Source organism: Corvus brachyrhynchos, unplaced genomic scaffold (assembly GCF_000691975.1).
Source record: "Corvus brachyrhynchos isolate BGI_N302 unplaced genomic scaffold, ASM69197v1 scaffold547, whole genome shotgun sequence".
NCBI lineage: Eukaryota > Metazoa > Chordata > Aves > Passeriformes > Corvidae > Corvus > Corvus brachyrhynchos.
Window position 1 is genome coordinate 1,013,829 of NW_008239104.1, and position 65,273 is coordinate 1,079,101.

General features: G+C 41.8%; 1 long non-coding RNA gene across 1 annotated transcript; it reads left to right on the forward strand.

The window, feature by feature from the left end:
- Window positions 1-25,028: 25,028 nt before the first annotated feature.
- Window positions 25,029-58,518, forward strand: LOC108447953. Its single transcript, XR_001863682.1, has 7 exons — window positions 25,029-25,095; window positions 25,256-25,311; window positions 41,768-41,812; window positions 43,547-43,667; window positions 44,435-44,510; window positions 45,050-45,120; window positions 58,401-58,518. It is a non-coding gene; the product is annotated as an uncharacterized LOC108447953 (long non-coding RNA).
- The last annotated feature ends 6,755 nt before the right edge of the window (window positions 58,519-65,273 follow it).

Genomic DNA, 65,273 nt, shown 5'->3' on the forward strand with positions numbered 1-65,273 from the left:
TTTGGGTTCCCCTCGCCCCAATTCCCCAGCCTATCAAGGTCCCTCTGAGTGGCAGCAAAGCCTTCAGGTGTGTCAGCCACTCCCCCCAGTTTTGTATCAGCTGCAAACTGGCTTAGGGTTCTTTCTATCCCTTCACCCCAGTTGTTGATAAACAAGCTGAATAACGATGAACTATTTCTTTTACATGCATGGGGATGACCTCCAGAATGATCTGTTCTGTCACCTTTCCAGGGATGGAGGTGAGTCTGACTGGCTGGTAGTTTCCCAGATCCTCCTTCCTGCTCTTTTTTAAAGATGGGAGTAATATTTGCTTTCCTCCAGTTATTAGGCATTTCTCCCACTCTCTGTGATTTTTCAAAGACAATGGAGACTGGCTTAGCAGCACCTGCCAGCTCCCTCAGCACACTTGGGTGCATCCCATCAGGCCTGTGGATTTATGGGTGTTTAGTCTGCCTCACTGATCTCTAACCCAACCCTCTACAAACAAGTCTTCCATTCTCCAATCTTCTTCTCTTATTGATGGGATTCCTGAGAGCTGTTCTCAGCAGTAAAGACTGAGGCAAAGAAGGCATTCAATAATTCTTCCTCCTCTGTGTCTTCCAACACCAGAGGAGCCCAACATTTTCACTCTTCTTCCTTTTGCTGTTGATGTACTTGTAGAAATCCTTCTTGTTGTCCTTGATATCCCTTTCCAGACTCAATTCCAAGTAGGCCTTGGCCTTCCTTGTCACATCCCTGTGTACTCTGGAGATGTACCTATAGTCCTTCCACATGGCCTCTGCCTTTCTCCGTGTCCTACAAATTTCTTTCTTCCATTTGAGATTTGCTGGGAGCTCCCTGCTCATTCATTCAGGTCTCCTGCCTCCTTTGCTTGATTTCCTGCTCATGGGGATACATTGGTCTTGGGCTTGGAGGAAATAATTCTTGGGTATCGACCAACTCTCTTGGATGCCCTTCTCTTCTAGAGCTGTAGCTGATGGAATCCCTCCAAACAGGTCCTTGAAGGGGTCAAAGATAGCTCTCCAGAAATTTAGGGTTCTAGTCCTGCTCACTGCTTTGCTTCCTCAATGCAGGATCCTGAATTCCACCATGTCACTGAAGGCACGGCTGCCCCCAACCTTCACATCTTCAATCAGTCATGAGCGAGTGAAATATCTTGACATGTGCGAACACTTAAATCACTGATACTGCACTCAACATGGGGATTTCAGTGCTGCTACTTTGGGAAAAACATTGTACAGCTCTCTACCTCAAGGAAAGGTGACTGCAAAGTGACAGTAGCTATGTCAGAAAACAGCTAGTGGATGCAAAGGTTAGAAAGGAATAGCTTGGATCCAGGACCAAGAGTGAACCACATCTGTTAAGGATTGACACAGTAAAACATATTACAAGGCAGCTTTTGTTAACAATATTTCTGATGTCTTTACCTAAGCATTTCCATTGATCTTGTAACTTCATTTCCATGCCATCTTCTCCTGTGGAAGAAAACCTGATAGTACTGCTGTCACCAGGTACAGATGTGTGAAGTGTAGTAAAGAAGAGTAACCAGGCATATAGCTCTTTAGTACATGTGGGCTGACTAGAAACATGGCTGTGTTCCTGCTACCTCTGCTGAATTAACCACACAGTACAAACTTGAGAAGAACTCTCCCATAAAGAAATAAAAGTCCACTGTAAAGCTCTGAGCAGCTGGAAGCAGCAAGAGTTAACACAGAGGAGAAGATGTCCCTGATCAATGTTTGGGTTTCAGACACAGTTTTGTGACAAAGTAATGAAAGAAAAATCTTTGCTCTTTAACAATGTTGAGACAAATTCACAAACGAAAGGGAGCATAAACAAGTAAATACTGTATCATTCACTTGCAGTATTTATCAGCACCTTTCACATTTGTTGAAAAACAGTGCGAGAAAGGGAGAGAAGGGGGCGGGGAAGAAAGCTTTCCTAGTAAGTTACTACCCTGAAGACTGAATGCTGAAGATAAGCTAGTCACTGCAGTGCAGTACAGGGATACCATGCATACTCACCCTCCCAACCTTGTGAAGCAGCAGCAGCAGCGTCCTTCTTACTCAGTCACAGCACAGCTAGGTCAGAGTTCCTCAACTTCTTACCAAATCCCTTACCAGACATATTGTCTTTGATTGCTACTAACCCCAGATCATCTTCTTCTCCCCCAGGAAGCATGAGGAAAACTCCATTTTCTTTAAAAGCATGGACAATAGAACAGTAAACTCAGGAATCCGATCCTTTTCTCTTCTTTTTTTTTTTTTTTTTTCACAAATTTCAATTGACAGGCAGTGTTCCTAAGAGGGCTTTTATCTTTGACTCAAAAATACCTCAGAATAAAACTGAGGGTGAAAATGTCCTTTTACAGCATTACCAAGAACTCTCCTAGGGATATGCACGGGCAGCCTCGCAGATGAGCCAGTGGTCTGGTATTGTAAAATCCCTGAGGATGTTTAAGGTCCTGCTGATATGAGAAGAATGGATTGCCAGTCTCCTTTGCTGGACTTGTCATTACCCCTCTCCTCAATTACTATACAGTGCATGTATGGTAATGTACACACATACATACATACATACATATACACACATATTTTTTAATTTCCTGACAGCTATGGCAAAAGAAAACTTGCAGCGCCTCTGCGCAAGCTCTTCATGTTGTACAGAACTGCTAGTGTTTTGCTTCAGATGTTTTGAGAGATGTCCGCTGTCTTGGTAAACAGCAGAAGCAGGTGGACGGGTTTAGAAGCCTTTGCTTCTCCTGGAGAGACCAATCCTTGACTACTGCTCCCTAGAAGATATCTCCTTTTTACGTTTCCCACAGGAAGAAAAGAGGCCCGGAGCCTGGGGTATTTCCACAGAGCTGTGGGTAGGCTTCATGTCTCCCTCTGACCACATGTTGAAAATGGCCCTTACACATTATCAGTTCCTGGGAGACTTGTTTGTCTCTTTCAGAGGCCCCGTGGTGAGGAGATAAGTTGGTGAGAGCTAGAAGGGGGGAAAATTCTTGAAGAACAGATGTCTGACAGCTGTAAAAGTAGCTAAAGCGCCAGTTGCTCTTTTTAACAGTGACAGTGGTACCTGCCAACACTGGGAAAACCACAGCCTCTGCAGAAATGCCCTTCCCCTTCCGGTGTGGGTAGGCATGCAGCAGCTAGCACCAGCAGGCAGACTAGGGAACCTATGGCTGTGGAAGAGACAGCAACCTGAAAGCAGTACAGGCTAGGAAAAATGGTATGCAAATGGACTGAGTGGGCCGTGAGGAGTTACTCACTGTATCCTTGTCATGTTACCCACCTTCCCAAATACATCTTGTTCCCTGCCCCTAGCACACAAATAAATGCTTAGCTCTTTCCAGTGCCTTCCTGACCTCTCTCTCCTTTGTGATCTCAATCCAACCCACTTATATCTTCTGGCTAGCTGTTTCTTTTCTGTAGAAGCTTTCCCAGAATGAGGCACATGGGGAAAACCAGAGAGGAGTAAAGAGTAAGGTCTACAAATACACGTCAAAGCACCCATGACAATCTCTTCCCACATGGAAATTAAACCTTCCTTTGCTTCCAGGAGAAAACAAGGCTTGAAGTCTCTGAGATTAGTAGCCTCCAGTACTACCCCATCTAAAATCACTGCATACACATATAATCCATAAGAATATACATATATATATTTATACATATTTGCATACTGACTAGTCTAAACTCCTTTCCCTGCTTAGCTTTCCACTTTTTCCAGCTGCTGCCTGACAGCCACTGTAAAGCAGCCCACCATGAGACTAACATGAAAAGGGAATTAAACAATGGAGAAAGGTTACTTTCGGACAAATTGCTGCTGCAGCACCAGGACGGCTATTTGCATGTGACAGCTCCGTGTGCAGGGGTGAACACAAGGTTTGGCGCTGAGGGAAGATGCTAGGCTGTTTTGAACACTTGACTTCAGAAGTAACACTTCTGAAAGAGTTGCCTTGGGCATGGACACAGGCAAGCTGAGAGAATAGTGTTTGACAAAGCTTAAAGACTCCTTTTTTTTCTAAGATACTGCCAGTTAGCATGGGTTTGGACTGGCATATTATTTCCTTTTTTATCCCCCACTTTGTTATCTAGGCTCTTGTGGGCCCACACCTTCCTGAAGCTTGCATCTCCAACAATTGTTAAGGAGTTTTATTCTCAATAGAGTATGTTTAAGAAATGCAGGACAAAGATAGTGGGGTAGATTAAAGAGAGACCATGGATGGTTCAGCATTTGTAAGCAGGTTTCTCAGTGTTCACAAACATTCTTTCATGAGCCTCTTTCTTGTCTGGCTCTTCAAATGTAGTTAAGAGGAGAAAAGAATTTTGCAGTCACCTCAGATCCAAGTGTGTCAAAACCTGGGATCACTGTAAAAAGGTACAATGGTAAAAACCAGCTCACTTTCAAGAGCAAGTTGAGTCCTACAAAAGAGAAAGGAACAGAGAAGTACCCTTGTTTGACAAACCTTTCTTTCCCATTTTTTTCACTCTGGGTGACTCCTTCGTTTCCTAGAGTCATCAGCATGGGGTCTGAAAGTCTGAACCCTGCAGTGTTGAGGAGAGCATACGAGCATATCTACAGCATCTTAAGGTAATTTCTGAATGAAGTTTGGGCTTAACCCTGGGGCAGGTGCTTTGGTTATCTCACTGGTGACAGGGAGTCTTCTTCCTGTTTCTTCCCAGTCCTTGCTCCACTGTTCCAGATCAACAGCTCTGCTGTGAGACCTTGGATCTCAAGACTGCCACAGCAGTCCTAGGGGTAGAGAAAAGGTTCTGCAAGTTCTTTATGTTTGTCTTGTCACAGAGTGTCATTCCCAGCCGTGCTGCTGCTATGTGAGGAGCTCCTGTCTGGAAAACCTTTCAGCACACTCTCAAGAAAAAGAGATTTATTATTCTGATCCTACTTTTTACAATACACAATATCTATGCCATGTGGCCAACAAACCCAGCAGGTTCACCAAAGCAGCAGTCTGGAACATACCTGGTGTGCTGAGGATACCTGAGGGAACTTTCCCTCCTCACAACTACAGTCCAGATGGTGACATCTATGTATCTGTGATAGAACCAAAATCTCAAGACAGAATAAGGGATGTATTTCAGAGAAAACATAGTTTAAAGGTGGGTCACCTTGACACAACAATTTTAGATGCCAAAAGACTATGTGGCTTAGAAATGATCAGGTATCACTTCTGAAGAAAAGTCTGTCTAGGGCTGTCATGCACAGCAGTACTGCCTGTAGTACTGGAAATATCCAGGCATCATACGACTGGAGGCTGGGAAATCATCTTGTAGAATCTCGGCTACATTTTCTTTGTTCTGCAGATGCTTGGTCTTAGTCACTGTCAGAGAAGGATTACCAACTGGTAAAACTGTAGCCTGGTCTAGACATTCTCATGTATTCTAGCCGATAGTCCTATTTACATATTACTCACCTTTCAAATTAGAGCAATTCTAGTACACTTAAGCAAGGTTTATTTAATGTCTTGGTTCTTAGGTTTACCCTAAGGAGTTGGTTAAAATCAAAATGTGTAAATTTTCTCTGCTCATTGGGCTTAGAAGAGTATGGTATGAGCCCTTTGATATTTTTTTCTTCTCTTTGTTGAAAACCTGAAATTTCCCAGAGGGTAGATACACAAATAATATCTTTGATTTTCTGTTCTAGCAAGTTAAATACTTTCTGCTCAAACAGAATCTCATAATTCTGAGTAGTGACAATGAGGATTTCAGCTGAAAAAATGAAGGCTTCTGGATAAACTGCAAAGTAAAATTTTTGAATCTAAGTGTATACATCAACATGTATGTAGGTACAAAGTATGTCAAATGATACCATCTATTGCTAAACTGTTTATACTGAAGGCCAAGGTACACAGTCCTTGAAAGGTCACTTGTTAACATGTTGAGCGAGTTAGATTTTAAGCTAAGGCTTTTCAATGGATCTTTCCTGGTTTTCTCTCTCTTGGTCCTACAATGCAATTCACTGTACCTAGATGCCCTTTGAGAGCCACTCTGTCTTACAGTGTAGACACATCCCAAGTATCTTTCTGGGTAAACAAGTATTTATAGGATCTCAGATTTCAAGACAGGGATGAGACAGACAGAGGCTAATTAGCAGTTTAGGAATGTCTTCACACTTGGTGGGTTTTGGCTTAATGGTTTCTCAGCTCATGAAAAAACTTTTCTCATTTGATCCATGCTGAGGGAATATTGCTCCTGAGGCAATGACACTGTATTTCTGGAAGACCGATCACTATGTTCCAAAGGCTGTACATTTAGACTTCTCCTTAGTGCCAAGTAACAGATGTTATCATGGGAGAGATGCCCTCTTCCCCTCTAATTCCAGCAGGCAGAGCTGCTGGGCCCTGTGAAGGTGTAGGGATAATATCCTGTATAGAGCAGCCTAGTAGCAGGCCACTAGGGATTCATAATCCAGCATCTTTCTATTTCCTCAGCTTTTGCAGATTATTCTGTGTTTCTGGTTTCTTCCTTCCCTGTGCTAGAGCAGGAAGGTGCTTTGATGATGGATATGATGTTGTGTCAGAAAAATGTAAATTCTGGGAGCACAAATTTTCTTTACTCTGCAAGTTGCATGGGGTTGCCCAAACAGAAGAATAACAGGACTTTCCCCTCTGTTTCTCTCCTGACTAGGAAAGGACCACAGCCAGCCATGCTTATGACTGGTAGTCCTCATTAAAGGACCATGAATAGAGGCAGGCTGTAAACTTCAGGAAAGAGCATCCATGCAAGCACAGGCAGAACTGTAATTGTAACTGTACCAAACCAGAAATGGCATATATGTGTATACTGCTGCAAAACATGTACTTCACTGTGTCACCTGCTTCTGCAAGGCCTTCCAGAGAAACTGCAATTGCAAAAAGCCGAGCCAGCTGCCCTCTGGCATAGAAAAGCAAATGTACATTAGTGCCTGTTTAGCAGTTTGTGTGTACTCAACTGCTCTGCTGGATCTGTCCCCATTTCACTCCTGGGCTCAAGCCCTCACTGATCATGTTGCATTCATGTGGTGTAGCTTCTGGACTTCTCTCTGAAAATAAGCTGTTGAGAGCACAGTTTGTTCTAAATTGTGTATTCTGCATTGTACTCTACTGCACATACCTGAGAGCCTTCAGCTTTGTATCAGCAGGGCTTGCATGATCAAATTCCTCTTGGTCCCCCTCAAGTGTACTTACTCAGCAGCACGGCATTGTCATGGTGATCTGCAAAAAGGGCTTTCTTGCCACAGAAAAGGAATGACTGTCCCAGAACAAATACAGTTGAAATAACAAAACGATTGCTTGAAAAGCCCCGAGGATAAGGTCTCAATATATATTGCAAATGAAACTATTCCACACAAAAAGTACTGAGTCTACGCCAGCTAGGGGCTGGTTTGGAGTTCATGTCCTATCCTTGTTTGTAAAGGCAGTATGAACAGAACCAGTTTAAGGTAGAAGAAGGGAAGTAGTAAAAGCAGCTTTTCCCATGGGCCATCAATTTTATGGTACACCTCTGTTCTGTTAATCCATTTTTGCTCCCTGAGAAGACCATACTCCTCTGGCATTTATTTATCTCTCATGGATTCCCTCAGAGCAATGAAGCAGAGTAGAAGGGTGCTGGGTTCAGCACTGAGAAAGAGCCAAGCACCCTCTGATACGTGCACAAGATCCTCAGGGGACCCATATAGCAGAAACAAATGAGACAGAAGCTGGGAATCAGAAGGTAGAAAATGTGAGATGTTAGGCATAGAGTAAGCCTTACCCACTCCTCGATCATTCACTTTATTCAGCTGAAGGGTTCATGGAATCAGATTAGTTCCTGCGATTACTTTTGTTGTTACAATTGAATTTATCACATACCTAGACCCCTGGCAGCACCAGCATGAGTCAGTCCTCACAGGTGCCTAACAACAAGGAACATGGGTAATTTTTCTTTGATCTGTTATATCTTTCTTGTCTGGCTAACTTGTTTTGATGCCATTCCCTAATGGACCATAGCTGGTAAATCAGAAGTCCCTGCCTATAGCAAACCTTTTCTCACCTAAAAGACATGAAAAAACAAAACACTGTGGTTTTATTAGTATTTTCCTTTCTGATTCCAGCACACCTGAGCTATCCAGCCAAGTAGGGGACGTTGAACTTCTCATAACTGAAGTTATGAGCAGGCATGTGCTTTGTTTCTTGGAGAATTTTGGAAGTAGTTCACACCAGAGAGCCAAGTTAGTGGACTGGAGAATTCTGAAAAATGCAGACAGGGCATGCTGTGCCAACAGACTTAGTTACCCACTTTCCTCCATCTTCTTTCTTATAATTTCCAGCTGTTGAGGATGCTGAGTCTGACCGAAATTCTTCTATATCCATGGCTGTCTCTTTTCCTAGAGGCAAACAAGTCAATGCTGCACTGATGGGTTTACATCTGCATTCTGCCATGGCTTGTTCCCTACCAAGACATCTGGGGAGTGTAGGAAGGCTGGCACTGCACCAATGCAATACGAACAGAAGTGGTGATTTATTACTTCTCCATATAAGGGTAATCAGAGAAGCTGGCAGATTGACACTGGTCTTTGGGAAAGGCACAGAAGTGGAGTGGGTAGTGGGAGGAAGCCTGCCCTATTATCCAGTCACTCTCCTGAGATCCTGTGACAGAAGAGCACTCATCCACTGTGAGCAGCTCAGCCCAAAACAGAGACCTCATGATAACCACAAGACTACTCTCCACACTCCTCTAAATGCAGAAGTTGTTCCTCCCACAGAGAAGTCCTCTTCTCTGTATTTGTCAGCCATGGACCTTGAAACCTATTCAGGCCTGGAAATTTGCCTCAGTTTTTGCAGCTAACCGGGCAGCTTCACAGACGGACGGTGTGGGTTAGAAGTGGTTGTAGTACGGTTGCTGTACTCTGCACTCTCCCCAGTCCTCCCCCTGCTCCCCCAGGCAATCTCTTATGTTAAACCCACAGGACAAAGTTTTCTGTTTTCTGAGGCCAATGCACAAAGAGGAGAATTCCAGTTTCTCCTCTCAGCCTGAAGAACTGATGTAGCACACGCAGTGCCAGGACTGGAAAAGACCCTAATCCAGCTCTCTGGAGCATCCTTAGCATGTTTCTCAGAGAAGGAAGTGCCAGGCCATGCTAAGAAAGGAGCTCTGGTGAAACTGAAAATCATTGTACCTGAAGACAACCACTGCTGGTTTCTGCCAAGTTTCATTCTGGCAAAAGAGGCTGTAGGTCTTCCCTCATCCTGGTCAGCCCACTGCATTTAGAGAAATGCGTGAACAGATTTAAACTAAGAGTTCCCCCTAGAGGAGTGAAGCAATAATGTACACATCATTCCACGTTCTGCTGAGTCCGGGTTCCATTTTCTTTACAGATACCGGCTGACAGTGGGATAAATCTGCTTATGAATTCCACTGTCCATACATATGCAATAAAAACAAAACAGTATCAGCTACACAGAAAAAAGCTAGCAGGGCCTTTTGAGGACTATCAATGGCAACAGAGGACAAAACCCTAAAGTTTCAAGTTTAACCCAGCCGCAATTTACACAATTCTGCCACTAGAAAGGAAGAAAACATCATTATTGCAAAAACTGAGAATTCCATAGAGTGATCCTGACCCTGCTGTGCTTAGATGTTGTGCATCCCTCCACTGCAAGGCTCAGCAGCTAAACATGAGTGATAAAATGAAATCAAGGCACAGAAAAGGGATTAGGCTGCGGTCAAAGTCAAAGACAAGGGCAATCACATGTACAGAATTTATTTGTATGGAGTTATTGTGTCCCCAAGTCTTGTTACTCACTATTTATTCATTAATATTGATTTAGAGGAACTAGTTTTGGAAAATAGTTTGTTTCATATTCATATTGCAGGATGCTTTCTTTCTTAAGCAGTATTCAGCACTATGGAAATGCTGCACACCTTATATATGAGATATAACTTTATTTGCTACTTTTACTTGAGAATCTGATCACAGTAGGAACACCGTGAAGACCAGCTGTGAAGAATTAAGGTTTCTTGTCTTAGCAATATCTGTCCAGAAATCTCAGTGGGAAAAGCCATGGGATTAAGTTGTCTGATTTCCAAACCAAACACATGTGAAAGTAGAAGTGACCAGCTAACTTGCACAGAGAAAGAAGACAGCAAATGCCTAGCTGGGAGGAATAGAAATATTCTTGGAAGGATTTTGTATTACAGCAGACTGATTTAGATAGAACCTTTTAGGCTGGGCTCTTCAAAAGAGACCAGAGGAGACAGGGCTACAGCTTCCACTTGGAGTCACCTGAAACTTCCTGCTGCAATTAAAACATGTTGTGCCTTGGCCTTCTCCATGGATAGGTTTAAGCATAATGCCTTCAGAAAGATATGTGAAGAATCGTTGAGTCATTTTACACATGAGGATGGAGAGACAATACCAAATTATCTGTCAGACACGCATATACACATACATAGAGATATATTTAAATTACCTTCCCACATTTTTAAAAATGCAATTATTTGTAGAGGTAAGTGGTCCAAGGAAGTTAAAAATAGCTAGTGAACAGAAGATGCAGAGGTTTGCATTGTCTAAATGACCTTTCCAACTATTTGTGAAACAACATATACGTGTTTTTTCAAGGCAACTGAAACAATAATAAATATGAGAGCCACAACAGTCTGTCTGCATTCTAGTTGCTTTGTTAAACACAAAGGCCCAAAATGTCAATGTGGATTTAGTGTCTCTCATTCGTTTTGGCTTTGAAAGTTAAGTTGTGATGAATAATCTGCAAGTTAAGATGTTAGAGCAGTGACAGATCCTGCCCCAGCTAGACCAGTTTTGTGACACAGTTTCATGAAACGATTCATTGCAAGAAAGTAGAACAAGAAGGATGTGGAAAAAAGAGGATTCAGAAGCAACCTAGGAACCAGCGCAGTGTTTCAGGAGACTGAGCATCAGTTTCATAGACTACCTCTGTGACCCTGGATAAATCACTTGAATAGTCTTTGCCTTCATACCTAGAGCTAAAAGATAAGGTTTTAAATACTCATCCCACCTGACTGCTTTGTATGCTTCTCAGATTCAAAGTTGAGGCCATGTAAATCCAAACTGTAAAAAACAAAAATCCAGAAATTATAGATATTAGGAAAAGTGCATTGTAAATTATAACATTGAGCAGTGTCCTACAGTTTATGTAGTTCTATGCATCAACACAGTTTTATCTACATTAACCAAGAAACAAGATTGTGATTATCTTTACATCTGCTGCTCCATACAACAGTGTTACTCCTGTATAAGATATTTCAAAAGTAGTGTCATGGATAGGATGGATGAAGTGCACACTCTCATTACTCCTCTATAATTGGAAAAACAGTTTGGGTGTTTGCTGCCTCTGTGAAACAGTAGCTAAGAACACTACAAAGCAGGTAGAAGCAGTTATCTGTACTTCACTTTTCCTGCAGGAAGAAAGGAGCAGAGCTCTCAGCAGGCAAGAGGAGCAGGGTGCTGAATGCGGTGGCTCTGGCCATGAGAACTTGGTCCCAGGTGTCCCTGCAGGTCCTCCATAGCCAAATGTCCCCCAGAGCAGTTGCCCTTCTCCCTCTTGGGAGGAGGTGGGATGAGGGACCTCTTCCAGCTGTTGGCATTTTCTTGGCCCATGGACCTCTCTGAGATACTGTTCAATGATGAGTGTAGTGAATCATGGAGTAAATATTCTAGAACCAGTTTAGATGTGCTTTTTCTGCCAATAGCTATGGGGTTTTTTTCGTAAGACCTGCCTAATTGTGCTTTATCTAAGCAGTGGTACCTCCCTACCAACTACCTAGCAACACGATGAAGGTCAGACTATGGGCCTCTGACAATGGTCTAACCATTTGAGCAACGCCAGCTCTACAGGCTAGAACACTAAACAACGCTTGCTTTACAGCTCCATAATCTCACTTGTCTAATGATACACATTGGGAAGTTACTTGCATCACAAATAACTTTCTCTGGAACACTCTGCAGGTCTTTGTGTGCTGGACTATAACAATAAAGTGCTCCTATTTCACTACAACTTTCGAAGTTTTCATGTACACTTTTAAACTCACAACTTTTTCAACTTCTGACTGCTTAAGACTAGTAGCACTTAACAGGTTTTCCCTTTGTTTCCAACTTTTAACCTTCTTGATACTTTTTTTTTACATTCTTTCTGTTATTTACAGAGTAATGTTACTGAAACTAATTTTTATCACCAATTGCCTCTTTTCAAGTTGTTCTACAAAGGCTCAGTCTGTAAAATAAAGTATAAGTATCTGTCAAAGCTATTAAGTTATTACAGTTTGGCTTAAATTGTGACTGTTCAGGCAGTTTTTTTAACTATTAAGGTTACATCCATTTATTTATTAAGCTGGAACTGCTTGTTTACATTATTATATATTAAATTATTATATATGATATTATATGTGTAATATATATAATATATTATATATATTTACATAATTATTTTTCTTTATGAGCAGAGTTTTTGTTACATCCTAGGAAATTTTAATTTAATATAAAATTGTTGGTGATTAAAGATGTTGCTTTAGTGTCTTTGAGACTTGGAAATAAGAGAGGATTTGTTACACCAGCCGAAGTCCATGTTTTAGTTGTCCATAGCTTCATTGTTTGGTTTCTTAAACGAGAGCTACCATTAGACTGAATTATTTCATATGTCCTATGTCCGTAAGCTTTTTTTTTTTAGATTTACCATTGTACTTCTAGTAGTGGCATAGGTTACTGGGTAAATTTCCAGCTAGCATGTAGCCGTTCTTACTATGTTTAGGGCATAGTGATGCACCCTAGTGTTACTACACAGAAGTCCAATGTGTTCTGCTTGCTTTGCATCTCCAAATTCTGAGATCACATATCATCCTTCTGTCCTTCCTGTTTGACTTCCTCTTTCATTAATGCACAGATTTCTCTTGCAAAATGGTATCTGCACTCTATCGAAGCAGTGTAACATCTCTAACAACTACCTAGCTATGTGCTGAAGGTCAGCCATGGGCCTGTAATATCAGTCTAACCACTCCACCAGCTCTGTAGCTCCATAAGCCAAGACACTGGGCAAAGGTAATGTAAAATCAGAACCAGCTTTGTAAATGATATGTGGTAAAAGGCCAAAATCTCTTTCTTACACGTTTTTCTAATGCCGAATTCATCATACTGTTATTGTACACCTGAAGGAATTTACTCTGGTAATGAAAATATACACTGTAATTACAACATCAAGATATTGCTAGCAAACTTTCTATTACTTACTATCACTATTGTCTTGACAGTGTTAAGACAAGTCTGTTTAACTATGTGAAATAAGCAATACCAGTGAGGCCAGAAAATAACCATTGCTTGTTTAGTAAGGCAAATCTGGAAAAATGCAGAATGTTTATCATTTATCTCTATTGCAAGGAAGACTTTAGTTTCTTTTATGCACCTGCTTAGTTGCATGAAAATAAATCTCCAAAATTATTCATAAATTTGTACCTTTGATCTTTTAAATGCAGACTTTGCATGGTCATCAGTATTTTCTGTAACCAAACCTCCATCTCTTTTTTGTTCAGCTTTTGTATTATTGCTAATAAAACCCCAAGTGTTCTCTATCTGCAGCAGGAACACTGATTGCACTTGCAGAACTCTACTTTATTAATTACACCCTCGGCTATAACTTTCTCTATCAAAATTAACAAAGACAAAGCAGGAAGTCTGCCCTTGACTGCAGATTTGCTCAGACATTAAAAAAGCCAGTTTGACTTCCTGTGCTTATTCAAGCATTTCCATTCATTACTGGTAATATTACAGCTTTTATACTTTTTTGATATCAAAGCATGCCTTTGTGAGGAATTCAGAAGTCTTAAAAATCAAAACTCAATCATGCTTCTGGAAAAAAGCCAGAAATTGGAAAATAGCCACAATAGTTTGAAGAAGCTTTTCAGAAGAAAACAGAGCCTGGAGACTTTAGCCTCATAACACGAGAAGGGTTCACTAGAATATTTTCTAGTGGCAATCTTCACCACAAATGTAAGACTCTCTCTGACTCAGCAGGGCAGGGTGGGCACACCATGCCACATACAAAACCAGTAACAGAAAAAGGGCAAACAACCGCAAATCAACCCACCAACCAAAACAATTCTGAGCCCATTATTAACTGGCTCCAACTTTTCAGAGAACTGTGAATATCTTGATTCCTTTCCACAGACTGTCAAGAGACAATGTTAGATTGTTGAGTGTTTTGTCCAGATTAGAAAAATTTAATTTGTGTGTTTCAATTCTTCTCAAGGGACTTTAAATCACCCGTGTCACATGCATCTGCTTCTTTCTTGCACTTTTGTCTCCAGAGTAGAAAGCACAATTAAAATGACCTAAAAAATCCACTGGGGTCTGGGTTGAAAGCCTGGGAGAAGTCTGCCTTGCCTGACTTCCAACAGCAGGGAGGCTTGGCCACCATCAGGGTCTTCTCTCCACAGACACCGTCATCCATGCTACAAAACACTTGCAACTCAGGTTTGGCCTCCTTATCCATATTTGGTCATGTGAACTTTCCACAGGTCTTGGCGATTTGTAATACTTTCCTACAGCACTCTCTGACTGCTCCAGCTACTTCTGAAGTTGTGGCCTGACTTAAGGGACCGTTTGTCCCTTGGTGGCTGTTGTTGTGGTTCTCAGTCCACCCAGAGCAAAATGATCCTTTTGCCTCACCATGAATCCCTGCCTGGGGCTGTGTCCACACAGATAAGAAACAGAACTTCAAAACCAGTGGAAGCCCACAGCCTGCAGAATATCCTTGCTACCTTGTTTGTGATGAACAGGAGTGGATCTTAGGACACTTCCTTACCTGCTGCCATGTCTCTCCTTGCAAACAGCAGGACTCATCTCTGCTGTTGGACAAGGGAGGAGAAAGCAGGGTGTGCTGCCCCTGCCTAGCTGCGCCTGCTGACCCCTCTTTAGCTGCAAGCAGATGTGCTCTGGCAGCACCTGGGAATAGTGGTTCAGAGCACTAGCCAAGCTCAGAGGAAAGGATAAGGGAAGGGGAGAGGAGAGTTTGCTTAGAAATATTTACCCAGAGTCTCACAGGGATATAAGTGCTGGATGATGGAAGAGTGAGACAGGAAGTAGATCCATTGCACATTTACGGTTATTAGCTACCTGCCTTTAACATGTCATCAATAGACAGATGTGCGTGTGCATGTGTGTAGTTTTTTGAGACCCTTTATCGACATTTCCACACCCCATTTGATATCAAGGTTCTCAGGCCCGAAGAGAATCAGACCTACCACATTTGAAATTCAGACCTGCTATTACAGAGTTGCTGGATTTTGTGGTTAAGAACCTTGCCTATGTTGTTGCTGTGCGGTTGTCTATGGACAGTCCAAAATAAAGCATCCTGCTCCAGAAGGCATCCAGTTTAAATGTTAAGCCCAAGGGACAGAGAGACAAGTCAGAAGATGACACAAAACAAGGAGACAACATTCATTAGTGTGGCAAATATTGCTGTGTTACCCCTGCAGCTCAGCTTGGGAAGCATCTCAGCAAAACAGAGTTTGAGATCAGTGTGGTAGTTATGTACATGTTAATGACTGCAGGCGGGACGAATGTCCTCATCTGACTAGTCTCAGTCTTAATAATCCTTAGAAATCCTGCTAGAATGAGTTTTTTAAGGGTCCTGAGAAGCTGCTACAGCTCCTGAGGTACTCCATGAGGTAAAGGTTAGGGCATGAGCAGGCTTTGAGAGGTGTCCAAAAGCAAAGCCAGGCAGCTTATATTTAGCTTTACAAAGAGATGGGAGCCCACAGTGGAAGGTGAAGAGAAAGGTAGACTATTTTCAGTGACAGTAATGTGTATGTTCTTTCAACAATGCTAGCAAAGAGCTCTATTTTCCACAAACCACTGTGCTGTCCATGACTGGGTTTCCCACAGCTTTTCTGACAAGGGCATTATAGCAGAATATCCTCAGCCTTTTACAGAATCACTGGCAAAGCAGCATAATGTGAAGGCAGCCATTATAAAAAGCACCTCTTTTACTTATGTTACCTGTCACCCTAGTTGGAACGCTTTCAGGTGAGAAAAACAGGCAAAAGCTTATAGAAGGAAAACCCTCTGATGTTGAACTGGCGCTATCCCTCTGTCCATGGCTACATTTAGCTCATGCTGTGAGTCTGTATTTCAGCTTCCTCACGTCTCACCCTACATCCTGAAGAGTAATTTTTCTCCAGGTGGGCTGTTTACTTAAGGTACAGAGGCAGACTGGATTTTGGCATTACCTTGGTTCTTACGTTATAGACTGTACTTTCAGGGACCAAACCTTCCAGCTTTGTTTCCTCTGTTTGAAATGATGTTTATACTTTGGCCATAAAATACACTTTCAGGAAGGGAAGTGCGTTCAGTAAGGAATTTGGAGAATGCCTTTTCATCTGGGAAATAGATTTATTTTTCCAGTTTGCAGCTATGTAATCTGAAATGGCAAGACTTTCAGAAATGGGACAAACTATTCTTCTTTTAGCTATATAGATAATAATGCTATCTCAGGAATTCGGGTTTGACAATCTTGGCTTCAAAAGGAGCCTACAAAAACTAGGTGCTCCAACTCTCGTCTTCTTATCATACCACAAGTTCTCCAGGGTGAAAGAAATATATGTTTGCAGGCCTAATTTAGATAGTGTCTGACCACTGTAGACACTGTTCAGATAAAAGGAAACACAACCAAAAATTTACTTTTTTAATACCTTTTTTGTCTCTTTTCTAGGGTACACACCAACCATCACTACAGGAAGATGTGCTGTGGATTTAAGTCACTGTTTTGTAAAATTCTTAAGAGAAGTTGCATGGTGGAGCAGACTGAAATACCATGGTGCTGCCTGTCCTGCCACTGTCTCCTCTTAGATTGCTTTAACAAGCCTGCCAGGACAACGAAATTTTCTCTTTCTCCCAGAAAAAACCTATTAACTGCATTGGTTGCTGGCTAGGCCAAAGCCCTTCTTGGAGATGAGGTCTCTAGCACAGTGCAGTGCAGCTCTGTCTTGATTTGATTCTAATGAAATTCATTATAATGCTAGCCAGAACTCTTTTCCTTTTTCTCTTAAATTGCAACTCTCTGGAATTTGAAAGAACACATTTTCCTTGTGGTTAATTAAATTTCATCAGATTGGGAGTCCTTTTTTTTCAGTGAGGAAAACCATCAAAATAAAAAAGCAAGGAAGTTACACAAAACCACTTTTGATTCCCTATTATTTGTGGAATACAATTAGATGCTAAAGGAAGTCATTCTTTGGTAACTGTGGTACTGGCTGTTACTAAATCCCCTCACCTACTTTTACGTTACATTCTCAGTTCTTTATGTACAGACTTTTTTGGATTTCAGCTACTGCACTACTGAAAGGAGGTCACAGTTTGAAAATGGGTACTGTTTGGCCTCGTGCAGGACACAGGAAAACTTCATCTGGACTACTGAATGTAGATTGTCAAGTTAATAGTCCATTTGGTAAAAATGGGTATTATTTCCTGTCAGAAGAAAAAAGAATGACACTATCAGATGAGGGTGGAAGACAGTTTTCTCTATTATCTTAATTTATTATCTCTAGTTTGATGAGACTAGAGAGTGTTAATATGTTCCTCATCATCTTGGTTTGAAAATTCACACTGCAAGTTTCCTGCAGGTGGTTCAAGGAATTATCTGCCTCCTCTGTACCTGGCAATTCCAGGAAAACTGTGATGATTCAGTTCACTGGCTTTCGATTCTAAGGAAGATGATAGACATAGTCCTCTTACAAAGACATGACATCTATTTCCAAAGTACTCAAAAACTGACAGGGCAGGAAATGGTTAAAAAATAAAACCACCAGTAACCCAGAACTGAAGTGATTTGGGCCAGGCCAAACACAAGATGGTGAGAGGGATAGAGATAAAAAAGTTTGCACCCACTGGACAAATAAATGTTTTATCCAAGCATCACGGCAAACATTTGGTAAGTGGTACCTTAGTCCTGACCACTTAAGTTTACTCTAAATTAACTTCCCATTGTCCTGGTCAGATTACATTGCTAACTCCCATTAAATTTTTTGCAGGCAAATTTAGATGTATCCTGGCTGTATCTGTGCAGGTCTGGACTCTTCTCAGGATGAAAATTGCATTTGGATAGTTTCTTTCACCAAAGAAAAATGACACTTATTTGAGAGGCATAGCCAGAGAGTTTAGAAAAGTTTATTTTAAAGTGAGGATGATATCAGCTCGAAGTCCAGTATTGTACAAGAAGCCAAAATTTGATTGGTGTTTGTAGCCAAATTCTTAGTTAATATCAGGAGTTTAAGCCATTTTCTGCAAAGTGAGTGATGTTTACCCTAGAGATCCTGCCTTTTGTTCAGTACATCTGCCAAAAGTAGATATTTTCTGGTGTTTCTTATCTATGCTGAAGTCTTTGCTGCACCAAATCAGAGGGCAGATTTCCAGGCAAGAGGAAATGTATGCTCATGTAATATGAATGCTGAGGTAAACAGGCCTTGTGAGTTCACTCAGCAGTTCCTGTATCACTTGTGCATGTTCTAATGAAATGAAAAAATTGCTATTAGAAACATTATATCATGTCATGTCATGTCATGTCATGTCATGTCATGTCATCCCTGTTCCAGTGGCTAACAGTTTCCCTTTAAGAACTTGTAACATATATAACATGAGCTTTTTCAATTTACAGAGTTTGGAGCAGTTCAGGTGCAGCAGATGTAGAAGACTTCACATAGCAGAAATACTGGAGATGCTAATAAAGTTTAATTGAAACACTTCTTCACTTTTCCTTTTTTCATCTTAGGAATTTGAGTTATTTGAAGTGTTGGTCTTGTACAAAGAAAATGTTGAACGATTGGGAAACAGATTTTCTGTTCTTCCAGGTAATAGGGACTATTCTCAGTTTGTAAAAATCTAACTGGAAAATGAAGGTTATTATCCTTTCAAAGATCAAAAACTCGTAGTGCACAGAGATTCACGTTGACTTCATAGTATGCTTAGCTATAGTTAGAGCATGCCAGTTTCTCACAGTGAAATTACACTCCAGATAGGGGTCCTATATAGGGGTGGCTATTTGTAGTTTCCTCTTCAAATAGACAGGGGATAACGTGTTCACGTGGACTGAAGCCAGAAGTTTTTAGCTGTGAACATCTTACAGGCATCATCTAATACCAAGATTTAAAGCGACAAGTAGTAAGAGTAATGATGACGTTATTCTCTGCTTGTAAGGCCAATTATTGCCTCTAATTCATGATGTTCTAGTTACAGATGAGGCAGTTTTCCATTATAAGCTTCTTCTCTGTGTCACTTGGAGCTGACATTTCTCACAGTAGCTGTCAGTCCAGTCATAAGAGGATTTTATGATTAATGAGATTCACTTTTTGCTGTTTCCAAGGTGCTTCAAATCCCACATAGTATACTAGAGGGAAAAGTGGGACACTTAAGGCTGACGCGTTCAGCCTAGAACAGTGTCAGCTTTTCTATTGAATCTTAGCTGTACATAGGTGATTTTTTGTCACAATGACCAAAGGTTTTGGTGAAGCAGAAGACCATTAATGTCTTCTCCGATGTGCAGCCATGCCCACACAGTTCTCTGAAAGTAAGTCTTTCGAAATGCAAATGGAAACTGTGTGATCTTTGCCTTGCACTGAAGGGACGGTTGTAGAAATGCATGCTCTTCATATTTTTTGCTTCCTTCAGTTATTTGTAATACTACTTTAACGATGTTAGATTTTATTTTGTCAGATTTCCTTTTGATTTTTGTCAATTTTTCTACCTGTTGTATTTGTGCTATGGTAGCTTTTAGAGTCTACAACTGGTGTTAGGGCCCTGTGGTTCTTTGCATGTATGTAACACTGGGATTTTGATGGTGTGGAACAAAGCAGGATTGTTTAAGCAGAGAGATGACTGACAGGAATACAGTTGAGGTCTACCCTGAGAGATATGGAGAAAGTAAATAAGGAAATTAAAGTTTTTCATACTAAAAGAATTAGGGGATGTCAAATTAGACCAAGGGGTAGCATATTCATAACAAAGGAAAGGACATGGCTCTTCACATAATATGTAGGTGAGCCATGGGCCTCCTTCCTGCAAAAATATTGCAGGTTTAATTTTGCCTGGATTCAGAAGGGGACAGGACAAATTCACGGAAAACAATTCATCCTGTTCCACCTGGAGGGTGGTTAATTCATAGAGAAATGCTTGTGGCTTATGATGTTTCCAGAGCCACAAAACTGTTAACAACTGTGAAAATATTCGGGAGTAGCATAATTGCAGCTCTATCCTGACCTTACATGGATTCTTAAGTATCTGGTTTTGTATGTTGATGGGATTCAGGACCACATGGGCCTTTGGTGTGATCCAGTTTGATTCTTCTTACGTGCTTTATATTTCAGTCTTTGAATTGTTTTTTTCAAGAAGAACAAATGAGCTCTGGGGGAGGATATCCATACAAAAGTGGTTGTTGATCTCAGCATAAGTCTGATGGCATTCAAACAAAGTCAGCTTCTCATAGCAGAACTAAAGAAAACCTTAACAAATGTTGACAACCGAAGGTGCTGGAAATGTAATTATTTCCCCACATGAGTACACAAGGGCAGCTCAGGATAGCTCAATTGAATGGATCCAAAAATATTGAAAATGGAAGGGCAATATTTGGACATGTCTGTTTCATAATGGGAAAAAAAAAATCCCTTGAAAATAAGAGTGAGCTTCCCCTGAGTTGACCCAGTCTTCAGACTGGTTCAAGAAAGCCCTCTGGACTTAGTGAATTACTGAGAAAAAGAAAATATATATGTAATGATGTCTAAGGCTGTCATTGATTTGCAGATTTCTGTCATGAGCAGTTGAGATGGTCAAGCCTTTATACAAGGATGTTACTTTCTGATGATCTCAAGCTGATTGCTCTCAGTGGCTGGAGATATTTTAAAGTGGATGAAACCTTGGTATTTTCCACCAGCTGTGAAGAGTGCAGACGCTGTGCATTGAACAGAATAGTTACACTGTGAAGTCCAGAAAATAACCCTGCAACGTCCAGTGTGCTTACATCCCTGTGACAAAGCATAGACCTGTAGGTTTTATACAAAATGTGTGCCAGCAATGAAAAGTGAAGAATGGTTCACAGATGCATTTACAGATAAACTCTATTTTCTCTATATTCCATAAGCTAGAGCCTTTTGCCACTTTGTAATGTTTTCTGACTGTATCAAACACTTCTTCTAACAAGAAACTGAAGGTAACACTATATTGGTAAGTGGATTGGGAGCTGTTTCATTCTGATGGGTCAGGGAACTGCAGAGGTCTGCTCTGGGATTCATTGATAGATAAAGCTTTCTGGAAAGGCTAAACTGGACAGGTACTCCAGCAAAGAGTGAAGCTGAGGTTTAGGGGGCTTGAAGAATGAGAAGCTCAAGAAGTACATGTGATCACTTTCTCCTGCACTTAAAAGCTGGGTGGGACCCAAAGGGAAAACTGTGAATGAGAATTTATTTAAAAGAAGGATTTTGCTAAATGCAGGGACTGTATTATCTGTACTCACCTTTGGAGTGAGTCCATTAATCCATCTCTATCCAAAAAGCACTTCATGAACTTTTCATTGAGAGCCCATACAGACCACATTGCCAGCAACAACTGCTCACATGCACTGTTGAGTAAGGAAACTTGGAACCATAAATTTTTGCTTAAGGATTTGGGGGAATGAGCTTGCAAAGTCATGTTAGTATGTTACAGGAAAGAGCCAGACTCTGCAATTACCCAAAGAAGAAGGGAAGATTTACAGTAGAATTTCTTTCCCTTAGGCAGGCACATCCCAGCTGCCTTATTCTGATACTTTTTTGACAGGCAGCAGTGCAGAATGATTGTATACTTATAAAAATCTGTTTTCAGGAGGGATAGGGGCAAATTTTCTTAATTATGCTAATTTGTCCAGTAAGATTTTATGCATAACAGCTCTTCCTTGTTGCATGTTTACTTCTTTGCTGCACTTCATTGTTTATCTTAAAAACCCTCAGAAATCTGGCATCCAGATTCTTAAGCCACAAACAAGGATCACAGTCATAGAGACAAGAAAGCTGGAATTTGTGTTACTCAGTTTTGTGTTCTGTTGTAATATTGCCCAACTGCCAAGGACTCAATTTTGATCTTGCTTTGTTCTGTTGTAAAGCTCACTAGAGGGTAGAGAATGGAAAAGAAAAGGGAAGTGGTTTTCTGAAGAACTTAGCTTACATTTAGGAATCTCAGGGGCATGGTCTGATTTTCAAGGTTATATATATTAAGAAGATATTTTCTTTTCTGTGTGTTGCTTTCCCTAAAAAACCCCTGGTGGTTTTCTGTCACTTTAAAATTTTGTATGCCTGCACTGGTGATCAAAAGGAAAGTCCCACCCCAGTATTCCAGTTCCCACTCTTCTGCTTCTGCTGGCATAAACATTTATGCAACAAAACAGTCAGCCAGGTCTAAGAACATATCAGCTGAAATATATCATTAAAAAAACATACTTAAAATCCGTCAGACTCGAGCTATTGTAAACCTGCATGTATCCTTCACTCAGCACAAGGAAAGTCTACTGAATTGCTGTAGGCTGCAGCATGAGATGTGGCTGCCTCTCTTAGTGGTGATAAGGATTTTCATGGGATTGAGCTCATACACTTCATCTTTGCAGCAGCAGAGACCACCAATGTCCTCATCCTGCATTTTCGGGGTGAGTCTTCCATCTGTGATAGTAGTGTGTCCTAGTGTTTCCAAGGGGATAGCTGACTTGGTGAATTAAAAGTGCCGTCTCTCTTTATCTTGCCCCAGAGAGATGTGTATTAGTCAGGAAAGCCTGTTCCTTAACGGGGCATGGGTCTAGTAGTTTACTGTTGGGCTGTTGTGTTGTAACCACAGCATTCAGATCTCCAGATTATTGCAAGGAATTGGTATAACTGCTGGAAAGATTTGTCATCTTCCCCTTGTTATTCTAGGAGCAAAACAATCATGCACAGATTGACATAAACTAGGCCAGACTCTGTTCTTGTTCATAGTTATTCCCATGGGACTTGACTGTTTCCTTGGCAATACATATGCTATACAGAGTAAGACACTTGCATCGGGGTTTTCTTCTATATTTTCAGAGCTGTGCTGGCACCAAAGGACCAGGTTGCATTCTTGAACCCTGTTTTCTGGCTCCTGTCAACCTTTGGCACATTAGAGAGACAAAGAAGAGAAGACTAAGAGGGAGATGATGCTGTCCATGTCAATGCATGCAGACTCAAAGAGCAAAAAAGAGATGACTGACAATCCCAGTGAACTTAGAACTTGAAATACTTTCTGTTTCCTGGAAAATGAAATGGAGCTATTTTGTATTCCTTGTCAAGTTTTAAATCTCTTTTCATAACCACGGGAAAAATGTTTTCTCTATAGTGCTATTAATAAAGTGATGGATTTAAAAAAATGAACAGATGGGATTCTTTTTGGGTTTGTTATTCACCAAAAGACACATTTCTGCCCTGCAAAAATAATAGGTGCAGTGTCCATCACTGTCCACAGGGAGGGGAACAAATCCTAGCTCCTAGGATGCACTGGGCTTTTTGAAGAGAGAAGGCAGCTCATCCACACTTGAACAAAGTGAAAAGAATCTGATTCTATTTTACTAAACAGACCAAATGTCCTGGCCAAGACTGCAGGGTAATTTTACATTACATTCAAGAGACGTTTTGTTTAATCACTTCCTCTTACACTCTCCAAATAAAGCACTGCTTTCCACTTTTTTTCTACACAGATCTGATGCTAGCAATTCTGCTCTTCATGACAGATTAGTCTGTGCTTTGGTCAAACCATTTTGGCACAGGATGGAATAAAAACTGACCAACTTGATCTGATGGAAGGTGTCCCTGCCCCTGGCAGGAGGTGTTGGAACTAGATGATCTTTAAGGTCCCTTCAAATCCAAATCACTCTGCGATTCTATGATCCTATCTCCTACAAAGAGTATTTGAGGGTGAAAATGCGGTCACTTAACCTGTTCCATACTTCTTGATGTGAGGGGTGATCCCTTGGCAGAGGCATACCTCCAGAGTACACCAAGACTGTGCTTCCGCATCACGCTGTCTCTTCAAGGAGGATAAACAGTGCAGAGGCACTAACTCACAACCCTGTAATTCTGCAAACAGCAGAGCCATGTGAGAGTGCGACCATGATGACACTGGCATGGCTAGATATCTGCCTGGGTGCTTTTGTACTGTGGTCCACTCATGGGGCTTTAAGGGATTTGAGAAAAACCATAAAAGAAACATGGCCCTCTAATCATGTCCCTTAGCAAGGAAGTCCAGAGCCTTCACTCTTAGTTTAATGTTGATGCCTATTTTTCAGGTGTTTGAATGCAGCCACAGTGCTCAGGATGCTGGTCAGTCTGAATTGAGTCTAGTACAAAGAATCTCCTCCCATGAATATTACTGGACCAACAATGGCAATGGGGAAATCCAATTTAAGCTGATCCACATAAACTAATTATACTGACCTGTCAAGCTCTTATGTCATTCTCTCTATAGTTCTGCAAAACTCCATGAAAAGGCCAATTTAGAGAATGATAAAGACCAGGTTATAACTTAAAAAAGGACCAGCACTTTCTAGTTAAAAGCATTCAAAATTTCGGGAGAATTCAGAACAAACCTGAGAAAATATTCTGATGTTGACAGCCACTGTAGCAAAATAATGTAACTTGTTTTTACATCTTGAGTGGGAAAAATGTCAGCTGAAAACACTACCTGCAAAATCAGCCTGTTTCATTGAGATAAAAAGGATTCCTAACATATAATGTGTATCCGTGCTGGAAGTTTTGCTAGAATGTGTTTTGCTCAGCTTTCACATGAAAGTGTGACATACCCTTTCTTCATGGTTTTCCCTAATACATGCAGAGAGATCCTTGTTCAGATTTGTTTAGATCATGTTTGTTTTCCTGTGTTTCTTCTAAAGGAGTTTTGGTTCTGAGTGGGAGACACTTTTGGGTCATAATGACGTGTGTGTGACTGATAATGCAACTGATGAAACACTGAAGAGTGGGCAAAACCTAAATAATTTCTGGCTGGTCTGTAGTGCAGAGCTTAAATTGGGGATAGTGCTCTTGATAATGCAAGCATCTGGAGCTCTTTGTAAGTAAACACATGTGATTCAGACATAACCTGGTACTGCCTGAGACTGGAGTGTGGAAGTCAATTGCTGCAGGGATGAATAGTGCTGGAAGTAATAATAGGCTATACTTTTCTGAAAGCACAGATGAGAGGAAGAATAATATTGTTATTTTTCACGCAGTTATCAAGTCAGAGATTGAAGACTGCTTGTAGGAAGACATAACTACTTAGCTGCAGGTAAGTAGAGTTTAATCAAGCCATATTCTGTTACACAGAGATTTGTTTCTATCCATGGGTAAGGCACTTCCTGTGAGCAGTAGCAAAAATTCAGGGAGGTGATACAAAAAAGATTTTCTTCTCAGACAAAGCCTATAATTAAGTTTATCAGGCAAAGTTTTCTGTCATATTTTTTCTGTAACTAGTGTTACAGTGAGGTAAAATCTATCAGTAAGAGTTTTCATTTCCAGGTTAAAAATATTCCACGAGATATCTGTGCTCTTGAGAATATCTGAAATAAACTTGTGAATATCCCCATTTGGCTACCTGCCTAGAGAAACTAATATAATAATAATAATAATAATAATAATAATAGCAATAATATTAATAGTAATAATCTGAAGGAGTGCAATTCAGAAATCAGTTAAACTGTCCAATAGATTTTCCTGGCCCAGATTTCCAGATAGCCTGGGGTTGCTACATCTTCTTTGTGTAACTTAAAAAAAGAAAAAAAAAAAAAAGGAAAAATAAAATGGATCTTTGTTTTCCTTTGAAGGAAAAAAAAAATAGAGAATTGCTACACCATGATGCTCAAGAACTCAGCTAAAATACATGCACTTTTGAAGTTAAATTGCCAAGTTTCAGTCCTGAAAATGCGTATGCACAACTTAGGTTTACATTTGTGGTATGTTCTATGGGCTTCAGTGCTAAAGAAAGATGTAAGAGCTTGCATGACGTTTGACAGGACTGCAAGGAAACAGGGCTGTTTACAGTTTGGCTACTGTGTTTCTGTCTCTGGCAGGACTGTGAAACATTACAGCAGTCTGAATTTAAATACTTTGATTCATTGCTCTACTGCGTAGAGAAAATATCTGTAACTCAGAAGCTGAAATTATTCTTGTATAGGAGCTGTCTTTGGATTTTAACAGAAGTGTCAGAAAGAAGCTGCTGTAATGTACAGGAGTAGAATTCCAATTGAACCTTGAAAGAAAAACTTGATTTTCTAAAAATATTAAGCTGTTTGAAATGGTTATGTATTTTTTCTTTCCCGCTTATGAGGAACATATAAAGCAGTGGGGTTTGCAAATGCCTGCTTTCAGATTGTGTAGCTGCTGCAGACGTATAGTGCTTTGTGTAACATTGCCCAGCAGACATAGATACGATGTGCAGGTTTTTTTACTCTGGAATGCAATTTGGGATTGTGGAAGCCCTTAGTCAACTGTAGTTTGGGGACAGGAATCAACAACTCCCCAGGCACTAATTCATTTTGAACTCATGAGGTTTTGGCTACGGTTGTGTGAGCAGGCTGTGTATTCCTCTCACAAGTGTAGCATGTCCTTCTAGCCCAGTTTCTCACTTGCCAGCCAGAAAGCTTCCACCTTGCAAGTGGTGGCTTATCATGCTAGAGACTAAAATGAAAATTTATAATCAAGGACTAGGCATGGGTTCAGATCTCCCTTCCATGCAAATCCAAAGTGAACCAACTTGGTAAGCAGCTGTTAGTAGTAATTAGTTATTGTTATTAATTATAATTGTAAGAACTATAAATCATCAGACATACCACCACCACCACCAATATGTTGATAGGTTAATTTCACTAAGGTAGGTATGGTGGCACTATCTGAATGTCATTTTCTCCAGGAAAGAGAAGTATTTCACAACAGTGAATGGCAAAAGAAGGACATAGCTTGTGACCTGAATATCTGTACAGATCAAGGCATGAGAAATCCTTTGGAGCAGTATAGAGCTGGACAGGAATAGAAATGTGCAGTACAAAAGCAGCTACCAAACAATTCCATATGTTTCATATGAGTTTTTTCTAATTTGGTATCAAACCAAGAAAATGTCTCTGAATGAAGGCTTTGTCAAAACTACATAGGTTTTCATGGAGTGGGGAGAAGTGAAGAGTGGAGACATGTTGACTTCAGCAAGGCTTTTGACACTGTTTCCCCTACATGCTCATAGGTATCTCAGGAAGTGTGGGTTAGCTGAGAGGACAGTGAGGTGAATTGAGAACTGGCTGAATGACAGAGTTCAGAGGGCTGTGACCAGTGGCACAGGGCGTAGCTGGAGGCTTGTAGCTGGTGGCATTCCTCAGGGGTCAGTGCTGGGTTCAGTCTTGTTCAACTTACTCATCAATGACCTGGAGGCAGGAACAGAGTGTACCCTCAGTGAGTTCCCTGACAACACAAAGCCGGGAGGAGTGACCAACACCCTAGAGGGCTGTGCTGCCATTCGGTGAGACCTGGACAGGCTGGAGAGTTGGGCAGAGAAGAAACACCTGAAATTCAACAGAGGCAAGCGCAGGGTCCTGCACCTGGGGAGGAATAACCCCAGGCACCAGCACAGGCTGGGGCTGACCTGCTGGAAAGCAGCTCTGGGGAGAAGGACCTGGGGGTCCTGGTGGACAACAAGCTGTCTGTGAGCCAGCAGGCCAAGAAGGGGGCCAAGAAGGCCGATGGGATCCTGGTGTACATGAGGAAGAGCATTGCTAGGAGGCTGAGTGAGGGGATCCTGACCCTCTACTCAGCCCTGGTGAGGCACATCTGGAGTGCTGTGTCCAGGTCAGGGCTCTTCAGTAGAAGACACACGTGAGTTCCTGGAGCACGGCCAGTGGAGGGCAAAAAAGATAATGAGGTGACTGGAGCATCTCTCTAAAGAGGAAAGGCTGAGGGAGCTGGGCCTGTTCAGCCTCAAGAGGAGACGACTGAGAAGAGACCTTATCAATGCATGCAAGTATCTGAAGAGGATGGAGCCAGGCTCTTTCCACTGGTGCCAACTGACAGAACAAGGGACAATGAACACAAACTTCCACACAAAGTTCCACCTTTATGAGGGAGAACGTCTTCACTTTGAAGGTGACAGAGCACTGGAAGAAGTTGTCCAGAGAGGTTTGGAGTCTCCTCCTCTAGACATGTTCAAGACTTGTCTGGACATGATCCTGTGGAACCCATTCTAGATGAGCTCCAGAGGTCCCCAACCCTAGTGAATCTATGACCTAAAGATATTTATTGAATATAAGGAAAACTGGTAAAATCTAATCTAATTTGAAGACTATAAAGACTTTGTGATCCAATCTCCAATCAAAAATCACGCATGAAATCTACATAAGATCAAAGAAAAATTAGATAAATTAGATGTGTTCATGGGTATGACTAGCATGAAGGCAATTAAGATTGTGTTGTGCAAAATGGTGATAGGTATCTTGTTTTCTTTTAAGCAGTGGACCTCTGGAATCTGCACTGGGAAGAAGTACTGGCCTTGCTTTTTCATCCTCAGCAGTAACCCAAAGATAGTACAAACCCAGTTTTGCCTTATGGATCTTTACTACCACATGAAAGGTTGCCCAAATGTAGCACGTAGATTTATGCTCATGCAAATTTGCTTCTTAATGTTAGGTACTTTCTTGTCTCCCTTTCCACAGCTCAGGGACACTGCAGAAAAAGGGACAGGGACACGAGTCCTGCCAGCTGCAGGGAGTGAGTTGAACATGCAGCTGCTGCTGCGTGTTTAGGTGTGTTGGAGAAGAAAGGGAAGGGAAGGCATTTCAGACCTATATAAAGGGTACCAGAAGATCTCAGGGCTGCTTCTGAGATCCTCCCAGTTGGACTGGGCCAGCAGCTCTACCTCACCTGGTTGTGTTCAACTTATCCCAAGAAAAATAAGTGAGGAAAAACAAAATGGCCACCTTGACCTATTTGTCTAATCTTCCTTTCCAGATAGAAACAGGGCACAATTCCTCTGACCAACTTAGCTTTTCTGCAATATGACATTCCAGACTAGCAGGAGACTGTATTTCCTTGGGTGATCCCACATCTTTCTATAGTTCTCTTGCAATTGGGCTGAAATGAAATGCATCCTCCCATCTATCATTCTGCTTTCCAGAATAAGAAGGAAATCTCTACAATTTGTCCAGGGATAAGAACTGGCATAGCAATTGCCTAAACTGTCGTTGGTCTGTCTGAACTCCATGTTGTAGAATTACTGACTGAATTTGCCAGCTATTGCAGTGTATCACCTTTTCATTTTTCCTGCTGTCCTCAACCTCTTTTTTTTTTGGTGACACAGATGATCGTCAATTTAGTTGCCCGAATGGGACTATGGGTAAGAATGCTTAGTTTAGAGTAATACACTCATGTGCTTACCAAGCAGAATTAGCACCAGCAGGGGCCAGGTGGACAGTAAGCTGGACATGAGCCTGCTGTGTGCCCTTGCAACAAGGAGACCTAACTGTGCCTAGGCTGCCTCAAAAGAGAATAGCTAGCATATTAAGGCAAGCATCTTTTCCACAATCTTCTCATTCTAAAGAAGAAAACATTCATCCCTATCTTATGCTTGAGTTGTTTATCAATGTATCACAGGAAAACTTTATTCTCCTGTTAGACAGAGCTAATTGAAAAGAAGCTGTTCTGAAACCTGAAGCCCTGAAATCATGTTTTGGCTGAACCATGTGCTGTTTACTTCATGATTGAAATGGCTCATGACTGCAGTCATATATTGACACGTTACCTCAAACTGCAAAAGGCAAAGAAAATATATGTTGGCTGACTCAGTTCAACAACATCTCAGCTGAGAAGACAAAACTGTGCAGGTGTTAATATCAGTAGGTAACCAAAACTGATTTAATGTTAGGTTTGTAATCGTATTAATTATTCTTGTTTATTTAGTAAACAAAGTTCAGCTAATTGACAGCCTCTGCAAGCACAATAAGAACTGGTACAGATATAGCAAGATCAAACTTACTCAGTTAAATGACTTCAGTTTTTCATGTAGACACTGAGCCTAAGATCCTTATTTTAGGGCTTCATATATCTTTTAAGGAAACATTATGATACCATTCTCTTCTTCTATAAGATTTAAGGTGACTATAATAAAAAAAAAACAACTACTGCCCTAATGCTGACTTGAGCTGACTATGCTTGATTGTTTTTTTAGGGAAGAATGTTTAGCCTTGAGGAAAATGTGAGCAGTACTTTTTAGAATTTTTGTACTGGAGGATAAATTCAGTGAAACAGATGAAGATCAGACTGAATTGCTGATATTAATATTATTTTTAGCCGAAAGTTTCATGTCTGACTGTGACTAGAGATGTTGTTTCAGCTAAAAGTGCAATAAACCTCACAGTAAACAATGACCAAATATGAAAAGAAATTTCTGTCTCCAACTTAGAATGTCAGTTTATATTCCAAGGCAGATGTGGTTTTATTCTTCTCATAAGTAGTCTTTGTCGTCTCTCATGTAATTACATGTGGTTGTTTGTGGATTTTTTTAAAATTATATGTAGAAATATTTCAGATTTTTTATGGCATTTAATCTGTCTTTCTGGTCAGCCTCAGGGAGATGTTTCAGCAGCTAATTCCACAGGTTAACAAAGTGCAGTATGGGGAGACACTTCTTTTCCTATCACTTTTAGACCAGTTGCCTTTCTATCCTCTTCAAAGCATTCCAGCTCCTTTCTGTTGAAAGAGAGCAAACAGGAGAATATCATAACTTGTCTTCTTTCAGCCAGAAATCTACTGCTTACTGCTACCCTCTCCCTTCTCTTGTCAGCTTTTGCTTGCAATTAGCCCTTTGACTCAGAGTAGTTCTTTCTGTACTGACAGCATATGAAATAGTGTGTGAGAGACTGGTTCAGTGCCAAAATATGACTGCATTTCCTGGCAGTTTTGCTGTTGTATTAAATTAAGGAATTATGACCACTGAAATCTGCAATATTAATTTTGGTCTTCAATCCAGTGATTTTCATTCCTTTACCTGTGCAAGGGCTTTCCCTTGCGTGGTTTGACTGGTTTGTTTTTGTTTTTCTGGTTGTTTCTAAGCTCAGATGGTCTCTTACATATATATTTCATACTGACAGGGGCACAGATTCCAGAAGTATCTCTACTTATCTCAGGTTATCTGGTGCTATCCTGTACCTGGGAAAGTAATGTGCATCCAGAAGAAATGTCAGGAGCACTTCCCAAAAGCTCACAGATAAATTCTTCTGAAGGCAGCTGTGTTCCTAAGTGCTAAAGTCTATCATGGTGCAACTGTAGATGACAATGGTGCAACAGGCACTAGGCCATGATTAGTGAAGGGGTAAGCATGCCCTCTGAAAACTTGATATAATTTGGTTTATTTTAACCCCCTCTTGTGCACGCCAGAAATGCACACAGTTCCTTTTCAACTGTCCAGGTAGCATATAATTTGTTGAACAGCAGCAGTACAGCTTTGTCGGAATCCCAGGCCCTCTGCTTATCAACTGTGTCTCTTTTTCCATTAACAAGCTTCACAGATCCTTGCTGGACTTGTTATACTTGGATATCAAGGCACATCATTCCTTCATGGCTAGGAAGGACCCCTCCTGGGTCATGAGCAGGGCATGCTACCAGCACGCCAGCTACAAAATCCTTATGGCACAGCTGGTGAACTTCGTCCAGTCCATCCTGCCAGCCTCCAGAAAAGCTGCCAGAATGAGAATGGTGTTGCTGATGCCATTAGAGGAGCAGTCCTGGCTTCATCTGTTCACCATGTCTTTGCTTAACTTCCCCTTTTCAGGTGTCTGTGTTCAAGTGGTAATCATGGACCATCAGGTTCTTTTCCAGGTGGGAAAGAATGGTGAATTTGGGTCCCCACAGAATACAAACAGACACTGTGCTCCTTCTGAGAGAGGTCAGTACCTTCCCACTTTAAGAAATGGTTGTCCAGTCTCCTGGAGAGAATAAGGAAAGTTGCTGTATTACCATATTTGCCTTGTCCAAAGGGGTGATGGTTATGTATTTCCTAGGGCTTGCTGAGATGCATAGGAAGTGGGCTGATGATGCTAAGCTGCTGCCAGAAAATGGCTGTAGTTAGATCTTTCTCCTATACACTATAGGGAAGACAAGCTGCCACCTTCAGGGACTGCAAAAATGATGTCTAACCAGTCCCATGCTTCACACAGATGTTCTTTGTTTTACAGGTATTGAATGGAACCTGAAATTTGTCAGAGGAACTGTAATTAGTTTTAAAATTGATAAAACAAGCCCTGTAAGCCCCTGGAGAACATGATTTACAAAAACGCAGCCGTCTCTCTGTGACTGAACACTTAGAACAACATATTACAATGGAGGCTTGTGCTCCAGGTTCAGATGTCCAAAGATATTTAAATATATAGTTCCCATTCAGATTAATGAGATCCTGGGTAAAACAGTGTAATACTTATGTGCTTTATTATCGAACATTGTCAAATCTTTATGACAAAACCATATGGAGTGGTTATTGGATTCAGGTCCAATTCCAGTAAGGTACCTTACCTGAAAAAGCAAGTGATTTCAAAGAGAACTGGGAATTCATCTTATTGCTGAACTCCTGCCAGCTGCTGAGTTACGTAAGTAAAAACTGTGCCACAAACCCTTTTGTTCTAAACACAAATATCCTTAGGCCCTGTTGTTTATATTTTTGAACTCTTTCTTTTGGAAAGACAAATGCTCACATACATGCACACAGCCCTGAGGAGACAAACACAAGAATTGCACAGAGGAAAATAACACCAATCTCCAGTTAAGTGTCTTTAACATTTGCAAATCTCTTTTTAATGATACTGGACTAAAAGTTTGAGCACGCTTTTATATTAATTGGAGAAATGTTGCTCAGATAAAAGCCCCTCTTTCTGTCAGTAAATAGACCATTGTTTCCTTGAAAGTGTTTGAGTCAGTGTCAAAAACTGTAAATAGAATTAAATGCCGCCTCTAATTAAAAAACATAATTTTTTTTTTTTTTTTTGGTCTTCATTGCATAATGAAGAAACTTGTGTAAAATACCAACAGGAGAAGCTGAGTTTCCCAAGACTAAGATTCAGAACTGGACTGCGAATTACTTTCTTCATAAAGAAAAGTGATCCAGTGTCTTGGATAAGGCAAAAAAGGAAGGAGTATGCCCAGTGGAAGCAAGTTCAGGTGACATGGGAAGAAGACAGATATGCTGCTCACTGCTGTAGGGAGAAAATTTGTGTGGCCAAAACACAACCAGAGGGTGGTTGGGCATTGGAACAGGCTACCCAGGGAAGCAGTCACAGTGCCAAGCCCGACAGAGTTCAAGAAGCGTTTGGACAGTACTCTTGGGCACATGATGTGAATCTTGGGGATGGTGCTCTGCAGAGCCAGGAGTTGATGATCCTTGAGGGCCCCTTCCAACTCAGCCTATTCTGTGATTCTGTGATGAAATATTTTAAAAGAGGAGAGTCCTTTACAAAAATATTTTTGTGTTTGTTTAGACTCATTCTGTTTCTATCCTCTTGTTGTCTCCTCTGTTCTCACCACCTGAAATCGTAGCTCCAGCATGGAAACCATAAGGAGATGGTAGAACTTTCCTCCTGAGCTATGGCATCTTCAACAAGGATTCACATACTTCTCACTTGCTTCCCTTCCCCCTTTCTACTCCAGCAAGATAGAGAAGAGAATTGGAGGTAAAAAGGTGAAGGTAACAGGTTTAAGTAAGAACAATTTACTGGAAACAGCAATGAGACGAGAAAGCAAAAAATAACAGCAATAAAAGTAATAAAAAGAGCCTACAAAAGAGAAGGTGATTCACATGCAAAAATGCCCACCAGGGATCCCGAGACAATGAAACAAAGAAGGCTTCCCTCAGCCTACCAAGTTTGTTTAACTGAAACCCACACACTTCTTCTCAGAAGTCCAGAGAGTCCCTTTCCTCTGCCCCAGCAATGACCCGAGGAGGTGTAGAATAACCTCCAACTCCTGGCCAAAATTAGGACAATGGGGGAACAGGCTATACCCACAGCTGAAGAGCATGGCTTTGTACTTGAGCCAAGCTCACCTAACAATGAGCTCCTGCTGGAAGAGGTGCTAGTAATTCACTGCAGCTCAGCTCCTTGGTCTGTCAAACCAAGTGATCATCTGCCTGCTGAGCTAGAGAATGAAGCAGAAATCTTCATTTCTCTTAAATCACAGGCTTGATTTCCCACATATTGGCTAATGTAAGTGACTCCCATATAGATGTACAGACCTAACTGTGGTGTCCATTTAAAGCTGATGCCATCAAGAGAGATTGACCAATATTACAGCTGGTAAGGGGGGTCAGCGGCTCTGACCCAGGAAGAGATGACCGGTCCGGGGAGATGGTCCCGAAAGGAATCGCCTTCCCGAGGCCCGGTGTCTTCCCTCAGCTGCTGGCAGGGGGGCCCGTGCAGAGGCTGTCAGCTCTTTAGTGATTATCAGCTCGTGATTCCAGCTCAGCTCTGCAGGGCAGCCTCCAGGCCAAGCCAGACCAGAGAGAGAGACGAGAGGCTCGTGTGGTTGGTTCCGCATGAAGGTAGCTTTATTGTGGGTCCCCTCTAGCAAAGGGGAGAGCTAGGGACAAGAACTCTCTCCCTCCAGGGCCCCAGAGAGCTTGCTTTTATAGGGATACAGGGGATGGGTGAGGACCAATGGGTTACAGAGGATCTGGGATGGGAACAGACCAATGGGTTACAGAATGATTTGCATAGGGTCTCCCAAAGGATTGTGGGTCTGTCTTTTCTCACCGTGACCACAGAAGTGGTTGCCTTTCCAGGGAGTCCTGCTGGGCGAGTGAAAAATCTCTTATCTCAGCAGAGATCCGTCCAGGGCAGGGGCTGGGCATACCCCACAGACCAACTCTAAAAATTTTGTACACCAGGAATAATTTGTGTGATAACAGCAGCAGGATTCCTTTCACAACCTGGGTCTCATCAGGGAAATGTAAAGCACAGGAGAAAAATCATTGTTCTTAATGTTATATTGAAGTTGGTAGTATATCAGTACGTATGATAATCCTAGGCACACTTAGTGTGTTTCCCGTAGCTTGTTTTTTTTGCATGTCTGTGGGTATTATTCCCTACTCAAGAGGGCTCTCATATCTGTTCTGTCTGCTTGCAGATGTACCTTCAGTGTGCTAGGCCACAGGGAATGGCAACTGTAAGCCTTGAGGTCTGTATCCTCCCTTCCAGCCATGCATGATCACTTCTTGAATAATAAGGTAGCAGCTGCAAATGAAAAAAGGATAAGTATTGTAGCAGGTAATATCTTCCCTACTGTGATTTGTCACCTCTTGCCTATCATGGTTCAATATGATGTAGTCCTTAAAATGCAGAGCAAAGCCTCAGAAGTAGGGGTGGTCAGAATCTTGACAACTCAGTTCAAACCTTTCACAACTTCTTTGACTGTTAAAAAAATGAGTGGAGAATAGCAGGATAATACTTTCCTCTCAATTAGCTGTGTAATAATCTGAAATGCAACTCATTTGGAAGAAAATAATTTGTGCATTAAAGTGTAACTTTGAAATTTGATGGTTAAACTTGCATTTCCCTCTTCGAAAGTTTTGTTTCTGTATTTTGATGTTTTTGCATTGCATCTACTCATGTTAGCCCCTCATATCCTCTCATGTCAGAGCAGCTCACTTGCTTCTGGATGAATTACCTGATGATCTTTTAGGAAATGCCTGTAGGTTGAGAAAATAGTTATTCCTTGCCTGACAAGCCTTACTGTGGTCTGTGTATTTCAACAAGGTGATACTAACAAGACCCAGTGACAGAAACCTTCATCCAACTTATTAAACCAAGTTATTACATATAAGGGGCCAAGAAGGAAAAAAAGTCACCAGAATCAAACTTGATATTTAAACTTTTTAATGAGGCAAACCAGAATGACATTGTTCTTGAGGCAGTTCCATCTTGCCATCTTAAGATCCTCACCTGATCAGTTAAATTACAAGTTGCTAATGATCACCACGGTATACTCAGAGAGGTTGACAATAATGCTGTTTTGAAGATATCCCAGTCTTAACAGATGGTACTTGTGTAAAGTGGGATGCTGGATTTACCCTTAATTTCCTTGCAGCACTTACTTACTGTGGTGTGCTGGTTTTAACAACCAGCAGGGAACTAAACTCCAAACATTCCCCTCTCTTTTACCTCACCCATTCCAATAACGGAGGAACAATGAGGAGAAAATACAAATTGGAATAAAAACTTACTAAATTCATGATAGCCAGTGCATTATTAATGGAAAAAAAGTATATAAAAGAGAGAGGGACCCACAAAAAGTTATTCACCACTCGTAACAAAAAAAAAAAAAAAGACTTCCCAAAAGCAGCATTGCCCACGTGGTCTCCAGAAAAAGGCAATATGGCGAGAAGAGCTCACATGGCTTAACATCCTTCCTCGACCCCAAGTCTGAAAAAACCCCAAAACAAACCATGAAGAAACGGAACAAAGCAACCCCCTTGGGAGCCAGATTATCTGTGTTGTGCTGCCTGCTATTTTTCTGGACTGGTGTGCTCGGCTGTGTTCAGCCATGCTCACCCAGCTTGACTCAGTCCTGGGAGCACACACTTTGATGGGCTTGAAGGAATGGAGGGAGGAGTGGTGCCAAAGAGGGAGCTGGGGCTGCCAGCTGATCCCAGCACCTTCTCTCTGGAGAGAGCCAGGCAAGATGGTGAATTTCTGGCACTTGGCTCTTCCTGATGAAACCTTGTCCCCACCAACCATATAGGTGGTATGGAATTAAACAGCTCTAAAAGCTCCACCGCCTTTTCTCTGTAACCAGCACATACAGTTGCAGTTTTTGTATCAATATCAGCTCTGGCTTCCGTTACTGGAAGCCTCTGTTCCATAGAGCTGCCATGGTATATTCATCAAGGAGTGCAAGTTTCTTCTAGCATTCCCACTCGCTTCAATGGCAGCTCAGCAGGGCCAGCCAGGCCTCTCAAAACAGCAAATATGCAAGACGGGAACTCCTGATTACCACAAAAAGCAAAATAAACAAAAAATATCCACTCTGGCTGACTCTAATGTCACATTCTTAGGAAAACAGATTTTGCTGTTGAAAAAAGTCCCAGGATATTTTAAACTGGTTTTATTCAGAAGGCAAATACAATGAATAACATGCAAGGATATTCACTTAGGCCATGATTCATGAATTGCCCAAATGAAAGCTGTGATAATATTCATCAAGAACTGTGAATAGATAAGGACATGACAAACTGTTTTACTTTATTTTTGTCCTGGCTATATTTGTACAAAACTAGCTTCATTAAGAAACCTTTCAGACAAAGCTTTTCTTAAATAAACTGTCCTTTTGTCTCCTTCCATCAAGACAAATATTTTCTCCTTGTTCTTAAGGCAAACTTTCCCTCTCACTGAGACTCTTGCAATGTGACAAGCCTGCATAATCCACTGTATGAGAAGATCTCCAATATTATTTGCATGATGCTGAGCAGCAGAAAATGACATTTCAGGCAGAGGAGTTTGAAAAATTCTGAAGAGTAGATTTTATTTTCAACCAGAGGAGGCTTGCAATGAGCCAAAACCAGACAAGACCACTAACATTAAGGTGAATAGTGGTGGTGATGGTAATGACAAGGGTAAGGTATGAAAGGAATGAACAATTATGATAATTTTGTTTGTTTCTCAAAAGATGAGATAATGTGGATGACAGAATACAAACATGCTTCTGCAAGTAGTTATTCCCCTATTTTCAAATAACATATTATTTATCATATGTGCATATTTATAAAAAAGGCCTGAGGATTTAAAGTACTAATTTGAATTCTATATTCTTATGTGTTTGCAATAACACATGAATTAAAAAACCACATAGATTAAAAAAACAAAACCTTTCTCTGTAGATGTCCTAGCTTTTCATTCTAATAGTGCTTACCAGAACAGGTAATGACACTTAGTTGCTGCTGTAGCTGATGGTAGACACTACTGAAAACAGGCCACGATGCAAAATAGCATCTTGTGTCTTGACAGAGTCATGTACATAATGTCTTCAGGTATTCAGGAAAAAAAAAACCAAAACCCCCAAACAGTTCTGTCTTTTACACAGCAGACCTTAAGAAGGCAAACACTTTGATAAAAATCTATCCATGTTTTTAAGGACTTTAACCATGATCTAGATGGTTGAAAGCTCCTACTTGACCTCAAGCTTCCTCTGACAACTTGACCAGGACACTTACTGTCACTTCAATTTCCTTTGAAAACAGAGATAATCTCTTGTCTTCATATTTTTATATTGCAGTCTGGGGGATAAATAGATTGAGAGCAACCCTGTGAGAAGGACTTTGGAGGTGCTGGTGGGTGAGAGGCTGGACATGACCCAGCCATGGGCACTCACAGCCCAGAGAGCCAAACATGTCCTGGGCTGCATCCAAAGCAGCGTGGGCAGCAGGGGAGGGAGGGGATTCTGCCCCTCTGCTCTGCTCTGCCCTGGTGAGACCCCACCTGGAACACTGCATCCAGCTCTGGGGTCCCAGCACAGGAAGGACATGGACCTGCTGGAGCAAGTCCAGAGGAGGCCACCAGGATGAATGACCAGAATGCTGGAGCACCTCTTCTCTCCCACAATGACAGGCTGAGAGTGGTGGGGCTGTTCAGCCTGGTGAACAGAAGGTTCCAGGGGCACTTTAGAGCAGCCTTCCAGTACCTGAAGGGAGCTGACAGGAAACTTTTTACAAGAGCATGTATTGATAGGACAAGGGGGAATGGGCTCAAATTGAAAGAGAGTAGGTTTAGATTAGATATTAGGAAAAAATCCTTTACTGTGGGGGTGGTGAGGCACTGTAACAGGTTGCCCAGGAATCTGTGGATGCCCCATCTCTGGCAGTGTTCAAGGCCAGGGGTTTTGAGAAACCTGGTGTAGTGGAAGATGTCCCTACTTGTGGCAGTGGAGTTGAAACTAGGTGATCTTTAAGCTCTCTTCCAACTCAAATAATTTTATGGTTCTATGATTCTATAATATTTGGGTGACAAAGCTGCTGACACGAGAAGCAAACTCCATGTTCTCAAATGAAGAGTCCCATATGAATGTGTTTTCTAGGGAGGTCCACCAGGTCATATAACAGCTTATCCCCAGGGTACAGCTGAATAACAGAAGTTTTCAGTAAAAGTCAAGTGGAGTCTGTTGTCAAAATACACGGCAGCAGTAATCATTATTAAGCATTGTTGAAAACTAACATTGGGAAGGTAAGTAGCCCATGTATGGAGATCTGATGTTGAGGAAAGAATGCCTGCTCTGCCACAGAGATCTAGCAATGCCGTTGCAAATCATTTAGCCATCCTAAAATGAACTGACACCACTAGTAGGTAAGCATCCAGATACAAAGCCCAGGCTTCATACCTAAGCTTGTCTTTTAAACCTAAGCTCCAAATCTAAGCTTGACTTTTGCCCATCATCATGGTGGAGGGATTCTCTTTCACACAGACAGTACTGAGGCAGTGACCACTCCACATTGCTTATTTGAAAAGTGGCAACAATTTTCCAGGTACTTTGAAGAGCATGTTGCAGCACTGGATTTGATAGTAAAGGTTATGAATGGAACAGGCTTGCTGCCAGGGCACTGTGAGAAATGCAAGAGGTGGTATTAGCATCACCTCAGGCGAAGCAGGTCAGATTACTTTCCTTATCTATCATTTTTCATTCTGTGACAAAATTGGTATCATGATAGCAGCAGAAAGATAATATTTTTTTACACAGATAACTATTGTATCTTTTCCTTGCAGTATACACAATGCCCATTTATCCTACACCATTGCCATCCCATAAGAAGCCACTTTGACCCCATCAGCTTAGGCTGCAAGCACAAAACCCATTGCTGCTGCCCAAGAAAGCTCCAGCCCAGTGCATTGAAGCACAGCTACCATACCTACAGGGGCAGCACCAAGAACTTTCAAAAGTCTGGCAACAGCTGCCAGCTGCCAAAAGTAAACAACAAGCAATTTTCATTTATGCAGGTCCACTGAAATGGGTCTTTTCTTGTGGCTCTACAAGTCTCTGGACAGCTTGTGTGCTACAGATATTTTGCCAGACCCATTCCTGCACTTTGACTCACTGAAACAAGACAGTGTTTATTTCTATCAGGAATGGTAGTGGCCAAATTCTTACCACAGCTGGACATGGTAGGGTGGTCTCGTTATTTATCTCTGCATCTTTACCCTTCATGGTTCAGTTCAGTCTGGAGAAAGTGTAATGAATATCAATGGAAGTAATGGCATTCTTTTGCCAGAGGTCATCATCATGCAAGTCAGGACAGAATATATCCTCTGAGATTTTCAACTAGAGTAGCTTGTGCTCATTTGACTTATAAATTTGGCTCTGCAAGAAGAGCATGGATAGATTTCAGGCTGTCTTATTTAACAGAAACCCACTGACAACTTTGAAGGCTGTGCAGGTTTTGTTCTTTTCCAGTGTAAGACCAGACCTATATTCTACAGATAAAGGTTGAGCTGCAAAACTCCCATCCCTGTGAAGTCCGAGATTTTTGTCTACAGAGGGTAGTACTTCAGACAAAATGTCATAGCATAATTTTATCTATCTCTGTGCTATCAGCCTTGAAATAAACTCTGTTACCATATAGGTTTATTTCAGGAAATATAATAATGCAAATGTTGAAAAAGTCCTAGTGTGCTTGAAAGCTTATATATTTTTCCAACTTTATCAGTTGCTCTAGTAACAGATATTATCATTCTTTTCCCCCCACAAACCATGCCTTGTTTTTTTCCTTACTTTCTTTGCCACTGAAAATGTACAAAGAGCAAGAGATGGTTTGATGGGACATTAGGTAGCTAAAATGCTCCCTTCATATAGATACATTTTTTAGCTAGGCCAAATGCATTCCACAGATGAAGCATGCCATTTAACATTTCTTGCTCTTGCTGTCTCTTAGTTGATTCTCTTTCTGCTCAGCAAGTCTTAGTCTTGTTCAAGTATGTACACTGACTGTTTTTTTCTAAACAAATGTAGCTATTATCACCACAACACTCAGGGCATTTGAGTTCCAAGTAGAATACAGATTTATTGCATAGCTTTGGTAGGTACTGTAACATAATTCTGTTTGTACCAAATTTTTGTGGCTACTCTTGAGTGGACTAAATTATCATATTCTCTGTCAGAACCAAGAGTTGGCTGAGGAGACTTAATTTGTGGCAGAAACAGTCAGAAAAAGTAAAAAAATCCATCTGTGTAAAAAAATCTATTTGTAAAACCAAGCCATAAATTCTCTTCAAGGGCCTCAATGCTGTTTTCAGCTGCACCTACACAAATGGTGTAGGCAGATACATCTTTGCTATGTCTGCCCTTGCTAATGGCAAGACGCAAACCAGCTCTTTTCCAGGAACTGAATAGTCTCATTCAGCATATGTACAGCTCTGAGCTAATGCATTTAAATGGTTCTGGCCTGCTGCCAGCAGTAGGCACACAAGTCAAGCAGACGTGACCGTCTGTACCTGTCTGTGCCTCCAAAAGCAGAGTCCTTGTCATTGTTTCCAGTATTCATGGTATTGAATACTTGCTAAAACCATCAAAATATTCTCTTTGCTCTTGATGTACCCAGCTGCATGTCAATTAATCCAGCAAAGGAAAGCACAACAACCCCTGCAGCTACCAACTATTTATTTCCCATGTCTTACTCTCCAATTTTTTCTGCTTTTACTCAGCTGCATCAGCTTAATTCACTGATTATTCTTCTTTGTTTTATCTAGGTTTACCCTCAGCTGTTTCCTCTATCATATGCAGGATGCTAAAGGGTAAGTTTATTTCAATTTTGCTCACCCTCAGACAACTGTCCTTTCAGTGGACATTGCTGCAGGTGAAATTGAGCTTGAGTTGAGAGGCCATTGTATTCAATGCCATGGTTCAGACCCTTATGTTACCCTCTTGTTCAGTAATGTCCACTGGGTTTCTCTGTCTAGCAAAATTTGTTTTAAAATTTGCTTCAAGATTTTTGCCAGATTACATTTTTCATTCAGTTTTCCCCCCAAACCATAATTTCATTCAGTGGCATGAGACTTGTCTTGCATGGCTCATGCCCTACTGTCTGTATGTCAGGAAGTCCCTGCAACACTTGACATAGGGAGCTCTGAAGAAATGCAGTTGAGTCATATTAGAAGGGACATCTGGTTCTAGGAGATCATAAAACAAGACAAAACCTGGACTTTTTGAATCAGTGACACTGTTCTGGGTATTCACAGTCTTCTTTCATTCACAACCAAAGGCTGGCTTCATCATCTTTTTTTCTAAACAAATGGTGCAATACACCTTTTTTTGTAGACGTTGCTAATACACATTATGTTAGATCACAAACGTTGTTCTTGCTGTAAGACTTTTGTACCCTATGTAAGCAGGATGCAGGGGACAAATGTGAATAAGAATTGAAGTCTTGTGGTCTGGTCGTGGAAGAAGCAGGTGTGATAAATGAAAAACTTCTTCTCTTTCCAAATGGATACTTAGGTCTTGGAAAATGATCAGAAAGGATTCATAATCATTACCTTTAAATATCACATGGTAATTTGTGATTATGATGGTAATTTTTTCCTTCAAGCCTGATGTCCCTATCTGAGGGCCATTTTCCATTTCAAGTACCAAGTGTTCACTGATTGCAGGAGAGGGCAGGCACTGATGGTGTATCTGACATGGCCACAGGACACACTCTCTGACTGGTCTGTGCCAAGCAGCTCTATACATCCAGCAGGATGAAGCAGAGAGATTCTTGAGGAAACATGCACCACTGCCAGGGCAGAAGGAATTCAATTTCCCCCTAGGAGCCTTGTACCTTTCATTTTTATAGTCCAATGCCTCTGAAAGTCCAAAAATAAGTGACTGTGTATCTTACCTTGTACTCTCACATGATGCAGGTTTAAAAGTTATTTATGTAGAGTGTAAAGGTCTTCTAAGAACCATGAAGAGCCCTGCTTCTGTACCATACAAGTGTTTCCTCTGAATGACGCATTGGCTAAAGAGATCTACTCCAAGATGAGGAACCTGTTAATAATAAAGCAAAAGGGAATAAAGAGAGCAGGGATGGGGAGAGGACACCAAGAAATAACAGAGGCCCAATTTTTCCACCCCAGTCAAACCATCCTCACCTGCAAGCAAGGTTGGAGAAGCTCTCCTCAGCCTGTCTGAAAGCGGCAGAACAAGGCTTTGGTGCATCTGCCCCAGGATAGTGTGTAAAAAGGTAGTGATACATATGTCGAATGCAACCATACTGGCAACTCTGTTATTGGGAGCTCCTTGGGAGCTCCTTATTGGGTTGTTTCATATGTCTAAAGTTGTTTCATAGGTCTAGGTTGTAGCAAGCAATGGTCATAGTACGCTCCCTGATTACACAAGGGCTTTACACTTCTGCAGCTTTTCATAACACATTTGAACATCACTCAAGCATTTCTAAACCACGTGCATGAGATCAATAAAAAAATATGTAACAATTGTGTAACTTGAGCTTCTCTCCTGAGTATTTCTTCTCATCTAACATTTTTCAGAGCGCTTGGTCAGTCTTACAGCAGTCTGTCTGGTTATCACACCTGCTTATTGTGGGGGAGTTCTTTCATGCTCATAGATGTACAAGTCAAAATTCAAAGAGACTGGATCAAGTGCTGGCAGGTAAGTGATAAGAAGTAAGAAAAATGAAAACAAAAAGGGGTGGGAACTCCAGGTTTTGGGCTATCGCTGATCTCTTTGGTCATGTTCTGGAAAGGAGGAATATACTTCCGATATGTAATTATCTTTCTCCACCCACTTCCAGAGAGAGAAAGAGCCACTAGGGGATATTGTAGACGGATTATGGAGGTTCATCATGCTTCTGTTTTTCAGGAGCTCAGTCCTGTAATGTCATCAACATACACCGCTTTTGCAAGTTAAGATTTACTAAAAATACGTGCCTTGTTGGAGCTCTTCTGTGACCAGTAATGTCCAACAAATTTGGGGAAAGAAATGAGGGGTCTGGGATGTTCTTACCGTTTATTGCTCTGAAGGCTTCCCTCAGAGAGGAGCTAAATGATAGCAAGGTCCCGTACACCAGTTCCTTATGGAGAGAGCAGAAAGGATCAAATTCGGCAGAAGAGGAGAACAGCAAAGGATAAAGCTTTTCAGAAGGAATGTCGTGGTAGCAAGGTACACAGAGCTTAAAAAGTATTAAAGAGTGGGTGTAAAAATGAATGTATCATGCAGTTAGTGCTCCTGCAAGTGTGGTATAAAGCCAGACAGCCTATTACAGCAGCTCTAAAGACACAGACAGTACCACTTTGCACAAGTCAGTGCACTAATTTGCTCCTTACTGTCTTCTACTGGATATTCTGTGTTCCACTTCAGCACTGCTCCTTGACTCTATTAATCGTATCCATACTGGTTCTCTCCCTCTTGCCTTTTAGGTTCTGTGTCCTTGTCTGAAGAGCCACACTGCCCCCCTCAAAGACTCATCACCCAAGGAAACATGCAGTACCTAAGGTAAGGCAGTGACTCATCTAACCCCTGCTGGTGCTGGCCTGCTTTGTAAAAGCACTTGTGCTCCTATTATGTGGCATAACACAGAGAGGAGATGCTCCTGCAGAAATCCCCCAGACAGGCCAGCACTCCTGGTCCGAGTCACAGCCTAGGGTTTCAGGAGTCATCTCATCCTCCCCATTGTGCAAGACCAGCACTGCACACTTAGTTCACTGCCCCTGGGACCACACTATAATTTTGACTTATTAATTAGAGCTATAGACTCTTTTCAAACTTTATGTCAATACTGCATGTGGCATCTTGGAGGGCAGTGAGGGCCTGAAACCCAGAAACAATATTATTTCTTTTATAAAATCAACAAAAAACCCCAAAAATATCAGAGCTGGTGCCATGAAGATTGATGTGAATCGACAGGAATTAATCCTCCTGCTGTACTCTTTGCCTAAATATAAAAGGTTAAGCCAGCTGCTTCCAGTGGGTCAGAAAGGAGATTTCTTCTAGAACAATATACCAGGGACTTCTGTATTTTTTTTTTTTTTTAGTGCCTTCCAGCAAAGATCATCTGCTAGGACCATCTGGATGTCATGAGTTCAATGAATTTCCTCTGTCAAAGGTAAACTTGGCTGTTTGTAGAGTGGCAGATGCCTTTTCTATTTGTGGCTGACATTGCTTGCTTTTTCCTGTTGACCATAATCTGTGATAAAAATTTTGTTTGGCTTTACCTCGCCTTTCCCATTCTGCCCTTTTTCAGGGAGATTTAAAAAAGCATCATTTGTAGAAGCATTTAGGAAAGGATCGCCCAAGAAGAGCCTTTGCTCTCACCCACTCATTGGTATTATGGAGCACACCCAGCCCCAAAGACAGAATAAAGAAATGATAATATATCTTTTCTTTAATAATTGGTGCCCTCCTTTCAATGAGACCTCCTGTTTGTGGCACTCTATTGACTGACTTTCACGGCACCTGAACAGCTAACAACTCTCATTGCCCTACTGTACTCCCAAGGGATAGGAAGGGGCATGGAGGGATGTCTGCAGGTTGTTCTTAATAAAAAGTTTGAATGTATCCTCTGGTATCTATGCTGCAGAGGGTTCCCAGAGATTTAGTGATGTTTGAAGCAGCCATTGGAGAAAAACTTGGGCCATATTTGAAAAGCCCACAACCAATGTCTCATTTGCATAGCACATTTACTTTTCTCCTGTGAGGAAGCTGGGATTTGACAGCCATCAGGAGCACAAGATCTGGGTCATTCTGTGTTTGTTAGAATTTAAGCAGTGTGGATGGCACAGGCAACTTTTTTGAGCTCTGTCATTTATCTGGTGTCAGTGGGCTTCTGTAGACTGCTGCTCTCATGGGGATGGGCATGGACTGAGAGAGCTGTGCTAGCAGAAACGTAACTGTGGCTACTTCGCAGAGTGTCAGTTTTAGTGTAAGTATGTACAAGAAGCCAATGCAGTTGGCCTTATACTGATGAAAAATACAAGTGTTCATGCAGTGGTATGCATTTTAGCAGCACTACAGCCTAAATGATCCAAGTCAAAGTTTTCCCCACAGAAGTCTGTGACAGGCCAGGGAACTAAAAAGGGCCAATACCCCCACTGCCTGGTGTCCAAAGATGTAACAAGTCTCTGCTGCAAGAAGCACCTGGAAGATGCTCAGCATTCCAGACTCAGTCCTCGGCACATCCTGTACCACTCTGAGACACAATCTATCATTGCTTCAAGTTAAATTCATGGGAGCTATGACCTGAGCCATGTGCACTACTTTGACTGTAGGAGCAGGAATCCCATTATTTACTCCACCACAAAGGCATTTTTAAAGTATAAATACACAGGTTTTAACACAGACCACAAAACTGGTGTAAGGTGGTCTTTTAGATACTTTTTATCCTGTAGAAGTTTGTCTCCTTGGACTACATGAGATCCTTGAGCTTTGAGCAGAGAGGTCTGCAGAACCATGAGGACAAATTGCCCTGAGCCACCAACTCAAAAAATAAAGCAGGAAGGGAGACAGAGAGGGAGGGCAGGCCCTGCATTTCCTTGCCTGTAAACAAAGACTGTGGAAGCAGGGAAAAAAACCCCACAAAACAAAACAAGAAAAGCCAAAGTCAGATTTAGAATACTTGAAACAAAACCTGATGGTTTTGTCTCAGTCTACTGACCTCGCCGCATATACCCTTTCATCTTCCACTAGTCTTCAGGAGCATTCTGACCTAAGTTCTGTTAGGCATTTAGCTTCCAGCTTAGAAACATGATGGAAGAAGCATACCACAGGAAAGTAGTTTTGCTTCTGTGCTTTTTTCATGCCTACTTTCAAGCTCTGGTTATAGTGTTCTGTAATAATGTGTTGTCATGAAAACAGCAGTCTGCCTCAGTCTCTCTGGTATGCTCCTGGTTGTTCTTTCAGCTATATAACAGCATGTTTCATCTTAAGTTGTTTTGAATGACTGGGGAGGTAAGCTGTTCTAGGATGCTGTATATTTCAATAGTAGGCTATTGCATACAATGCAGAAGTGTTATCTAAATGCTAGCCTTTCTGGTATGTGTGCAAGACAGATACTGGTTTACTATTGGAAAAGCTGCAAAAGGACTCTGTCTCCCTACAACATCTGTATTCTGTCCTTCTGTGCTGGGAGCAGAAATGCCTAGGAAATGACTCTTGCCCTAGCACAGTCCTATACCAGGTTTTGGCCCTATCACACACAACCGACCTGTGACTGTGTGGGAAATGTAGGATCTTTTGTGTACGATGCATAAGAAAGCCATGCAACTGCAGTGCTGTGCCATTCACGGCAGGGCTCTGTCTGTCCCCAGGTGTTTGGCATGCTGCAAAGGAGGTGTGTGTTTGTGAGGGCCTTGGGTGAAGGAAACTCTCCTTCTTGAATTCCAGGCAGGCAGGCTGAGGTATTAATCTCTGCAAGACTGAGGCAGCTGTGGACATGTGTGTAGCTGTAGCATGGCTGATTTGGGAGTTCAGAAATAAAATAATTTAGCAGCTGTTAGAGAATAAACTTTTTTAGGAAGGTTACTGAAATACGAACTGGAAAACCTCCAGTGCTCCTCCTTGTGTAGCTTTAAGTCCAAGTATGTCTCTTCCATGCTAGAATGCAGCTGCATGGGCTCAAGGTTTGATCAGGAGCACATAATGAGCTCTTTAGGAGGAGTGTCTGGCCATCTCCTTTGGATATCTTTGGCAATGCTAACAAGTGCCAGCATCTCTACTTAGTTTGCTCATGTCTTTCTGAAAAATGGATGCCATTGGAAAGTTTTGCTTGCTATTTATTATTTACTATTATTTACTATTAATTTTTATTATTAATTATTAATATTTATTATTATTTACTAATTGTTTACTGTTTTTTATTGTCTCACTGATAATAAAACAAAGTTAAAAACTTAGCAAATCTATTATGAAATCTAAATCTCTTTACTGATTATACAAGGGTCGTCCCCCATAATTCTATTTCCAAAAATATTTTGCTTTTCTAACAAAACTTTCATTCCAGAGAGTTTATGATGAAAACCAAATGCTGAACCTTGTTTCATCTCATTATGTTTAGTTTCCATCTTCCTTGGGTTTTCCTTAATTCAGAAAAAAGCGAACAAAAATATAGTAGATGCCATTTCTATTCCAGGGAAATAAAATAAGAAGAACCTTTTGTTCTGACAAGAAAGGTATCACAAAAACTGTATTTCGTGGCACACCTGAGGACAGGGTGCCATCCAAAGGGACCTGGACAGGCCTGAGAAATTTGCCTGTTCATTTGAGTCTCATGATTTTTAACAAGACCAAGTGCAAGGTGCTGCACCTGGCCTATGGCAACCCCCGGTATCAGCACAGGCTGGGGATGAACAGATGGAGAGCAGCCCTGTGAGAAGGTCCTGGGGGTGCTGGTGGGTGAGAGGCTGGACATGACCCAGCCATGGGCACTCACAGCCCAGAGAGCCAAACGTGTCCTGGGCTGCATCCAAAGCAGCGTGGGCAGCAGGGGAGGGAGGGGATTCTGCCCCTCTGCTCTGCTCTGCCCTGGTGAGACCCCACCTGGAACACTGCATCCAGCTCTGGGGTCCCTGCACAGGAAGGACAGGGACCTGCAGGAGTGGGTGCAGAGGAGAGTCACAGAGATGATCAAAGGGTTGCAGCACCTGTCCTATGAGTAAAGGCTGAGAGAATTTGAATTATTCAGAGAAGGGAAGGTTCCAGGGTGACCTTATTGTTGTCCACCAGCACATGAAGGGGGCCTACAAAAGAGATGGAGAGGGAGTTTTTACAAGAGTATGTAGTGACAGAGCAAGGGGGAATGGGTCTACACTGAAATAGAGTAGGTTTAGATTACAGCTTAGGAAGAAATTCTTTGCTCTGAGGTTGTTGAGGCACTGGAAGAGGTTGCTCAGAGAAGCTGTGGATGCCCCATCTCTGGCAGTGTTCCAGGCCAGGCTGAATAGAGCTCTGAACAACTTGTTCTAGTGGGAGCTGGCAGGGAGGTTGGAACTAGATGGTCCCTTCCAAATAAAACAAAACACTCTATGATTCCATGATTTTCTTATGAAACAGCAGTTGCAATTATTCCTTTATCAAATGTGAGTTGCTCTTTTTATTATAGTTGCTTTTTTTTTAGCTGTGCCAGCTCCAAGAATCTGGATTTGTAAGAAAAAGTGAGAAGGTAAAGAAATGTTCTTCTTTATTTGTTTCATAATCTTAAGTCAGTTTTTAGGCTCTATTTATGATACTCTTTCCACAGACAGGCTTTGAATCAGATGCACAGAAGTAAAAATGCTGCATGTATATTGTATCTTTTGATACAAATGTTGGTTTAGTGTGATATAGTGGACAATATCCACTGCCAAGGGATATCTTACGTTTCACACATCAAATTAGAAAGCAAAGTGAAATAAGGAAAGTACTTTTCTAAATTTTGCTCAACGCTCTGATTTTTAATTTGATTTTCCATGGTCAAATAGGATCTTATTTAATTCCCTCAGTATAGCTTCATTTACTTGAGTTCATAGGCAGTCATAAAGATGGACATCAGAATTAGCACACCTCTAAAAGGAACAGAGTAGTTGTCAGCGAAATCAGCTATTTTTTCAGGCTGCCTGCAGACAGATAAATGTCTTGACACTGCTACCAGTGTCATACAAACACATTACCTAGAGCAAGAAATTGCATTCATACCATGATGTTTAATCATGTCATAAAACAGAGGGCCCCTGTGCAGTATTCCTCCTTAGCATGAGGAGAAGAAACTGCTCTCTCGTAGGCTGTCCTGGGGTCCAGAGACACGTCTTGCTACTCCAAGGTTACCATCTTGGAGTAATCAACACACTTGCTGAAAAACAAGGCCAGAGACAAACACCAGGAAAAGGCTAGCACAGGCTGCATATTTTTTCTGACCTGCAGTACAAATCCCAAAGTAGGTTACTTGTAATAAATTCTCTGTGATGTGCACTTTGAGGGATATAATCCAGGTCTTTAGTGGTAAAAAGAAGTGCCTTTTGTTACCTGACCTCCTAGATTTGAGGCAGTATGATGCGTAAGCAGGTCTTGTCTAGAATGCCAAATTTCAAAACTAGCATATTTTTACCAAAAATGTTTCCTGATGAGTTTCCTGTTGTTCACCACATACTTCTATTGGAAATATTTTTTAGTTCTGAGGTGGAGTTCCTCACTCAGTGTCAAAGCAAGTGTCTGAGGTGTTCAACACTTAGTTTGGGAGGGTGGATTTCAGAGCTCTGCTTATTCTAATGCAATCCAAGGATACTGTCATGGTTACACTGGCCCAGCACCAGGCAACCACAAGAGTTGCTTGCTCACCTTCCCCTGGACAAAGCCAAGTCCATGAAGATTGAAGGATGTCATTTACCAAAATATCTGAGCTTAAAAGGCAGGTTTCCCAAATCTCTTTGGGACCATGCGGCTCCCATTGCTATGAGAATGTGTGGGGCGTATTTCCCTTGTACTGAACAGGTCTGCTGTGTGGAAATGACTTTATTGTTCCCAGACTGGGTGGAGTGAGCTTCTATTGCTCTCAAGTGTGAGGTGAGAAACTTCAGCTGCAGTCTGGTCAAAACACATCTGGCTCCATTCATTGTGCTCTCAGTGATCCAGTGTGTCTATGGGCACTGCCTGGTAACCTATGAAGATTTCTTTTGGGCACTCAGAAGCAGTCTGGTGGCAGCAGTAGATGTTCTGGCTTTACAGGCTATAGCTTGACATCTCTTTTGTCTCAGGAGTTGACTTATTTGGCACACACCACTCTGTAGACATGCTCTAGGCTTCCTGGCCCCAGCATTGCTGCACTTCACTGCGACCCCTGCCCATATGGAAACAAAAGCATCCTGAAGGAAATCACTCCAAGTATGTCAAACATGTTGTCTACCTGATTGGTCTTCAGTCTAGCTGGTGCTCAAGCAAAATTTCAGACAACGGACAAGCTTTGGTATCTTTAATGAAGAAGCAACTAATCATGATAGGAGTGTGCTATGCTCCAAAAAGAGATCTGATGAGCAGAAGAAGCCTGAAGTATGGCCAGATCCAATTACAGTGCCTGTTGTGGGAGCAATACAAGAGGTCACAGACATACTGTTTTGGACAAATCCTATGAGCTAACCAACTCAATGAGAAAACTGCTACTGAGAAGCAGGTGGAGGGCTCACTCACCCTTGCTGAAGAAAGGCCCAAGATAGTGGCAATCAGAATTGCAAACCAGAATAATGAAATTGATCTTGCAGGAGAACAGGCGGCCCAAAGCTTCAGGAGAATCTGGTGCTTCAGCAAGTGACCAAGGCAGCACTAGCCCAGCGCTGGAGCACCATCTGGTGACGAAAAACCAGAAAAGTTTTCTGCAGATCCCATATTGTCTGCTAAGAAAATAGGATGTCTCTGCGACTGCAGTGCTGCTCAGGCGTCTGAGCACTGACCCCTCTGACACAGAACATCCATGTCCTCTGGCTGTCTAGCAGGAGATGTGACAAACAATCACAGAGGAAAGCATCCCAGACTGAGTTTGCTGCAAAATTAGCGTGTGTTTTTAAACAGCAGTCAATGAGAAAATAGTCCAAAGAGGTAAATTAACATAGTAAGATATTCTGCGATTCTAAATATCACTAGTATTTGCCAAGGAAAAAGTGTGCACAAGAAAGAGAATCTGCCCAAATGGTATGTAGGTCCCATAACACGGACTTCTTTGTTAGGTTTTGACATGAGTGAATTGCCCTCTGTGTAATATTTCCTTCCACTTCTCAATGCATTTCCACTTCTAGGCTTGTAAAGCACTGGCAAGAACTTCCTTTAAGGGAAAAACTTAGCTGGAATCATAGGGTAGAGCTAGGATGTGCTCAAGCCTTTGTTTTTCCGTATCACCAAAAGAAAAAAAAAATCTAAAAGGGAAGAATATCATTCAGGTATCAATAGGTAAACCTATTCATTAAGCTGTTCAAAAGGCTTCTGCTCATTCTTTTGCCTTCCATTCAGCTTGTGAACATCACTCCTCAGAAGAGGCCTTTTGAACACAACATTTCTGTATGCATGAGCTGGTCAGACCAAACTCCATGGCAGGTCAGTATCTGCCGCACTGGAGGTGGTTTGCACCAGTCACAGAGAAGTGTGGTTAGATGGAGGCTGGTAGCTAGAAATTATCCTTCTTTCCTTGACTAAGATCCAGGCCATGTGTTCCAGCTGCCACAGTGAGGCGCAACTTCCCTCTGCCCACAGCTGTCCCACTGTCTTTGGTCTCTCACAAAGAAAATTCCCTGCTGTTCACCTGTCCCTTCTGTATCTAACACCTCTTTCAGACAGGATACCATGTAGGTGCTGTCAGTGGCTAAAAGTTTGAAGGCACAACTCCTTGATCCCCTGCTACCAGAGAAAGAAGCCATGCCTGCAAAGAAAGCACACATAAGAACTACTGGCTTGTGTCTGTGACCAAGTCTCCAAGCTCCATCCATCCATGGCTGGGAAGTTAGCTGTCCAAATGGTCTGCTGGGGTGCAAAAGTAGCTCCTTAGAGAGCAGAATGCCTACAACAACCCATAGCTCCCAACACAGATAATGGCATGCAGTGTTGGAGAAAAGTACATGTGCGTTTTTTAGTGAGAAACCTTTTGTCTGGTGTCAAGTTGACTGTTGCATTTCAAGGCAGCTCTTACCCAAGCCTTGAGCCCAGATTGGATTCCTTGGGTGAAAGAGCAAAGCTGTATTCTGCCTAGTGGCAAACAAGGCTGTTCGTTGTGCATGGATATACCAGTGATCTGGCTGGTCTGTACCATAACTACCAACACCAACAATCCAAAACACAGGCAGCTTAAATTTCTCTGATGTTTCCCCTGATGCCGATTCTGTTAATATTCCTTTAGTGCAAAACCTCTTAATTTGGGTTTCTTATCTCAGGTTTTCAGTCAGAAAGGATTTCTGCAAAGCACTAATATCTCTTTCATTAACTAGCGTTGACAGGAGGGTCAGAGCCACATTAGGTGGTCCCACTGAAGCACAGGCAAACAGAGGCTGATGGGTCCAATCCTGTATTTGAGGGATTTTTCTCATTACAGCCAAAGGTGTCATTTCTTGCCACATGTCCCTGTGGATTTGGCAGTAGAAGGTGGCAGGATGCAGGATGGAGAGTACACCCCACACAGAGAACCAGTGACATGTAGGTCAACAGGTGCTTGATTTCTAATTTTCTGTATCACGTTGCATGAGCATAAGCTTCAGTGTAAGTGCAGCAGGAGGAGCATGCTCCAAGTCTGCAAGAGCTGATAAGCAGAGCTGTCACTGTTAAAACTACACCCCCACATGTCACATGCAATTCAACACCACACTGGAGGATTTAGGACTCTGATCAGCAGTTTGTTCCAGAGATGGACAACCAAACTGCCTTGCCTTGCAAGTCCTACTGGAAATTTGTCATGTTTATGTCACATTTTGACCCTGTTTAGTCCTTTGCCGGAAGGTAAAGGACTCGGTGTGACCTTCAGAGCCCAAGTGGAGTGATGGGAAGAGAAGCATTGACTGTTTAATTGCATAGAAAGGAGGAAGAGCCTTAAAATTAAGAGCATTCTATATCAGTAGGAGGAAACTGCTTTATACTGTGATGAGCCAGAGCTCTGTAAGCTGTTTCTCTGCAGAAAGGAACAGATTGGACCATGAGTCACTCTGAAAGTAGCATGATCCTTTTATAACTCAGAGCAACAGGTCTTCCACATATGAGTTATGACGTTACTGAAGGTATGTGATACAGAAAGTGCTTCATTTCCCTTCTGCCATTCACCCATTTCCCTGGGAGCCAGGTAGCACAATAAACTAATGCAGCAGATAAACACCACTTGGTTTCTTGGTTTACTTAGAGACTAAATGACGCTCATATTCCAAAACTGACTGGCAAGGTACAGGAAAGGAAACAAACCCAAATTCCTTTCTTACATGACTGTTGATGATTGCCTGCTGTTATGGCTCCCTTTCCCCCAGTCATGGCCTCTGGTGAGCTGGAAAAAAGGTTGAATATGCAGAGCAGGGATTCCAACAAACTCTTTACTGGACACTGAAACTGTGCTGATAAATATCATACCAGATTATTTTACATTAAAAAGCATTAATTCTGGGGAGGTTTTCATCATGCACCAGGCAAAACTGAAGTTCCTATGTCCATTCCTTTACTCACAGATTTGATATGTAATTTTTTTGACACTATGAGTTAACGGATTGAATTAGTGTGAGCAAAAGTTAACTTATCTTACATAAAGACAAATCAAAAGTCTGAGCTGGCTTCAAAGGCTCTTCACCAAATAGCAAGAGTCAACTTTATCTGGAAGTGGATGAAACAGAGGAAGAACTCTAACCTGAGAAATCCCTAGGATGGATAGACTTGCCAGACTCCATAGGAAAGCAAGAGTTAGGAATAGCCACCTGGTAGTTTTAAGACCTGTTTCCCTCTGAAATGTTTTTTTTTTCTGGTTGAAATGACAGTTAGCTCTAAGGGAACTGGCTATTAAGGGAAGGAGAACTACAGACACTGCCAGTCCTCTGAAAGCACTCCAGCCCAGGGCCTGATCTGAGAGTTGGTGCACTGTATGGCTTCATTGCTGGAGGGACAAGAACCTTGGCCTGGAACAGAGCAAGAAGAGCAAGTAGCCAGTTGGGAAACTAGACACATCTTTTACTTTGCCCTCTTTCAGTTTCCCAGCTCTCCCCAGTCCTTTGACTCAGACTCAGCCAGGGATGCCACACAGGAAGATCCAAAATGCTCATCTGTTGTGGTGGAAGTACTGACTGTCTTTCCAGCTCTGGAAGTCCTTGTGTTTAAGAGCACAGCAGGGAAAACTATTCATCCACTTTGAAAGTAAAATCTTTTGAGAGAAGCTGGAGAACCTAAATATAACCAATGAAAAAAAGAAAAAAAGAATTCTGCTTTTATATTCACTATTTCTGGTCTCAGAACTACAAAGAAGCTGGTCAGATTATGCTCTCCCCCTCTCCAGAATCAAAAGAAACAGATGTTGCAGTGGGCAGGGTTCAGAAATCTGTGGGTCTCTTTTACTTTGGGCAGGAGGCAATTCACATTGAAACAAGCTCACACTTCTCCCAAAGAATGCATGCATTGTTTTCTAAACTGCCTCGTCATGAGAATGTCATTCGATTATATGTATGTCAAATGGACACTAAAACTTACCTGAAGTTTTGAAAGCCACAGCCAAATCCCCCCATGCCCACAGGCCAAACACATATTTTGTGCAATTTTTTGTCTTTTTTTCCTTTCCAAAGACCAAGAGGAAGCAAGATGAGTTCGATGAGTTTGATTGATGATGTCTCAATCTCAGAAATTCAGACTTAACCCTTTGTTGTAAATATCTGTTTATCAAAAGAGGAAGGGATGATTCCCAACACTTTTCCAAATACATGGAGTGATCATGATGCGTCTAAAGAGGTAAATGCAAGACTTTTAGTGACATCTTCCAGAGACGGGGGAAAGCCTTCATCACAACCCAGTCATCTCCCATGTGCTTTTGATGAACTCCTCAGAACACATGGAATATTCTTTTCTGACAAATACAGATTCATAGCATGACTTACTGTTAAGGTGCATGGTGGAGGCCACAGTATTTGTAGCGGCAAGGTTCAGTGCAATACATGTCCTTGTGACAGAAGAACAACTTTCCTTCAGTCTCCCATCCTTCCCCATCTGTTCTCTGAAGGTTTAGATCTTTGTGATCAACCAATCTGCCTTCCCAGAAAGGCAGGCTATATGTATTCCCCATTCTTTCTTCCTGAGCTGGTGTGTTTCAGCCTGCCTGAATGGCAGCGCTTAAGATTTGTCATAAAGTTTAGTTTAACACTTCAATGTACATAATTTAATGTTAGATTTTGCTTAGCTTCACTATGGGACCTCCTTTTACCTCTGTCTATTAGATGCAAAAGCCATGCGCTGTTTGATTTCTTTCTACTGGTAGTTTTGCTCTTTCATGTCCTTTGGAACATACCTAACAGCACAGGGAATTGTCCTTGTTCCAGTGGAAGACAAGTTGCTCCTTACAATTACATTTTTAGGGGTATCAACTACGTCTTTATCCATTTGGTGGCTAACATGACAGGTTAAATCTAGCTTTGATGGAGAACACCATCCAGCACAATGTCAAAAAACACACCAGATATCTACAGTATGGATGCCCATTATCTTCCATCTCTCAAACTCCCTTTAATTTTTTTAAAGTGCTAAACCACTATTAACCCAAATTAAATTTAAATAAACCTCTTCAAGGTCTAGCACAAATTTCTAGCAAGACTATGTTGTTTTAAGACTTATTTCTTCAGGTGGTAGTTTTCTGGGGGGGGAATGGAAAGGAAAATGAAGGTGCAGCATTGCTTGATGCAGAACATACTTTCCCACAAACTGTGATGGGAAAGGGCTTGGCAAGGGGAAAAGGGTTATATTTAGAGCAATACTAGAGAATATTGGCAGCAGAAGCCTTGTCTAGGATATGTTCATCCTCATACTGAACATGTCAAAGGCACTTGAGAAAACAAGCTGCCAGAGCACAACCAGAAAAAGCTGATAGCAAAGCAATCTAAAATCAGTCCTTGCTTTTACCTGGTTCTTCCAGTTTCTCTCCTTTGCTGGCAGCTCTGCTGCTTGTGAGAAAGCTGTTCAGCATTCATCCTTAAGCTGTCTCTAGACTTAAAAACTCTCTATGAAAACAGAGTACAAAAGAGAACAACTGCTCATTGAACTGTGGTGGTTTGTCATAAGCATAACAAACATACTACACCACTTGCATGACTTCATGGGAAAAACCATTGCCCAAAGGCATAAAGAGTTTGGAAGAGTCCCCTAACAAATATTGCAGGATTTGGTCTTTTGAGACTGGACAGAGATAGAAATACTTGCTTTTAAAAAAAGGCATCTGAGACACAAGCCTGAGATACAGGCCAAGTAGGTTTTACGCACAAGGGCCTCAAGAGGCTACAAAGATGTAGGCGGAAGAAAAAAGTGAGCAGAGTGCAGAGTAACTTCGTCTTAGCACTGCCTGGCAGAGCAGCACGAAAACTTGAAACACTGAAGTACTGGCAGGCAGGAGGGAACCTGCAAGAATTTCCATGCCTCAGCCTAAAATTCATTTAACTTTACCTCCACAGGTTTGAGGCAACTTCTGAGCATTAGCATTTATCTCACCAAAGATAAAATAGGAACATGAGGGAAGTATGCAGCAGTCTTTAGCCTGGAAGGAGAATGCCCCAGAGGAATGTCTGCATTTTGCATGAAGACTGCTATTTGGATGATCTTGTGAGATTACATAAAATGGGGCTTTTGAATTATTTTACTACAAGAGAAGGATGGGTAAGGAGTGTCGTGGGAGTAGAGTCATTAAGCAACAAATGAGAGGGAAAAGCCTTTTCATTGTCATTAGCAATGTTAATAGCAACATGCATTTCTTCCTTGCTGGAGATGCCTTTGATCATATACATGACTATTACCGAGCAGCCAATAACTGATGGGAGTGCAATAGTTTTTGTGTCTACCACAAGTGCAGGGGGGCATTACTCTGTTTCTGTGCCCTTGGAGATAAAAAACAAACCTGATGTTGATGTTTCTAATTAAAAAAAAAAAAAAGAAGAAAAGAGCCTTTTTGCCTCTTTCTTGGCTACTACTGTGTATTTTTAGTTGTGGAAGACTTCTCAAACCTACTCACATCCGGAAAACTTATTTTTCACTCTTCACTAAGTCTGATGTCAAGTGGTGTTACTGGGGTATGTGATCAGCTCGGGTTGCAGAATTGTCTGAAACTAAACAACAAAATGCTTTTCCTCAGTTGTTGGACACCAGTGGAATCCAAACCAGTCTGCAGATAAACAGGGCTGTTCGATCAGCTCATTTGACTATCAGTTACAGGATTACGGAGGTTGGAAGTTTAAGTTACCCACAGTCAGCATTGCCCAGTTTACTCATTTGGTTAAGCAAGTGCTGTGGCACAAAGTTGGAGGCAAAGATTTTGTCCTTCCTTCCTCTTTGATTGTTGTCTAATACATATATTAACATAACCTGCTGGGCCAAAGTAGAGTGAACCGTGGCCAGAATTATGCTTAATCTTGCTTTGCTATGGTTTCTTTAGCAAGTAGTGTCATATTTTTGCATTTCCTAAGATCATGAGATGGTTGATTTGCAACCAGAAGAGCTACTATATATGTACATATAACTTGAAATGCCATAATTTAAATTTCAACTAAAGCATATTCTTAAAAAATAAGCATTACTAATGCAGTTTCCTAGATCAGAAGAGTCAAGAAGCCATATATAGGTATGTAATATCTGAATATGCTACAACATAGTGTACTTGCAGCTTTAATACAGTCTTTTCAGACATACATGATGCAAGACGTTATAATCTCTCTTCTGTTTCTGTCATAGCTGCTTGAAGTGCTGAGATGGACGTCCTAGTGTGGAATGATGCATGAAACCTGCTGTTGAGATCTTGGATCACAGTATGGTTTTGAGTAACCTCTCTGAGCAGCCCATCCTAAGGTAAGGGGACAGGGAAATTGCTTGCATTGCTCCCTTGCATTGTGGAGCAGATGAAGTGGCTTGCCATGCTGTGATTCTCCCGAGAACAAGCAGTCTCTAGGTGACCACATCTTTAATCTTGCAGTTGAAAGGCAAGCACTATTACTGAACAATTTTTTTGTCTGGTTACTTTAACAAATTGCATTTTACAAAATTCTTAATTTACAACTGGATAAATGATTTCTCTTACTTTCCTCTCAGTTTTATTCAGGAAATAGCCATAATGGCTGGGGAAGCTCTGTGACGACTGCAGTTCAGTTACTCACCAGATGGAAAGAGCCCTGAGCATTCAAGGTGAATATTTGGCTAAGACTTGCCAGAAATCTGAATTCATGCTTGATTATCTAGATTCAAGCAAACTACTCATGTTTGGCCAGCCTCTTTGGTAGCCCCGAGAAGCCACAATTGACTATTCTCACCCGTTAAGTCAGGTCCCAAACGCTATTAGCAAGTCCATAGCAGCTGTGAAAATTATAAATATGTTGGCGTTAGGAACTGGCAGCTCTGTTTAGCTCTGTCACAGGCAGACTGCCTTTTCAATGCGCCATTAGGGAGCTGGGAAATTGGAGCTAACGGATGGACTTTCTGCAGTTTTCCTCTTTTCTAACATCCAGTGGCCACTGGATGGCACTGAGGTTACTCTCCTGCTCACAAACACATTCTAAGAAGCCTCACCCTTTGATTTTAGGAGTTCTAAAAAATTGTCCGGGACACTGAATTTAGGTTATTTGTTTGGACACGTGTAAGACTGGTTGCCTCAGCTCTTGTAGATTCTTCTCCCCTCACTTACTGCCCCTGCTTTGGGACCGCTTACAGCTAACAATAAATGCTCACTGTAAATCTCCACAGGGGTGTGTATGGAGCCTCAAACTTGTTGGAAGTGCATGCTGTCCTATCACACTGGCGGGTGAAGAAGATAAGGAGCCTTAATTGTTGTATTAATCTGTAAGCTACGTCACTGGTACTGGTTACAGAGTAATTTCAAAGGATCTGCCAAAGCATACAATTGTCTTAGGTAATGGCAGCATCAGACAAAGTTCACTGATTATCCAGCCATCTCAATGCCCATGGCTTCTGAAGATTTCCCATTCTGAAAGCACACAAACTATAGCACAATGTTTTCAGAAACCAAAATACCCAGCATCTTAAGGTATTTTTAGATATCTGACCTTAAAGCTTCTTATCTGTCTCTGAAGATGTACTCCAGTGAGGCATTCAGATTTGTTTGTAGTGAAAATGCCACTAATCACTTTTTATTATGCTGGCTGAAGGCTTGAGCCACAAATACAGAATTAGCAGGTTTTATGTGTGCTTGATGCACTCACTGCAGCCAGTGTGGTGGTACACGCGAACTGGGCATGGATGTGAATCTCAATAGCTGCAGCAGAAATAATTTTTTTACAGGTTCCATCTCAAGCTCTGTAGTGCTGACCCAGCAGGATTTTCAGTGCATTTGTCCTCCTAGCCCCTCTTTAGCTGCTAGGTGCTGATGCTTTGAACAAGCTAATACCCCTTCTTTTATGCTCTAGGTTGTGTTTGATTTTGTAACCTAAGCAGCTTTTCAGGGAGATGGCTCTTCAGACTGCTAATGCCAGTTTGATTTGCTTTTGTGGGGCAAGCCAGAGCTGGCCAGTAGTCCAAGTCCTCTTAGTGCAAGGACACAAGCAAGGAGTGGGCCCTGAGATATGGATCCAGGAGGAAGCACAAGGGAGAATAGTGAGCGAAACCCCTCTTTCATGCTTATCATACTGGCAGGGGAGTGGGCTGGGGGCAACTGCACAGCACCTGGCCGCAATGCCAGCATGCCTCTGACAACAGCTAGCCAACAGAGTGGTCTGCAGGGGATGGCCCCTCTTTGCTTAGCTCTGCAGCTCTGCTAAGTGAAAGATGAGGTTGGGGTACTCAGTCTGAAAGGCCAGGAACAGAAATAGAAATTTGATTAAGGTAACTGGACGCCAAGTGCTTGATTCTTTTAAACTATTTTCAGAATTCTGGATTAAAAGGACTGTTCTTCCCTGCTCTGTTCCCTCAGACTTTCAGCAGATTAAAGGCAGGTCAGAATCACTTTGTGAGAAACCAGTTTGCAATGCACCGGCTTTCAGAAAGGAATTTCAGACTATATATACACAACTAATATTAGAAAAGTCTGAACACATAGGGCACCATTTTCTGGTGTCTGTTTAGATGTGTCTTTCTACACAGCAGATACACATCTAGGCACCAAACTACATGAAAGTTCACAATGTCTGTTTCACTACCATTTAGTTGCATCCAAAACCAGACATTAGGGAATTCAAGAAATCTTAAGCTGTGTGCTCTTAGTTCATGACTCCAGAGATGCTACAAGCTTGTTCTTATTAAAACTAGACACTAATACAGACAGCAAATTTGAGAGAAGTGGCTAATTTTTTTTTTGAAAGAGACTTGGTACTTGTGTGTGAAAACAAAATACTGAGATTTTTAACAGGCACTCATGGCCAAAACATCATCAAGCGTTGATGTGATTTAGAGAAATAGATGGCAGTGGAATATCGAGTTTTTTAAAATATCCGTTCTTCTGAGAATACCATAACCTAATTTTAAATAAACTCTGCTAGTTGTTTTTGATTTTGCAAGGACCGCATCATTCTGCAATCAGTCTGAACTCTAGCTTGCTGGTATCCAATGCCTTTGAGAGTACTGTGCTCTGTGTGACATTCAAAGTACCTGAACACAGTCTATCCCAGTAGCTACTGAAGCTATGTTTGATGTGGTATATAGCTACACAGCACAAAGCCACGGGATTTGGATGCCCAGAGCAATCTTAACATCATTCTTCTTCTAGCTAGTATGTTTTTCCACTTGATTTTCTCTTCATTTTTTGACCGTGTCCTTTCAGTGGACACTTACAATCGAAACAGGATTTTGTCCAAAGGGCTTGTACTCACATACTTTTGATTCCCGAGAAACTGTTGTGGCTCTTTGTCAAGTTAATGAAAACAAAGATTGTACACTCTTTATGATTTTTGAGCAGCAGGGGAACAGTTCAGTTCTATGGAGCTGTTGACTCACATGGCTGTCTTTTTACAAAGCCAACTATATACAAAAGGGGAGACTTTTTATGAATCAAGTGTTACTTAGCTATGGTGTGGTCCTCTTCAATTCTTGCTTTGAAAGATCTGTTCCACTGCCAGAAATATGCTCTCTCTATGGAAAAGAATCCTTCCAGTTTCTATCCCCTCAAATTTGAAGAATGTTAAATTGACCATTTCTGCGCTATGCAAATGTATTTTAAAGTTCTCATATCTGCAGAAGTAAACTAAACATGGTCTAAATTTCTCTAAGTAATAAACACGCTGTTTCTAATCAGCAGCAGCTCTAAAAGGTGTGAGTGTGGGTGTGTGTGTTTCTGTGGGTGGTGGTACATTAGCTGTTGTGACCTGCAGTAGATACTGGTTAAGTTCTGTCTGCACAGCATCATGTAAACTGAAGCAACTGATGTCTGCATGGGAAAGGTTGGTGCTTTGTTCTGAGCAGCTGAGCTGACATGTTCTCACATCTCCCAGGTTCTTCTTTGCTTCCATATCTAGTGTTGCATGTGCACTGAGACACCTCATGCTCTGACCTTGCAAACTGATATTTTTAAAAATAGACTTTTGAGGTGTAGATGGAAAAACGCTTAAAGCACTCCTATAAGCAAAATCCAGGATGGAGCCAAACTTTCCCAAACACTTCCGTATTGTGTCAGAACCTGCACAAATAAGCCAGTTCATCCAAATAAGCTGAACTGGGAAGACGCAGACAAGCAGCAGCCCTCTACGCACAGCACCTGGGACACCAGAACAGAAAGGCTGCACTGCAAAGTTGCAGTAAAAGGGGATGGAGTGTACAGGGGCAGTGCCATACTGCTATGTTTAGGTGAGTGGTACGACCTGGTGGCTGGGCACTGTCACACAAGCAGAGAAGGTGCGGTACAGCTAAGAGAGTCCAGGCTCCTGAGGCGTGTGCAAAAATGTCACAGAACTTAAGTAGCATGAATGATAACCAAATTTAATCTCCATCCTGAAGAAAGGAGCTGATGAACAGAAGAGGCAAAGAACTAAATGCACGTTAGCATCTAACACAAAGATGTCAAGGAGATCCTCGTAGAAGCAAGAGGAGTCACCTTCATTAACATGACCCCCTTCAATTTTGTAAAAGAAGTGTGGCAGCTGGAGGCAGGTGACTCTTGCTCTCTACTCCACTCTTGTGACACCACCTAGAGTACTATTTACTACTCTGTGGGCCCCAGCATGAAAAGGATGCAGAATTTTTAGAGTAAATCCAGAGTAGGCCACAAAGATGATCAGATGGATGGAGCACCTTTCCTATGAGGAAAGGCTGAGAGTGCTGGGATTGTTCACCTGGAGAAGAGAAGGCCTTGGGGTGATGCTATAGAAGCCTTTCAGTGCCTGAAGGGAGCCTACAAGAAGTATGGAGAGGGAGCATGAAGTGATAGTGATGCCTTTTCCTGGTCTTAAAATCAAGACTCAAACACAGTTAGAAGGGAAAAAGGGATTTTACCTTGGTATTTATTTTAAGGATCCTTAGGTGCACATATCCAGGTCAAATGCACCGAAATGCACACCGCAGTGCCCCCCCACCCCAAAAGATCAGGTATAACATTATAGGTCTTACTAATTAGCATACCTATCAAAAATTCCCCAATGAGGGGCTTGAATGCACCGCCCTCCCCAAGGAACCTTCCCTTGGATGGTTCTATCTTAGTTTACAGAATGTGCTCTGGAGAGGACCTTGGGGTCTGGGGCACACTAACCCTTACTTACGAAGCTTCTAAAATGTTTAATCTCCTAGCTGGATAAACAAGTCGAAGAATGCAGGCAAAAAGCACTAAGAATACAGAAGTTGTAAAAAGGTATAAAAGGGGTATAAAAGAAAAGGCAAAAAATCATCATGGCGTCAATAGGAAAGGGGGAAATGGCTTGAAACTGAAAGAGAGTAGGTTTAAATTAGATATTAGGAGAAATTCTTTACTGTGAGGGTAGTGAAGCACCAGAACAGGTTGCTCAGGGAAGCTGTGGATGCTTCATCCCTGGCAGTGTTTAAGGCCAGGCTAGATGTGGCCCCGAGCAACCTGGCTAGTGGAAGGTGTTCCCCGCCCATGGGGGGTGAGTTTAAACTGGATGACCTTTAAGATCTATCTCTCCTTTCCACCTGCGGCTGCTGTGCTAAGGTGTGGCCGTGTGCTTCGCCAGGGACTCTTAGGGCTGTTGACCAAGCCCCACGGCAGCAGTCGGCATGTGTGTTGGCTTTAAAAACTTCTGCTACCATGTCTCATGGCTCCCAGAACTGTCAGTGACACACAGGCACTTTGTATCTCTTGAGTTCCTGCTGGGCACACCCTCCCAGGACACGGCCAGGGCAGCTCCTTGAGAGGCACTGTCCCTCCCATGTCCTCTCTCCTGTGTATAGGTGTTGAATTAAGAGTACAGACATTTGGCAGAAGATAAACTCTGGCATCCAGTTGGTCCTGAGAGATCAGAGGGACTGGGTGCATCTAGGCTTCATTTCTGATTGTAAACGGTTAGGCACTGTAAGTCTGATCATGTTCAGTGAGATCCCAGGTGCAGAGATAGCGTGAGTTACACCAGAAATCTGGCCAAAGTGGTGATCCTAGATTCACGAATGGTGCAGGTCATGAATTCAATTCTGTAAGTCTGGTCAAGCTCAGTAAGAACTTTGATGAACACAGACGTGTTCCTGCTCTGCCCAAAGCTGGTCTATGACAGAGGCCTCTTCCTGGGAGAGTGAGGGAAAGCAGGCAGCCACACATGGCCTGGCTTTGTCACTTCTGTCCTCTTTAGAGGAACAGCCTATTAAAGATTTTTGCCTTGTGAAGAGCAGATCCTGCAGAGGGAAATTGGTAGCAGATCCTTTGGGTAAATTTGTAAGCGAATGGTTTTTGAGACCAAGGTCATGTTTAGAAGACACCATCAGTATCTCTTACTCTCTAGTGACTATAGACGGGCTGGAAGAATACTGAATATGTTTCCATTAAGTTTCCCCTGATTCAGCTACGGAGTGTTTTGTCAGGATTTCTGTTTCTAGATAATTCTGCAATAGAAAGCAATCAATAGTAGCTCATTTTTCGTTATTCTTCCCCCACATAATGCTTTTGTTTTGCACTTTTGCTCATTTGATCAGGTCCAGAGACAATTGCTGACTGTCACTGTTCCTCTTATCATTGACACTACTGTCAAGAGTTGGACTGAGTTTGCATAACCGTTTCTGTAAACCATGATTTTCAAAGGAGGTGCTACATGGAGTACATCCAAGAGCCAACACTTATTCTTAAAACAAAAGGTATTTTCAAAGCCAAAGCTGTGGTGTAAGACAGCCTAATCTGACCCATTCACAGGACCAAGTTCAACTTCCTTCACCAAAATATTTCTGTTTCTTCTTCTTCGTTAGGTTAACCCCAAGTAAAATTCTAAATTGCCTCTGAAACTGTTATTTGGTTGCTTGTAGCTCTACATCCACAGGAGGGGGCACTTGAATAAAATTTTGAGCAGTGCCGAATATCCCTCTTTTCATTCCTTCCTTGGTCTGAAAATTTAGTTCTCTGCTTCAGTAGGAAATAAGGCATTTTACAAGGAAGCCTTTCTTTTCATGTTTAATATGCATGCACAGGCATCTAAAGGGTTGAACTGGACTAAAGAGGAAACTTCTAGTGGTTCAGCA